Below are 72,089 nucleotides of genomic sequence, written 5' to 3' on the forward strand. Positions count from 1 at the left end.
GTTGGGCTGCACAGTTGTTATAGGCAATAGTCTTATCCCTGGTGATAATTGCCCCCAGAAATCTAGGAATACACACAGTTGTAAATGAGATTTCTAAGAAAGAGAAGTTTCGGAGGAAGAAATACATTGGTGTCTGTAGATGAGGGTCCACCAAGGTTAGGATGATGATCGTCATGTTTCCAGTGACACTTAATAAGTATGTGATAAATAAGAAGAGGAAAATCACAATCTGAAGATCGGGATCATCAGAAAGGCCTAGCAGGACAAACTTTGTGATCGCTGTGTGGTTCATTTCTCTCTCTCCTTTTCTTCTTTTAAAGGTATTTAGGTGGCAAGAGAATTAAAGGGAGGACATGAAAGGTGTAATTCATGATGATCAATATCACCATCATTGATACAATTCTAAAATATATTCTATAGTCCATGCTGATCTTATTTTCCTTTAATCCTCTTGTTTGCATTTGGTTGTAGTACATATTTGTGAGCTTTGCTTTATTTACCAGTTTTCTTATTTGAAATGTAGCAGGAAAAGTTTGTTAATCTTCATACAATAACTCACATTATTGAGACATGATAAAGTCAGTACTTCTTGCTTTGTCCAACTTACGTAAATCATTACATAATGTTTGAAAAATTTAAAAAATATGCCTTTTTCTTTCTTTTGTTAAGTATTTACTAGTTATACCACCACCTAAAAACAGAAATGAATGCTTTTGATTCCATCACAAGGTAAAAGTGAAAGACAGCTAAAGTAACAACTTTTATACATCTTATGACATAAGAAATCAATTAATGATTTTCTTAGCAAATAAATTACTATCAATTATTTATTAATTTTATTTTATACATTAATGTTTTGGGGCGTAGTTTTAAAATAGTATGAGAATGTTATATACATATTATATAGTAGTATATTATGTATATATTTACTGTATGAGAGAGTTAATAGCCTTATTATTTTTTTAATAGAGAACATATTCATTTACTCGCTTATTGTTTTTTCTTGTAATTCCATCAAAATCATTAATGTTTGATATCTTCTGTGACTTGCTAGAAATGTACATACAAAAATATTTTTATTTTTGAGCTTAAAGGGACATGCATCTTTTTTTTATTTTACACTTAAGCACAAATTGGGAAAGTAACTACTTGCCTCAGATATTAGCAGCTCTGTCACCCAGATTGTTGTCCAGTGCATTTCCCATTTGAACATTCTTCTTTCTGAGCTATTAGCTTTATGAAAAAAAAATTGATTCTCCTGTAATTCTGCCTCACACTTATCTTTTATATGAGAATAGTGATCCATAAGGACATTTCAGAAACATACAAGAAAATGTCGTCTATTTGTACTAACATATTCAGGTAATTCCCGGCTGTGCTAGATATCCTGTGCTGTAGATTTTGATTGTTAAATTTATGACAGTTACCTTGTTTATATTTTAAACAGTCAAATTTGTGCTGTGAAGAATAAAATGCAAATCATCGCTTCTCTGCCAGGCTCCAGCAAAGTTCACTCTAATCAAATTCGATTTGATGAGATTAGATTTCCTTTGATGACTCAAAGGAAAACAGTTCAGGAAATAAAAATGAAATGCCAGAAACCTTAAAAAATGTGGAAATAATATGATAGTCCTATTCAATAATGTTGATCTAAAAATTTAAGAAAGCACTATTTAAAGAGAGGACTGAGAGGGATATAACATCATTGGGGTATGAGTGCAGATTCTTAAACTAGAATGGCTTTCCTCTGCTTGGGCTTATAGCTGAAATTTTCTAAGTCTACTTGCTTTGACCTCAAAAGAAAGTTGTTCATTGATCTCCTGGGAACAAGGCCAAATCCAGGCCCGATCTGTGCTATATTATAGACCATGAGGGATTTCTGGAAGCCATCCTTGCATTTCTCAGTAGCCTTTTAACTCTTCTCTATAGTGAATCTCCCTTGAGAATGGTTGTGTTCATCTTTGTATCCCACAGAGGACCTAAAATGTTGACTTCTACAAGATGATTACTTCCATTAATCATAATTCCTTAATATTTTATGAGTAATAAAAAACTATTGTGAAACCTACTTTCTTATAAAAATAAACTCACAATCTAATTTATATTTAATCATCTGGAAATATAAATTTTTCTAAATATATCCTTTTTGTTATTTACCCTTAAGCTTTGTTGGTGTTGAAGCATTGAGAAGCAAGGTTATTTCATAATTCTAAGTTAAATAATAACTATTACAAAGCACATATTGTCACATTTAAAAAAAATACCAATACACACGTTAATTTAACCCTCATTACAATAGCAATATTTAATTGCATTGTCAATTTGCCCATCTTATTTTTCAACTTGGCCTTTATATTTATTTGTCATATCTTTAATGTTCTAATGAGAAATATCACCAAATACTAATATTTTGTTTATTTGAAATTCTGGATAGTGAATTATTATTATTATTTTTTAAAGATTTTATTTATTTATTTGAGAGAGAGAATGAGATAGAGAGAGAGAGCATGAGATGGGGGAGGGTCAGAGAGAGAAGCAGACTCCCTGCTGAGCAGGGAGCCCGACGTGGGACTCGATCCCTGGACTCCAGGATCATGACCTGAGCCGAAGGCAGTCGCTTAACCAACTGAGCCACCCAGGCACCCTATTATTATTTTTTAATGTAATTCTTTATGTTTCCCAAATATTTTGATAATAAAAATTATATTACATGTAATCAGTTAAAATAAGGCTTTTTGTTATGTAATTTGTTATTTGTTATATAATTTGTTATATAATTATATAAACTAATATTTGTTATATAATTACATAAACTAATAATACATATTATATCATAACTAGTTAATATTAAATAAGTGTTATATATCTAAATAAAATAACAAGATATACATTTAACATAAAAAATATAATTGTCAGTTTGTGTAATCAGATAATGACGTAGTTACCAATACAGAAGTAAATCACAATTGGAATGCAAGATTTTTTGGAAATTACTTACTGGAAGAGGGGAATTAGAATAGAGTGGGGAGAAAAATGGAAGAAACTCAAATTTATGACAGTATATACTGTGTTTATTTAACCTAGTAAAGGAACACTCAGTAGAGGAACATTTTGATTGATGTGGCTCTATATTATAGGGAGTGATACCCTTGTCCACTTCATTTATATTTTTTTCAGCTTTATTGAGATATAATTGACATATAACATTGTGTAAATTTGAAGAGATATAACATCATCGGGGTATGAGTGCAGATTGATTTTATACACTTGTGTATTGTGAAATGATTACCATGATAGGGTTAGTTAACACATCTATCACTTATATATTTACCCTTTCTTTTTTGTAGTGAGAACATTTAAGATTTACCCTCTCAGCAATTTTAAGTATATAATATGGTAGTCTTGTAGATCAGTTTCATTGCAAGAATGAAATGGTGTCATGGTTTTACCCTAAAAGCCCAATTAATAGGCAATAAGAAACTCTCTTATATTCATGGAGGGCACGTGTGCAGTAATGCTCACTTGACTGCATGCTCATTCCCATGATTTCCTGTAATTGTTGTTTAGATTCAGGGGCTTAATCCACGTTTATGTTTGGGAACTTTTTTTGCAAAAATTTAAGTTTGGGAATTTTTTTGCAACTTTCAATAGGAGATACATGTTTAGTTGTCTTCTATTTTTATTCTTCGCTACCATTGTTGATCAATGGCTGGATCCTTTAATTCATTACGTGCTGCAAAATGGTTATGTTCTTAATCTGTCGTTTACCATTTGCTTATTCATTGTTACAGTTTATACGAAAAAGCGCAGATGAACACCTACTTTATTTTTATTCAGTAGTCAGAGTTGGTTCTCTAGTATATTTTTGTTGGTATCTTTAGGAATACATAGCTCTATAAATTATATATTTGTTGTAGGTCACATTAGTGATTGACATAAATATTTCAAAAGAGATTGAAATTGGCATCACTCTCTCTTTGGAGTACTTTAGCCCTGGGGTAGACCCTTCTCTCTTGGACTGTACACTTTTCCTCTTGATTGTTTCCTTCCCATCTTGTAGGACAAGGGTTTCTAGGCTCATGCTACACTTTTCTGTATTAGAACTGGACTGAGTCATTTCTCCAAAGAAGCCTTCTTACATTGGTTAGGAAATGGTGAATCAAGGTAAGAAACTGGGTACTAGCTGTGATAAATACTATGAGTTTGATCATCCTTTCTAGGTATTTTCAGTGGACAGGACCAGCAAACACATATTTTTTTTTTTTCAAGTAAAATATCTATGAGTGCAATTTCAATGTATCATTCAAATTTGGGACTACAGTATTTTTATGAAACCCCCTTTACCTTTTATACATTTATATTTTCTTTATCTCATGATGAGAGCCCTGACTATGAATAGAATTAGATAAGATTGTAATATAACATTAATCCTCATTTGCTTCTTTTCCTCACACTGCACATACAACAGCATTAGAATAACAGTGAAAGCAATACCATCCATGATATTCCTACCTAGGAACAATTAAAAAATTTTTAAGCTATTCTTTTTGCCCTTAGGTTAAATTTCACTTGGATGTACCATTCAATTACAGCATTTAAGATCTCAGAATAATTCTGCTTCATTTGGTTATCTCACCGACTAAATATATATTTAATTATATTTATTCCAGTTCAGTGTAATGGCTTATGCTACTAAGATACACATTTCCTTCCACTCCTTTCAAACAATTAATTCTGACTTGCCTTCTAAGGATTCCTGAGACAGATTCACTGAGTCATTTAAAATTGAAATTAAAAAATAATACTGAACAGTGGCTAAATAAGAAAGCCAGAAAACATCTTCAGGGCTTTTGTTTTTAAAACATGTTGATGTCCTACCCTTCTAAAATCTTTACTATCAAGTAAATATTAACAGTGATCTTCTGATACACTAGTCATTGGAAATTTCATTGATGCTCGAGGTTAGAACAAGGACTCTATTTAAAAAAGTACATAGGCTCTGTTCCTTTGACAATCTGAGAGGGGACCTTTTGACTGTTCCACTTCATTTCAGGTGTTTTAAATTAAAAAAAATTGAAAATAATGATAGATATCATTTTGCTGGGTGGAAGTCTCCCTTAGTAATGCATTGATTTTGAAAGTCTAGTTTTTTAATCTTATTTATTTACTGATTTAGCTATTCTTTAGTTAAACCTTATTAAAAGTCATTTAAAAAATATGTTCAAAGAGTATCTCCAAAGCAATTTGCTTTTCTGATCATGTTACCCTGTTTCTTTTTCCTTTATTAAAATGTTTAGTAAAGTTACTCATGCTTAACAATATATTAGAGAAAAGGAAAATAATTTAATTAATGTTATGGGCAACATCTAGCTCAGTTTCATAATTGCATTGAAATACACTTCGGGCACTGCTTATTCATTCTTGACAAATTAACTAGAACTTGTGTGAAACTTTCCCTCTGCTTGCATGAGACAAAATCTCCAAGGTTGATCCCACTGAGTGGTTGGAAGAATTGTTTTTTTTGGAATTGTCTTTTACTCTTCTTCATAATTATTTTAGATGACTATTTACCTGAATCAATCTGAATTTTTTATATTTCTTCATTTCAATGAAGATAAGCAGATTCAGTTTTTTGAAATTCATACAATTGCATATAGAAACAAATCAAGGAAAAAAGAGATCACCAAATCACATTTAATAGTATTTTCAGAAATAGTAACACACATATATGTAGGGGTTTATGCTGAATATCAACTGTCAAAACCTCATGCTCTATAATTTATGTGGCACTTACTTGGACATACGAATAGCTGTTTTATTTATTTTACTTTTCTTTTAGTTGGAATTAATTCCTAACTTTGGGAAGGATGTTCACTGTTGTTGTGGTTTAACAAAATCATTATTTATTTCAGTGATATTTAAGGACTTTTTATTTATCTCATTTAGTTCTTATAACAGAGTTAGTAGACTTTATCTTTGTTCCCAAATGAAGAACTGAGGCTCAGAGCGGCTATGTACCTTACATAAATTCATATAGCTAGCAAGTGTCAAATATAATGTGAAATTAAAGTCTGTTTTCTTAAACAGAATACCACATAGCCTATTGGAAACACACAGATAGAGACATAGTTACTTTCTCTCTTTAACTGCAAATGACTACATTGATATAATAAAAAAAATACTATCCTATTTTTATACTTTTTGATATAAACAGTTGCAAATTATAACCCCAATACATTCCATTTAAGGTGATTAAAAGTTGAGCTAAGTAATGAACCAATGATAAGGTCTGAGAGACTTTCAATACCTTCTATATGCCTAACTTAATTCTGCTTTTCATAGAGGTTCGCAAACAGAGAATGGCTGGAATAGTAAAATATTAGCAAATTCCATCGTTGTCATCTAGAGGAGCCAGCATTTCTGATAGCCTTCCTTTGCCATTGAACAAGTATATATTCTATTATTGACATTTTGTCTTATCTTTCCCATTTTTTTCCCACGGGGAATATAGTTATTTAACTGTAGAGAGTAAGAAAGAACCAAATATATAAAAGAGAGAAAAATATCAGAAAGTGTTTTAAAATTCTTTGGCATGGTTTCTACACAGATTTAACTTGTACAAGTACTTAATACTATGTCTATACTCTCTGCCACTCACTCAAGGGGATTAATTCAGTGAATCAAAATTGTCAGAATAGGAATATACATAAACTACTAACATATAAAACATCGACATAAGGAAATCCTGGGGGCAGTGTCCAGTGTGACATGAAAAGAAAAACTCCAACAAGGAAACAACCACACTAAGTGTGAAGTTTGTTTTCCTTGACATTATTTTTCAGACAGAGATGAGCAACCAAATATCTTAATTCCTAATGTAGATCTTGACTAAATGCATCTCTACACCATGACATTTTTTAAAACTGGTAATCTACCACATTGTACTAAGTCCATTCCTTGATTCCATTATTATTAATCTGCCTCCTAGTGAGAAAATTTTGGTACCATAATACTGTTAGTACATTACACATAATACTGTTTTTCCTTTTTACTTTATTGCTTACCAGCAATGGCAGTTGAAGAGTTTCTTGTTTTGATTGATTAAAGTTCTAATTTATATGCCAAGTATTATATTAAGAGTTAGTACCCTTCTTGACTAGACTATAATAATATAACTATGTGCAGATAAGATAAGGTGAGTAAAAACACCAGTAAAATTGTTCTTATTATAGTAAAAGCTATGCAAAATTTGCAAGTCCTTACAGAGTTTCAAATATACATTTGACCTTAGCCGCAGCAACTTCTTCCTAGAAACATCGCCAAAGGCAAGGGAAGCAAGGGCAAAAATGAACTATTGGGACTTCATCAAGATAAAAAGCTTTTGCACAGCAAAGGAAACAGTCAACAAAACCAAAAGGCAACCGACAGAATGGGAGACGATATTTGCAAATGACATATCAGATAAAGGGCTAGTATCCAAAATCTATAAAGAACTAATCAAACTCAACACCCAAAAAACAAATGATCCAATCAAGAAATGGGGAGAAGACATGAACAGACATTTCTGCAAAGAAGACATCCAAATGGCCAATAGACACATGAAAAAATGCTCAACATCACTCGGCATCAGGGAAATACAAATCAAAACCACAATGAGATACCACCTCACACCAGTCAGAATGGCTAAAATTAACAAGTCAGGAAATGACAAATGGTGAGGATTCTCAGAAAGGGGAACCCTCCTACACTGTTGGTAGGAATGCAAGCTGGTGCAGCCACTCTGGAAAACAGTATGGAGGTTCCTCAAAAAGTTGAAATAGAGCTACCCTATGACCCAACAATTGCACTACTAGGTATTTACCCCAAAGATACAAAGGTAGGGATCCAAAGGGGCACCTGCACCCCAATGTTTATAGCAGCAATGTCCACAATAGCCAAACTATGGAAAGAGCCTAGATATCCATCAACAGATGAATGGATAAAGAAGATGTGGTGTATACATATATATATATATATATGCATATGCATATACATATATATATAATGGAATATTAAGCAGCCATCAAAAAATGAAATCTTGCCATTTTCAATGACGTGGATGGAACTAGAAATAAATCAATCAGAGAAAGACGAGTATCATATGATCTCACTGATATGAAGAATTTGAGAAACAAGACAGAGGATCATAAGGGAAGGGAGGGGAAAATGAAACAACATGAAACCGGAGAGGGAGACAAATCGTAAGAGACTCTCAAACTGAGGGATGCTGGAGTGGAGGGAGGTGGGAGGGATGGGGTGGCTGGGTGATGGACATTGGGAGGGCAGGTACTATGGTGAGCGCTGTGAATTGTGTAAGACTGATGAATCACAGACCTGTACCCCTGAAACAAATAATACATTATATGTTAATAAAATAAATAAAAATAAATAAATAAAAGAGAGCAAGCACAAGTTTTTCTTTGTTTTGTTTTGTTTTTCAAATTAGGCTATTATATTGGCTGTTATAGCTCAAGACCTTAGGCAAATCATTCAACATTTCTAAGCATCAATTTACACATTGGTAAAAAGGGATAATCATGTCTAATTTGTCATATAGCTTCAAGGTTAATTATGATATGGTATAGAACATACCTTGTTTTGCATATGACACAAAATATATGCTCTCTATATAAGAGTTATTATTTATGAAATTCCTATCAAACTTTTAGGTGGCATAAGAGTTAGTGGCTGCCTTGGGGTGCCTGGGTGGCTCAATCGGTTAAGTGGCCAACTCTTGATTTCGGCTTGGGTCATGATCTCAAAGTCGTGAGATCAAGCCCTGTGTCAGGCTCTGTGCCCAGAGCAGAGTCTGCTTGTCCCTCTCCCTCTGCTCCTCTCCCCACCCTCATGCGCCCTCTCTCTCTCTGTCTCTAAAATAAATAAATAAATAAATAAAATCTTTAAAATCTTTATGTTACATATTTTTATAAAAAATAATGCAGAAAATAGGAAGAGTTTATACAACAAGACATAACACACGACTTCATATCTAGAAAACATAGGATACATGACCTTCAAATAGTTTGTAAGTGGTAACATATGACCCAAGTTTATTAACTGAATGGGAAGAATTGGACCGACACTACAGAGAGTATGCAAAAACAATGGTGCTATAGATATTTATTTCATGATTCAGGTAACTATTAAAAGGAAAAATAATTTTATATCAATAAGAGAAAAGAGATATTTAAAATAAATTGAAACAGTATTGACTTTAAGTCATTACAGTATAAAACATTTTTTACTGAAGTTTAGTTGACACATAGTGTTACATTAGTTTCAGTTGTACAACGTAGCATTTCAAGATGTCCATACATTATGCTGTGCTCACTGCAAGTGCAGTTGCCATCTGTCACCATCCAGAGCTATTACAATAGCATTGACTATATTCCTTATGCTTTACCTTCTATTTATGTGACTTATTTATTCCATAATTGAAAGTCTGTACATTCCACTCCCCTTCACACATTTTGCCCATCTCCCCACCCCTTCCTTCTGGCAACCATCAGTTTGTTCTCTGTATTTATGGATCTGTTCCTGTTTTGTTTGTTTGTTTATTCATTGCTTTGTTTTGTTTTTGAGATTCCAAATATAAGTGAAATCATATGGTATCTGTCTTTCTCTGTCTGACTTATTTGATTTAGCAAAACACCCTCTAGGTCAATCCATGTTGTTGCTAATGGCAGGATTTTATCCTTTTTTATGGCTGACTAATATTCCATTATATATATGTATCTCACAACATTTTTATCCTTTCATCTATCAATGTACACTTGGATTGCTTCCATATCTTAGCTATTGTGAACAATGTGGGTTCATATATCTTTTGGAATTAGTGTTTTTGATCAAACATTTTGATTAATCAGAATAGTCAGCAAAATGATTTATCTTCCATAACTACAGGTTTTATATTCACAATCATAAATCACAGACATGGAACTTACAGATAGTTTTAAAGGAAGACACAACTCAGCCACATCCATGTTATCAAGAGTGTTTAGCAAATGAGCTCAGCATTTCTTGTAGCTGTGACATGGATATAGGAAGATAGTACAAATTAGTTTAATTTTCATTTTCTTTTATTGAATCTTCATGATAACATTCATTCATATTACCTGAAACTTTGATTTGTTTGTATGAAACAGTATTTCAAGGACCAAATCTTTGAAGGCTTGTATCCTTTCTGGTCCCTTAGGGTATACATAAAAGTGTTTAGCATGAGGGCAACAGAATTATTGAGAATAGCTACTTTTTTTGTCAATGATTTTTTTTTTTTTGCAGAAGAATTAGCATATATGAAAATAGAAATGGCAACCATGTGAGTAGAACAATAGAGAAAAAAAATTTTTTTCCCTCTGACTAGGAGATGTGATGTATATGTAGGGCAAAATCACCAATGCCAAAGTAAATAGCAAAATAACCAAAACAAAGAAAAAGCCAATTACTACTAGGAGCCATGTATCTGAATGAGACCGTTGCAAAAAGGAAAGATAGCCACATGCAAAGTGTTCAGTGACATTGGAAACACAGTAATCTAGCTGGGTGAGGAGTATAAGGGGTGGGAAAATGGTCAGAAACATGCCCAGCAATGCACATAGCATAAACAGGTTACGGAGTTTCCTGTTCATGATGGTTGGATAATGAAGGGGCTTGCAAATGGCAACATAATGATCAAAGGACATGGCAATTAGAATTTGAAATTCATACCCCCATGAAAATAAAGAAAAGTTGGGCTGCACAACTGTTATAGGAAATGATATTATCCCTGGTGATAATTAACCCCAGAAATCAAAGACTACATATAATTGTAAATGAGATTTCTAATAAAGAGAAGTTCTAACTAAGAAATATGTAGGTGTCTATAGATGAAAGCCCACCCAAGTTAGGGTGATGATAATCAGGTTTCCATTGCCACATAACATGTATGTGATAAATAGGAAGAGTAAAATCACAATCAGAAGTCAGGATCATCAGGATCAAGGCTCAGCAGGACAAACTCTGATCATTATGTGGTTGTTTATTTCTTTCTCTTCCATTTTTATTTCTTTTAAAGATATGAGACAACATTGATGAATCTGGAGGACATTACCCTAAGTGAAACAAGTGGAAAGACAAAAAAATGCATGATTCCACTTATGTGAGATGTTAAAATAAGTCTATCTCATGGAAATGGAGAGTAGAACGGTGGCTGTCTTGGGATGGAGCAAGGTGGGCAATGGGGAGTTGCTGTTAGCTGGTACAAAGTTCAGTTCTGTAAGATGAGTAAGTTCTCAAGATGTTGAAGATGAATATTATTGAAGAACATTGCTGTACTACATTTGCCTACAGTTAACAATACTGTATTGAGCCCTTAAAAATACAAGTGGGTAGATCTCGAGTTAGGTGTTCTCACCACTTTATAAATATAATTTGTACTTATTCACAATTATTGCAGTTACATATAGAGACCAATATTAATAATAATCACTACTATTTATTGATAGCTAATTATGCTATGGGCTTGATAGATTCATTTTCATCCCTATGGTATGTTATATATGCCAGAGGTACCCGACGCCTGATTTACCAGTGGGGAGGTATATGTTGAGAGGTTATAGAAACCCTAACTTTGTCACCTATTTGCCTTCTTTCACATACAGATTATACTTCAGATAGGATGAAATTGAGAAACCATTCACAAGTTTTCTCTTACATTTTGAGTCCCTTTCAATTTTCTATTACTTACTTTTTTCTCATCAATTCTTGTGCTATATTTCTCAGTTGAACATATTGCATAGAAATCATTAGGAATGTTACACCACTAATTAGGATTATAGTATATTTCTATTACTAAAAAATGGTTTGTATTATTTAGAATACTTTATCGTATCCATAATCTTCTTTCATTTTCTCTCTCTCACACACACACATACATACACATACATCTTTCCAAAATACTTTAGGCACTTAATACCTTAAGTAGAATGGGTGGAAGAGTATTTTAACCTGTGTAATTCTAATTTTATATGAAATGGAAAATTTTACTCTGTTTTGAAGCTTTTATTTTCTACAAAACTTAAATGATTTTACTGTTTAGGCATCAAATAATTTAGACACATGCCCAGTTTCAAACTACTCCAAAACTAGGAAAGGAGCTATACATAAATATTTCAGCATAGTCAGAAAGTGGAGCTTACATTCCATGGAACTAGAGAAATTGAACTTATGCTACATATCGAAGACACTATTTCATCACTACTTTCTACAGTATGTGTATACATATGTATGTACGTATGCATTTACTTGTATATCTACCTATGTCATACCTATACCTAGTGAGTCCTAGCTGGATTTGGAAAGACGGAGATGTATTTAGCACCATGCCTACAAAAGCATATATGTTAAATATCTATGCTTTTTATTTTATTATTTTTTTAATTCTGTTTTTTTTTTTTTAGATTTTTATTTATTTAACAGAGATAGAGAGAGAGCACAAGTAGGCAGAGCGGCAGACAGAGGGAGAGGGAGAAGCAGGCTCTCCACCGAGCAGGGAGCCCGATGTGGGGCTCGATCCCAGGACCCTGGGATCATGACCTGAGCTGAAGGCAGCGGCTTAACCCACTGAGCTACCCAGGCACCCCATTATATCTACGCTTTTTAAACCAATAGATAAATTATATGAACACACCTTATTTAGTGAGCAATGTTTCTTGGTTTTTAAATGAAAACATTCACATTTTTCAATAAATCATATGGCATTTGAAGAATTTTTTTTCCTAGAGAAATTGCAAGATGGTGAAGGGATTTCTGACAAAGATCAATGAAAATCACAAAATTATATTTTCTGTATAGAGTAAGGAAAATATCATATCAATATTTACAGTGTATCCTCCATTCTGGGGGATAATTGTTTTCCTAAACAAGACTCAAAGTACAACTTTCTGAATTACGGTAATTATTGTTCAAGAAGTTGCAACTAACAATGGGTTCAGAAGAACAGGAACCAGAAGGGCATATGAAGTTATTTCAATTGAATGGGAAATATATTAAATGTGCTTATAAGCTCTTAGAAAGATGTAATGAATAAGGTTGACAGGAAGGCCACCGCGATTTGAAGAAGTTGCTCAAATTTCATGTTTGTATATTTTAAATTGCCCTGCATTATGAGTGTCTAATTCGTGACACCTCAGCATTTCATTTGCTTGAGAAAAATAGAATCTTCCTTACCCTGTCCATGAAGGCTCGCTTGACTTGCTGGTTCCTTAGGCTATAAATAAAGGGGTTCAGCATGGGGGCTACTGAGGTGTTTAGCACAGCAACTCCTTTGCTCAGAGACACTCTGTCTTTTGCTGAGGGTTTAATATACATGAAAATGCAGCTGCCATAGGAGATGGAGATGACAATCATGTGGGATGAACAGGTGGAAAAGGCCTTTGTCCTCTGACTAGCAGAAGGAATCTTCAAAATTGTTCTGATGATATATATGTAGGACAGAATTATGATTACCAAAGTGAACATTAAAGTAAACAGAGACCAGGAAAACCCCATTATCTCTAGGAATTTTGTGTCTGAACAAGAAAGTTGCAGCAGGGGAAAATAATCACAGGTGAAATGGTCAATAATATTAGATCTATAGTAATTAAGGTTTAAGAGCAACATGAGTGCAGGGAGTACGATTAAGAATGAAATCAACCAAGAAGCAAAGACAAGGAGTGTGCAGACTCTGGGATTCATGATGGTCATGTAATGCAGAGGTTTGCAGATGGCAATGTAACGGTCATAGGACATGGCAGCCAGGAGGTAAAATTCAATGACTCCCAACAGAATGAAAAAAAATAACTGAGCAATGCAATTATCAAAAGAAATAGTTTATCTCCTGTAATCAGGGTGCCCAGGAACTTGGGTACGCTGACAGTCGTGAATGAAACCTCTAGCAAGGAGAAGTTTCTGGGGAAGAAAGGAGATGAGGATCCAGCAGGGTGAGGGTGATAATGGTCAGGTTCCCAGTGATGCTGAGCATGTAGGTGATGAGCAGAAAGACAAAGATCACCCCCTGAAGCTGTGGGTCATCTGACAATCCCAGGAGGATAAACTCTGTTAGTTCTGTGTGGTTTCTCATTCTTCAGTCACTTATTTGTTGTTCTACCAGACCTCTAGGAGAAAACACAAGGAACAAACTCGAAGAGTGAATTAGCAAAGGTCGAAGTGTGGAGCCAGAATTTGGCTGAAATACTATGTGTTTTCATCTATAGGTGAGATTTTATGAATCTTCAACAGATTCTTCCTGGCCCACCACACATCTGTGCTGAAATCTCCTGTGAACTACTCCACTACATTGTGCGTGTGTGAAAGTTAGGACAGAGTCTGAACTTCAAAGCCTTTGCAACACAGTCCAGTGCCTGGAAGTGTCATAGGAGGCTTAAAATAAACACTTGTCTAATTAATTAATTAAGTCATGCTGAGTTTGTTCTTGCATCACAAACACCCATCAGGTGACGTTCTCTATTGTATGCCCAATTCCTGGCTGCATATTATGTAGGTTGTGTCTTTGTTTTACAAGATGTGTTTTCCTACTTTATCTACTTTTCAATATGTATTTATTTGCTGGGCCTAAATTCTCCATATGGAGTAAATTTATAAGAAAGGACATGTAAAAGAAGCCCAAATTTTTCTGATACATAATTTTAAAAAACTTCATAAAACATTATTTCAAAATTGGTTTCATTAAATTTCTTTAGAATGCATTTAATTAACTTTACTCCTGCTCAGTAACAATACTGTGTCTTCATCAGGGTTTGCTTTTCCTAGGAAACAGTTTTTCACAACACCTGGAAGCCTCAATATGCATTCTCATCAAATAGACAATATTTGGTTTCATTTGAATTGAAATTCAATTCAATCCCCAAATTGAAATTTTTGCACTAAATTTACTGGCTTAGGAGATCCTGGTTTAAAAATGTATATTATTACTCTTCCATAGGTAATAACGTGTCAATGCACCACATTTTTAACCTTATTTCAACTTTTTTTGCATATCCCTTATTTTCTTAACTTTCCTACCAATTTTAACACTTCCTGAAAAATAATAACTTGACTGAATTACACATTTTGGCTACTGATTAAACCTTTGAGGGAATGTATGAAGAGCTATGAAGGAAGATATTAATATATATAGAAAGGTTCATGTGAGCATCACTGAAAAGGAGTACTTAAAGGCCAATTTTCAAGGATTGGTGAATACAAGCCTAAAGAAAGTCTACCAAGAGATGATCCAATATCACAGACTGGGGGAGGTATACTACACTATTTATGTAAAAATGTTAATGAAAATTCAATGGACTGTATTCATTTACCAACATCAGTTAAGCCTGATGGATGCTATTCATTCATTCATTCAGCAGCCTTTGGGGAGAAAAGACAAGACAATGTTAACAAGGTGCATATGATTCCTCAGGCCTGAAGCCATCCCAAGGATGTACTCATGCAGAGTATGAAGGATATCTCTAAGCATTTAGCTCATCTTTTTATTTCTGAATGCAGGTCCATATTTCCCCTGCAAGAACATGGTTTAGGTTTACCTTAAATTATCTTCCATTCATTTTTGTCAAAATCAAGAATCCCTTCTAAGAACCCCTGAGATATACTCTTTGAGCTATTCAAAATGAAAGTTAACAATAATACTTCATATTTGTTCAATAAGATGGCCACAAAGTACCTTCAAGGTTTCATTCTGAAAACACCACTGTTCTGTTCCTTATTCAGTCATCAATAATCAAAGAAAAAAGGAAAAGTACATAAATTCATAATAAGATCATGGTATCAAAATACTATTAATTTCTTACTTACGACACTCTCAGGTAAATTGCTACTGCAGAAAGTATATGGGCTCTGCAGTTAGAGAAACATGGGTTAAAAATACAAATGGGCAGCTTAATGGATTTGTGATTTTGAATGGTACTTAATTTCCTTAAGAGTCAGTTTTCTCTGTTTACCATGGACATGAAATTTCAAGGGCGTTTTGGGAATTAATTGAAATAATATAAGTGAAAGTGCTGTATAAACCATGTGGCACTAAATATGCTTTAAGAAGAGCTGGTTTATTTATGTTCTTTTAGTTGGAATTGTTTTTCAACTTTGGGCAGATTATTCATAGTAACTGTGATTAAGGAAAGGCATTATTTATTCCAAGGACATACTAAGGATTTATATATTCTATCTCATTTAGCTTTTATGACACACTGATGGAACTTTATCTTTATTCCCAAATGAAGCACAAGGGTAGTGTAGTTTTGTACCTTAGATATATTTGTATATCTAACAAGTGTTCAATATAATCAGAGACTACCTAAAATTAAAGTCTGTTCTCTTAAAGAAAGTACTACATAACCAATATTCAATTAGAAACACGGCATAGAGATGGTAATTTCTTGCTTTTCATTTAATGGAGAATGAATAAATTGATATAATAAAACAAAACATACTAACATCCCTTTACATTTTTAAAAATAAATCCAGTTGGAAAATGAAATTCTAATATATCCTGTTTAATCTGATTAAAAGTTGAGCTGATAAGTAATGAAGCAATGATACAGTTTGGGAGACTCCATTGCCTTCCATATGTCTGACTTACCTCTGATTTTCATGCAGGCTGACTAACATGTAGAATGGCCATAACATAAAATGTATCAGCAGTTGCCATTGTTGTAATGCAGGGAAAGCAGCATTCCTGAACACATTTCCTCTTAATGAACCCCTTCGCTTTCTACTGTTAATGTTTTTGTCCTAAATTTCCCATTATTTCTTGAGTACAGAGAGTGAGACAGGAGCAAATATATGAAAGAGAGAAAATATCAGAAGGTGTTTTAAAACTGTCTGATATGGTTTCTACACAGATTTTATGTAACATGAGCTTTGTAATGTTTTATCTGTTCTCTCTGCCGATGGCTCACGGGGAATAGTTCAGTGAATCAAAATTGCCAGAACCGGACTGCACACAAAACACTAAGGAATATAAAACATAATACACACTAGAACTGAAATTTGACAAGGAAGCTTAGGGGACAGTGTCCAATGAGACAGAAAAAATAACAACGAGCAAACAACCATTCTAAGTGTGATTTGTTTCTCTTGAGAAACAAACAGACCAACAGAGATTATTTTTCAGACAGAGTTACCAACTAAATATCTCAATTCATACTTCAAAACTCTACCAAAGTTGTCTTTACGCCATGTCATTTTTAAAAACTGGTAATCTACCACATTGTACTAAGTCATTCATTGTCTCCATTAACTTTAATCTGCCTTCCAAGAAGAATGTTTGGTACTATAATACTGCTAGTACTTTATGCTTCTTTTCCTTCTCACTCTGTTGCTCACCAGCAATGGCATTTGAAGAGGTTCTTGTTTTGATTGATTAACGTCCCAGTGTATATTCCAAGTATAATATTAGGAATTGGCACCTTCCCTGACTAGACTATAATAATGCAGTCATGCCCAAATGATATAATGTGAGTGTAAAATACCAATAAAATTGTGCAAATCCTTAGTAAAAGCTAAGCAAAATATGCTGGTCCTTAAGAGTTCGGAAAATGTATAAAATAAAGCAAACACAAGTTTTTAGTCATTTTTTTGTTTCATTTTTCAAATCAGTTTATCATATTAGCTGTTATAGCTCAAGACCTCAGGCAAATTACTCAACCTTTCAATTTACACATTTATAAAAGAGAGATAATCACTCTAATTTGCCATATAGCTGTGAAAACTAAATATGATATGATTTAGGACATACCTAGTTGAGTATATGGCATAGAATAAATGCTTTATACAGAAGAGATATTATTATTTGTGAAATTCCTATTAGACTTCCAGTTGGCATGAGTGTAATGGTGACTGCCTAAATATTCGTCTATATCATATTTTTAAATATAATACAGATAAACAAGGAGAGTATATAAAATAAGACATAACATATACCTTAAGCCTAACTATAAAACAGAAGACATATGACCTTCAAATAATTTACAAGCAGTAAAATAAACAAACCTATAGCTGAGAGGGAGGACTTGGACAAATACTGCAGATAGTATGCAAAAAATATGGCTGTTACAGATAATATATTTCATTTCTTATAACTTTAAGAAAGAAACTGTGATATCAGTGACAAAATAAAATTTAAGAGTAAGTTGATTAAAACTGTTTACTCCTTTTGCTACTACCATTTACAATATCTTTATTATTCAGAACAATCAGTAAAATGATGTATGCTTTATAGCCACTGGCTTTCTATTTAGAATTGTAAGCCAATGAGGAAATGGAATCTATAGATGGTTTGAAAGAAAGACACAACAGAGTTACTTTCAGTTTAAAAGAAAAATTAAAGTGCTCAGCCTTGCAAGTATCTGTGAGATGGATATTGGAAGAAACTCTAGAAGTTGAAATTTTATTTGTCCTTTATTGGATCTTCACAATGACATCCATTCATGTTAATACATCCTTTCATTTGTTTCTAGAAAACAGTACTTTCTGAAGCAAGTTTTTGAAAGCTTGTTTTACTTGCTGGTTCCTCAGGGTATAAATAAAAGGGTTCAACATGGGCGCAATCGAGGTGTTGAGAATAGCTACTCCTTTGGTCAGTGATGCTCTTTCTTTTGCTGAAGGCTTGACATACATGAATATACAGCTCCCATAAGAGATGGAAATGACAATCAAGTGAGAGGAACACGTGGAGAAAGCCTTTTTCCTCTGACTAGCGGATGGGATTCTCAGGATGGTGCTAAGGATGCACAGGTAGGAAAGCATCACTAATGCCAAAGTGAAGAGCAGAGTAACAAAAGCAAAGTAAAAGCCAATCATCTCTAAAAGCCCTGTATCTGAGCATGAGAGTTGTAAAATGGGGAAATAGTCACAAGAGAAATGATCAATTACATTGGAAGCACAGAAATCTAGCTGGAGGATGAGCATGAGTGGTGGGAAAATGGTAAGAAATCCTCCTAGCCAGGACCCAAAGACAAGCAGGGTGCAGATTTTTTTGTTCATGATGGTGGTGTAATGAAGAGGCTTGCAGATGGCAACATAACGATCAAAAGACATGGCAGTGAGAAGAAAAAATTCAGAAACTCCCATGAAGATGAAGAAAAATAGTTGAGCTAAGCAATTGTTATAGGAAATGGTCTTGACATTCGTAATGATTGCCCCCAAAAATCTGGGAATAGAGACACTGGTGAATGTAATTTCTAAGAAGGAGAAATTCTGTAGGAAGTAATACATAGGAGTCTTGAGATGACAGTCTATCCAGGTGAGGATGATGATGGTTAGGTTTCCAGTGACACTTAACACATAAGCCATAAATAAAAAGATAAAGATTACAACCTGGAGCTGTGGGTTGTCTGAGATGCCCAAGAGAACAAACTCTGTAATCATTGTATGGTTTCTCATACTGCTTTTTATTTTCTTTAAGCAAAATCTGTTGAGAAACAAAACAGAAAGAAAGAGTATGTGAATAGTAAAGGAATTGAAGATTTAAAGATTTAAATGTTCATATTATTATCTCCATTGAAATGAAGCATGGAACTTTTTTCCTGTGTACAATTTTGGCACAAATATTTCACACATTCTCTCTTAAAAAGGAAAACCCATATTCACAGGTCTATGTTAAAAGTCCCCTCATGAGTGACTTTATATAACTCCTGTAGGAATTATATAAATTGTCTATATATGAAATATATTTCTTAATTTTTACTTATTTATTTTTATTTTATTTTAATTCCAGTATTGGTAACACACATTGTTATATTCATTTCAGTTGTACAATATACTGATTCAACAATTGCATACATCACCCAGTGCTCATCAGGACATGTGCACTCCTTAATCCCCATCCCCTATCTCCCCCATTCTCCCACCCACCTCCCCTCTGGTAATCATCAGTTTGTTCTCTATAGCTAAGAGTTTGTTTCTTGGTTCCATAAAGGAGGAAAGAATATCCAATGGGAAAAAGACAGTCTCTTCAACAAATGGTGTTGGGTAAACTGGTCAGCTATATGCAGAAGAATGAAACTACACTACTCTCTTACACCATACACAAAACTAAACTCAAAATGGATTAAAGACCTACCTGTGAAACCTGAATGCATAAAAATCCTAGAAGAGAGCACAGGCAGTAATTTCTCTGAAATTGGACATAGCAAAATTTTTCTAGATATGTCTCTAGAGGCAAGGGAAATTCATTTCTGCTATAATAGTTATCACATCTGTAATTTAGATATTGAGACATTGTTTTCCAGTTTCCAAGATTGTGTGCCCTTAGGACTGAAATGCCTAATTCTGAGTTTTAACTTTGATGCCATTTGCAAACTTCATTGTCTTCTTTTTTTTTTTTTCAAACTTCATTGTCTTCTAAGATTTTGGTGGAAGCTGATGACCCAGTCACAATTCCTGAACTTATTAAGAGCTACGATTATTGTTATTCTTAATATATATTCTTTTAAATGTGACCAGAAGAAATAAATGTGTTTCCTATCTTAGAAATATAAACCTAGAATTGCCTTGGTTGTAAATGAGAGTAAAGTTCTTTATTTGTGGGAAATAAAACAGAAGCCAGAGATATAATTTAACACATAGATGAAGCCATATAAATAACATACTTTTTACAACATACTGATCCATTTATATCATCTTCATGTTCCTTATTTAAATTAACAATTGACTTAGTTTTCTGGTTCTTTTTTCTTTTCAAACTATGTTCACTCTGTCTTTTTACTCTCAAATTTGTCTGAGGGCAAGAGGATTGCATAAGGGAATTTTTTGATCACAAAATATCTCATTGTCTTCTTTCCAGAAGACTAAATAAGTAGAATCAATAAAATTTTCTGTAAAATTTACTTTATAGAAACCACAAATTATTAAAATGTAATCTTTGTGGCTAACTGAACGTAATAATAAAAAAATTAAAAATTGTAAAAAAAAATGAAGCTCATTCTGTTTCAATTTAAAAAAAGCAGTTAACTAAAATAAATAGGTTTCTTTTTTAGTAAATTCAGTGAATTTGGTTTTGGAGAAATTTTCAATGCCGAAAGATATAAGATATTTTTGTGATTAAAAAAATGTAATCTATATGACTTTTATCCATCATGTTCTGTCTTTATTCTTAGCAACCAGATTTTATCTCTGCTATAAGTTCTCAATAATATTTGCTGTATTATTTTCTTCCTGTGGGGATAAGTGTCAAGCTTACATTGTGCCTTTTCTTCTTTTATTTTTTCCTGACAATCAATATTCTCTTCTTTTAGGAATAGACACATATTTATTATAACATACCATCAAAATTGGCAGATCAAAATTCAGAGATTGTTACTGTATTTTGAACAATGACTGAAATATTAAATTACAAAATTAGTAATTGTAAATATACTAATGTGATAACTGGGGGATCCCTGCAATTTATTTCAACAAAATAACCTCTGGAATGAGAGAGAAACACATTCATTGACAAGTTTGGAACATACTTACTTTTTGATATGTCTAATGATTCAAGTCATAAACATAACCCCAGATTTTCTTAATTTACTTAAAATGTGAGAGGCAGTGCATTCATAATCTACTTCAGGAGGCTTTTGTCATGAGTTTACCCTTGTTTTTGTAATGTAAAAGCCTCTCACACTGAGAAAATGCAGGATTGCATGCAAGCTTTCTATAGCCTCTGCTCTAAGTAAAGGAATTTCTTTTTATCACTTTTATCTTTCTGTATAACCATAAACATTGTTTTGACCTGAACTTCAAGAAGTACTCTTGTAACCCTGTGAGTTCTTTAAGAGATTTCCAGGGAATAACGAAGGTAAAATATTTCACAGCTCCCTGGATAAGATGAAGATTAAATGAATACTATCCAAAACCAAAACAATTTTACCTTGTCTGGTCATTGTATAAATCCCTGAGAGACCAGAGTGAAGAAAGGAAAAGGTGCAAAGAGGTAAACTCAAGAAGTACAGTGATGCCATGACATGCATCTTCCCAGAAAGCTAGCAAAATAGTGACATAAAAGCAAAAGTGTACTTACCAGCAACCCAATCAGCCTGGTTTCCCTTTGTCTGTACTTAGTTTTCCTGATATGCCCATGGAATTCAATCTACACTCAGGAGATAATTTATTCCCAGTTCCTTTAGGACTGGTTAAATACAGGACTGAGCTGCACAGTAGTGGACCTTTCAGTGAAGGTAGCACCAGGCTTTTTAAATTTATACATCTCCACCTTTATAAAATAGAATGAATAAACAATTTATTTTTGTTGTGTATTTTTATTATTAACTTTAAAGTGAAAATAGAGCTTTGAAATGAAAATGTCCCAGTTACCAAATTTGTTGTAAAAAAAAAAAAAAAAAGAACAAAAAACTAAAAAAACATTTTCCGACTTCAGTGTTAAGCTATTGTCCACCTTCTTCCAAAAACCATTCAGGATTAAATCCTCTGCCAGATCTAAAAGCCTCTCTAGAAATCCTTTATCTTGTCAGCCCTCAGCCCCAACCTGCTTACTTACTCCATGGGACCAATTCTGGATCTCATTATTCCCTTGAAAATGCCTGCTCTGTGCTCAACAAACTTACCTATGTTTTCTTTTTAAAGTTATTAATTTTTTAAAAAAATGTGAGTATAGTTGACACACAATGTCATGTTAGTTTCAGGTGTACAACTTAGTGATTTGACAAGTTTATACATTATGCTCTGTTCACCACAAGTGTAGCTGCCATCTGTCCCATTACACTGGTATTACAATATCGACTGGATATCTTCTTTTGTGTGTTTTACTCCCATGACTTACTCATTCCATAACTGAAAGCCTGTTTCCCGCTCCCCTTCACCCATTTTACCCAACTCCCCACCCACCTCTCCTCTGGCAACTATCAGTTTGTTCTCCATATTTACAGGTTTGATTCTGCTTTTTGTTTGTTTGTTTGTTTGTTTATCGGAACATTTTATTTATTTATTTGAGAGAGAGAGAAAGATAGCAAGAGAGAGCATGAGCAGGGACAGGGGAGAGGGAGAAGCAGGCTCCCCGCTGAGCAGGGAGCCCCATGCAAGGCTTGATCCCAGGACCCCAAGATCATGACCTGAGCCAAAGGCAGACACCTAACTGACCGAGCCACTCAGGCACCCTGTTTATTCATTTTTTTAAAAAAGTCTTTATGAGGAGAATCATATGGTATTTGTCTTTCTCAGTCTGAGCTATTTCACTTATGATAATACCCTCTATGTTCGTCCATGTTGTCTCAAATGCAGGATCTCACCCTTTTATATGGCTGCATATTATTCCATTATATACATTATATATATACACATATGTATATACATATGTACATACACACAGACACACAATATACACACACTATATATATCACCTCATTTTATATACACACACACACACTGATAATATATATCACTTCTTCCATATCCATTTATCTATTGACAGACACTTAGGTTGTCCCATATCTTGGCTATTATAAATAATGTTGCAATAAACATAGGGGTGTGTATATTATTGAAATTGGTGGTTTTTTGTGGGGTGATAAATACCCAATAATAAAATCATTGGGTCATAAGGTATTTCTATTCTTAATTTTCCGAGGAACCTCCATAATGTTTCCCACAGTGGGTATAACAATTTACATTCTCACCAACAGTGCAAGTGGGGTCCTTTTTCTCCACATCTTCTCAATGTGTTACTTTTTGTCATTTTGATTTTAGCCATTCTAACTGGTGTAAGGTAACATCTCAGTGTGGTTTTGATTTGCATTTCCCTGTTGATTCATGATTCATGATGTTGAGCTTCTTTCCATGTGACTGTTGGCTATCTATATGTCTTTGGGGAAATGTCTATTCAGGTCCTCTGACCATTTTTTAAAACAGATTATTTGCTTTTGGTGTACAGTTGCATAAGTTCTTTAAGTATTTTGGAATTAACCCCTTATCAGATATATCGTTTGCAAGTATTTTTTCCCATTCAGTAGGTAGACTTATTGTTTTGTTGATAGTTTCATTTGTTGTGCAACAACTTTTTATTTTGCTGCAGTCCCAATAGTTTATTTTTGCTTTTGTTTCCCTTGTCCGAGGGGACAGATCTAGAAAAGTGTTGCTACAGTTGATGTCCGAGAAATTACTGCCTGTGATTTCTTCTAGGATTATTTATGGTTCCAGGTCTCACATTTAGGTTTTTTATCCATTTTGAGTTTATTTTTTTGAGATTTTTTTTTTTCAATTTGAGTACATGGTGTTGGAAAGTGGCCAGTTTCATTCTTTTACATGTAACTTCCAGCACTGTTTATTGAAAATACTGTTCTTTCCCCATTGTATATTCTTATCTCCATTGTCATAGATTAATTGACAATAAGATCATAGGTTTATTTCTTGGGTCTGTAGTCTGTTGTATTGACCTATTGATCTATGTCTCTACTTTTGTACCACACTGTTTTGATTACTATACCTTTGTAGTATATATGGAAATCTGGGATAGGGATACCTCCAGCTTTGTTCTTTCTCAGGATTGCTTTGGCTATTGGGGTATTCTGTGAGTCCCTACACATTTTAGGATTATCTGTTCTTGTGAAAAATGCTATTGGTATTTTGATAGGGATTGCTCACTGAGGTCTCAGGCCACTGGACACGGATCCTAGTCCAGTATGGGCTTTTAGGGTAGATGGGATGGGAGACATTGTCCCTGTAGCTCTTTGGTTTTTTTTAAGCTACAGCTATTTTTTTTTTTCCTGCCCAAGGACAGAGGAATCTATTTCTAGTCCCTCAGTACCATCCCTCCCACTTATGTTCCCAGTAGGGGGTGGCGGCTCCCTTTGTTACTGTGTCTCCCTGTTTATTTTGTGCTCTTGCCTTTGTCCTTGTCTTTGGGCATTCAGAAGCTGTTCAGTCAGCCCTCAGTTCTTCTTGAGGAGGAATTGTACTACTATTAGGCATAATTTGGTGTGTTCTGTGGAGGAGGTGTGTCCAGGGTCTTCCACCACGCCACGCCATCTTCTCCCTTCAAAGAAGCATTTTAATATCTTGAAAACTCAGAAGAGTGTTTGGAACTTTAACTTTTCATTTTTAAATATAAGAGTAAATTGCATAGAATACCAGAGAAGACTTGCATATAATTTAGCAGGTTCGTTGTTGGTTAAGTTTTAGGAAATCAAGTTGCTACCAGTATCACTTCATTAGCTACAATGTTAAGTCTATTTGTGTGCTTTCTTTTTCATATATACAAGTACTGGTAGAACATACATTTGAGTACTAAATTTTGATAGATATTTCAAAATTTCCCTCCCACAGACTAGAATAAACACCATTGCAAGCTAAGCATCACAGATATTAGAAATCATTTACACATTGTACAAATGGAAAGACGAAATGAAGCCACAATACACTAAATAATGACAGTCATGTAAAGAGCAGATCGCAGTGCCCAGATGTTGAGGTTAAAGAGACCCAATATCTTTGCAAACTTGCAAAACTTATTTAACCTTTCTGAGCATCAATTATTCTACTCATAAAATGAGAAGACTAATAGTCTTAACTACTAGGATAACCTAAAGATTAAAGGAGATAATTAGTGAAAGTGCTACAGACTAGTTAGGATACAGGAAGTACTCAGTAGATAAATGTTTACTCTTTTAATTTTATATTCCCCAATTATTAGAGAGGTTGAACTTTTTTTTTTTTTTAAGATTTTATGAGACAGAGATAGTGAGAGAGAGCACCAGGGGGGAAGAGAGGGAGAAGCAGACTCCCACTGAGCAGGGAGCTGAACATGGAGATCTATCCCAGGACCCTGGGATCATGACCTGAGCTGAAAGCAGACACTTAACTGACTGAGCCACCCAAGCACCCACGAGGTTGAACATTTTTTTGTACCTAATAGTTTTAGTGAGTTAAGCATGGGGCTATTCCATATGCTCCTACATATATGTTTACAAACACATACATTTTAATGAAAGAAGATTTTTCTTGAAAGATGGATCAAACATAGTGTCATTTCAATGAATTAAGCATAAGGCAATCTCCATATGCTTCTACACTTAAGTCTACAGACACTTATATCTTAATGAAAGACATATTACTTGAAAGAATGATTATATACAGTGTAGTTTCAATGACTCAAGCACAGGGCTATTCCCATATGTGTCTACACTTAAGTTTATAGACACTTAGAGCATAATAAAAAGAAAATGTTGCTTGAAAGAAAGATTATAAACAGTGGAGTTTCAATGACTAAAGTACAGCAAAATTTCCATATATTTCTATACTTACTTTTATAATCACATCTTTTTTTTAACTTTCTATTTAAATTCCAGTTAGTTAACATACAGTGTAGTGTTAGTTTCAGGTGTACACTATAGTGACTCAAAACTTCCCTACAACACCTGGTGCTCATTCCAAGGACTATTCTCCTTCATTTGCATTACCTATTTCACCCATTCTCTGACACACTTCTCCTTTAGTAACTATCAGTTTGTTCTCTATAGTTTAAGAGTCTCTTTCTTGGTTTGTCTCTCTCTCTTCTGTTTCCTTTTGCACATTTGTTTTGTTTCTTAAATTTCACTTATGATTTGAAATCATATGGTATTTTTCTTTCTCTGACACCCTTATTTCAGTTAGCATAATACTTTAGAGAGATTGAACATTTTAAAAGATTTTATTTTCCAACCATGAATTGTCTGTTCCTAACTCATGTTCACTTTTTGGGGGTTATGTCTTATTTACTAGTAGGAGATACTTATTTCTTGAATATAAACATGGTGAATTTCTTTTGTTGCACCAAGTTTTCAGAACCTCTCTGCCGGAGTCCAGCTCCAGCCGGGGTGGGTCTCTCGTAGGAAAGGACGGCGTCGGCGAATGAGGAGACACAGACACAGGATCAGGTTACAAGCATCTCCTCCTGACAGCCTTGGAGGAACTTTATTTATATGTTACGATATTTTTGTTTTTCCATACTTTCGTAACATGTGATTATGTTTTTTTACAATTTATCGAGATAATCTTAGATCATTTTCTGGATTACAGCCATAGCCTTCTTTTATTTTTCCTTTGTAATGATTAACATGACCTTTATCGATTTCCGCTTATTGACTTTCGCTAAAACTAAAAAACAGTATGCAAAGAGAAAGGTGCTAGACAGAGCGTGACCATCTTGTTATTTTGTTCTATAGAAACTAATTCTTCGTGGAATTAGTTTCATTATGATTGCTTAGATAGGCGTAACTAAGATGAGTAGTCCCTTTATCATGAAACCCCAGAAATATTCCCACAATTATAAAGATTGCCATAAACAAAATGAAAGAGAATAGCAGGAGCCAGCTGTGGAGTCTCCTGTTTTCAGGATCGTCCCCCATACTTGGACCTTGTCAAACAGCATGAGTATCTTGGCTCGCGCCATCTCCCCCTTTTTTATTTTTGGCCTTCAGTTGCAGAGTCTCCAATTCCAAATGAATTTGTTTTATTTCTCTACTTAGTAATTTGATGAAGACTGGAAAGAGAAACAAAAGGGAGATAATAATTAGTGCTGATATACCTAGATTGATGAGGGATGGAAACCAGGCAGTAGTGGAGGTGTATTTCTGCACCTCTCCTTAACTTATTTATGAGGTGCTTCTACTAAAAAATATTGTATCCAGAATTCTTGGTGACCTAGTCTTCTTAGAGCACCTTTCCACACATACTTCAAAATCATGTAAATATTCATTTATGCTCACTATTTCTATGGTTTCGCTCTTCCCATTTGCTTCCTAATCCAACCAGAATTTATTCTTATGTAAGATATAAATCTGTTTTTGTTGTTTATTAAATAAATGATCAACTGCTCTAATATCATTAGGCTGGAGACAACATGAGAATTTGGACAGTGAGTCACTTAGTGCACCAATGCCATGTTATCCCCAGCAAGTAATGTTTCTAGCTCAGAGAACATGGGTCTGAGAAATTCATACTTCTCATTTTTCAGGAAAAATTAAAAAAGTTTCTTAGTACCCTCAATGTGTCTAATTTTATCAGGGCCAAGACACAGTAATATTTGACCCATTTTTGCAATTTCAGATTCATTTTACCCCATCCACCCTCACTTTTTCCACTCCAGGATACCTGTGGTTTTATTTCCTTGTTTTAATAATCTTACTTTTTCTTCTCCTTTAGTGCATGCAGAGTCACATATGGTCTTTTCCCTTTGACACCTCAATTCACTTCTACTCATTCATCGATGATACTTTGTTTGTTTGTTTGTTTTTACTGTGTATTGCTGACACACAATGTTACATTAGTTTCAGCTGTAGGACATTGCTATTCAATAAGTCTATACATCGTGCTATGCTCACCATAAGAGTAGCTACCATCTGTCACCATACAACAGGATTACAATAGCATTGACTACATTCCCTCTGCTGTACCTTTTATTCCTGTGATTTATTCATTCCATAAGTAGAAGCCTGTACCTCCCACTCCTCTTCACCCATTGTGCCCATTGCCCCAACACCTCCCTTCTGGCATTTGTGATTTTGTCCAAATGTACGTTCTCTGTTTTATTCTCTGTATTGATGGGTCTGTTTCTGCTTTGTTTGCTGGTTTACTTGTTCATTTTGCTTTTTAGATTCTACATATTAGTGAAAGCATATGGTATTTGTCTTTCTCTATATGGCATATTTCACTTGGCATAGTACCCTCTGTGCCCATTGATGCTGTAAATGACAAGATCTTATCCTTTCTTTATAGCTGAGTAATATTCCATTGTGTGTGTGTGTGTGTGTGTGTGTGTGTGTGTGTATTCATCTGTTAACATACACTTAGGCTGCTTCCATATTTTGAATAATGCTGTAAAAAATGTGGGGGGTATATATCTTTTGGAATTAGTGTTTTTGATAAAATATTTTTATTATTTATACTACTAAGGAAAATGATTTATGTTCCATGACCACTGGTTTTGTATTCACAATTATAAATCACTTACATGGAACCTACAGATACTTTAAATGAGGATACAACTCAGCCACTTTCATGATATAATAATGTTTAGCAAATGAGCTCAGCATTTCCTGTAGCTGTGACATGGATGTAGGAAGACAGCAGATTAGAAGTTTAAAATTTCATTTTTCTCTTGTTAAATCTTCATGATAATGTTAGTTCATACTAATCAGAACTTTGATTTCTTTGTATGAGACAATACTTTAAGGAGCAAACCTTTGAAGGTTTGTGTCTTTCTGATTCCTTAGGGGGTAAATGAAGGAGTTCAACATGGGGGCAACAGAGTTATTGAGAATAGCTACTTTAGTCAATGAAGTCTTTTTCCCCCCTGCTGAGTAATTAGCATATATGGAAATGGAAATGGCAATCATGTGAGAAATATAAGTGGAGTCAAACTTTTTTCTCTCACTGGCAGATGTGATGTATGTTAGGACAAAATCACAAATGCCAAAGTACAAAGTAACCCAAACAAAGTAAAAACCAATTACTTCTAGGAACCATATATCTGAGAGGATAGCTGTACAGGCAAAAGATAGGCACAGGCAAAGTTATCCATGACATTATCCAGCTGGAGCAGAAGCATAAGGCATGGGGAAGTGGTCAGGAACCTGCCCACCCATGCATAGAGCACAAACAAGATGCATAGTTTCCTGTTTATGATGGTGGTGTAATGAAGGGGTCATTAAGAGTGGCAAAAGAGTGGTCAAGGGACCTGGCAATTAGAATGGGAAATTCATTGACCTCCATGAAAATATGGAAAAATTGTTGGACTATACAATTGTTATGAGAAACGATTTTATCCTTGGTGATGATTGTCCCCAGAAATCTATGAATATATACATTTGTAAATGAGATTTCTAAGATAAAGAAGTTTTAGCTAAGAAACACATAGGCATCTGTAGATGGAAGTCTACCAAGGCTAGAGCAATGATAACCAGGTTGCCAGTGACACATAACATGTATGTGATAAATAAAAAAGGTAAAATCAAAACCAGAAGATCAGGATCATCAGAAAGGCTCAGCAGGACAAACTCTGATCATTATGTGGTTGTTCATTTCCCTCTCTCTCCTTTTTCTTTTTTTGAAGATATGTGACAGCATTGATGAGTCTGGGGGACTTTAGGTTAAGTGAAATAAGTCAGTCACAGAAGACCAAAAATTGAATAATTCCACTTATATGAGGTGTTAAAATTAGTCTAACTCATAGAAATGGAGAGTAGAAAAGTGGCTGCCTTAGGATGGAGCAGGGTGGGCAATGGGGAATTGCTGTTAGCTGGTAGGAGTTCAGTTCTGTATGATAAATAAGTTAAATAAGTTCTGAAGTTCTGAAGTTGTTGAAGATGAACATTGTTTTCTGCACTACATTTTGCCTACTGTTAACAGTACTGTATTGTAGATAGCCCAAGATGGTGGAGGAGTAGGTGACCTTAGTTGTGTCTGGTCCCAGGAATTGAGCTAGATAGCTATTAAATCATTCTGAACACCTGTGAATTCAATTGGAGATCTAAGAAAAGAATAGCTGCAACTCTGCAAATAGAAAAGTGGCTGATTTCTGCAAGGTAGGAGGTGCAGAGAAGTGAATCTGAAGCGATCTATAGGAAGATAAACCACAGGGGGAAGGAGCCTTTGTCAGCTGGCTATTGGAAAGTGATATAGAAGCAGAGCACAAGTTCAGAACTTGTAGAAGTTTGCCCCATTGAGGGACATCCCTGCCTGAAAGGTGCTCGGGTGGTGATATGGGGAGAAATCCTAGGTGGGACAGTGTGGTCTCAGTGTCCCTGGTGTCACAGGAAGACCTGGGGTGCTTGATTGAGGCAGAGTTCCCAGGCATTGGAGCAGGGAAGCTGGTTGCAATCAGTGAGTGCAGGAGTGGGCTGTCAGCTTGGGGTTGTTTTTATACCATGAACTGCAGCATAGTCACCAACTGCTCTCCAAGCAGGGGCCCAGGAAGTGGCAGAACTGAGGTGAGATCTGCCTTCCTCCCCCAGAAGGACTGTGTGTGTGTGAGCTGCAGGAGTCTGTGGGGTTTGGAGACTCAAAACAGGGTTGTGTGTCAGAGATAGAAATGCTCAGTCAAGGGCTGGGTGAGCACGGATGGATACCAGGGAGACAGGAGTGATTGACTGCTTTTCCTTTAGGACACACTGAGGAGTGGGGCCCTATGCTTTCGGCTCTGGGGCTGGAGACAGAGAGGCTGCCATTTTCATTCTCATCCTCTAGAGCAGCAGGGAAAGTGTTCAGAAAACAAAAGCCACATAGAGGAATCCAGAGCAGATTACTTAGCCTGGCCCCCTGGCAAGCGCCCTGCAGTTGAGACTGGGGCAAAGACACCAGAGAATCAGTGCAACAGGTCCCTCCTCCCTGGAAGATCAGCAAGAACATCCAGCTAAGACCAAGTTTACAGATCATAGAGAACTGCAAAACTCCAGTGCTAGGGGAAAACAGTATATAGAATTTATGGTTTTTTTTTCCCCCCATAGTTCTTTAGTCTTTCAATTTTAATTTTTTTCCTCTCCTTCCCTTTTCAACCAATTTCTTATTTTATCAAGTTTTTTAAAAAATCTTTTTAAATTTTCAATTTTACACATAGATTCTATCCTTTTATTGTATTTAATTTTATTTTTGTATATATAGTTTTTCTTTCCTTACAATTTTAAAATGTAGTTTATTCTAACAGACCAAAATACACTCAGGATATAGTGTATAGCTCTGTTCTGTTCACCTGTTTGTTTATATTGCTTCTTTTTTTTGTCTTTAAATTTTCATTTTTATAATTACAATCTATCCTTTCAATGTATTTAATTTTATTTTTCTACATATATGTTTTTCTTTCTTTACAATTTTAGAATCTAGTTTTCTAATAAACAAGACTAAAATATACACAAGACCCAGTGTATTGCTCTGTTCTGTTCACCTGTCTGATTAAATTCTCTTTTTTTGTTGTTGTTGTTTGTTTGTTTGTTTTTTAATTTTTTATTTAAAATTTTTTTTATTATTTCATTTTTTTCAGTTTTGGGTCTCTTCTGATTTGTTTAGTGTATATTTCTCTGGGGTTGTTGTCATTTTTGTATTTTGTTGTCTCATTCATCTATTTTTCTCTGCATAGAATGACAGGACAGAAAAACTCACCTCAAAAAAGAGAACAAGAGGCAGGGACAAAATTAGTATGGATATAAGTAAGATGTCAGAACTAGAGTTCACAATAATGACTATATAGATACTAACTGAGCTTGAAAAATGCATAAAAGACACTAGAGAATCCCATTCTGGAGAAATAAAAGAACTAAAATATGATCAAGTTGAAATAAAGAAAGCTATTAGTGAGATGGAATAAAATGGAGACTCTAACTGCTAGGATAAATGAACAGAAGAAATAGTGATGTAGAAGACAAAAATATGGAGAATAAAGAAGCTGAAAAAGAGAGATAAACAACTACTGAATCATGAGGGGAGAATTTGAGAGCTAAGTGGTCCCATAAGTGAAACAATAATAGAATAACTGGGATCCCAGAAGAAACGAAGAGAGAGGGGCAGAATGTATATGGAGCAAATTATAGCAGAGAACTTCCTTATTCTGGAGAAGGAAACAGACATTCAAGTCCAGGAGGCACAGAGAACCCCTCTCAAAATCAATAAAAATAGGTCAACACCTCAACATATAATAGTGAAATCTGCAAATCTCAGAGACAAAGAGAAAATCCTGAAAGCAGCTTGGGACAAGAGGTCCATAACCTACAAAGGTAGAAACATTAGACTGGCAGAAGACCTATCCACAGAGACCTGGCAGGCCAGAAAGACTGGCATGATGTATTTAGGGTGCTAAATGAGAAAAATATGCAGCCAAGAATACTTTATCTAACAAGGATGTCATTCAAAATAGGAGAGAAAATCTTCAAGGACAAACAGAAACTAAAAGAATTTGTGCTCACTAAACAGCCCTGTAAGAAATATTAAAGGGGATCCTATAAGCGAAGAGAGAGCCCAAAAGTAACATAGACCAGGAAGGAACAGAGACAATATTCAGAAACAGTGACTTTATTACAATGGCACTAATTTCATATCTTTCAATAGTTACTCAAAATGTAAATGGGCTAAATGCCCCAATCAAAAGACACAGGCTATCAGATTGGATAAAAAACCAAGACCCATCGATATGCTGTCTGCAAGAGATTCATTTTAGACTCAAAGACACCTCCAGATTGAAAGTGAGGGGGTGGAAAACCATTTGTCATGCTAATGGACATCAAGAGAAAGCTGGGATAGCACTCCTTATATCTGATAAATTAGATTTTAATCCAAAGACTGTAATAAGAGATGAGGAAGGACATCATATCATACGTAAAGGGTCTATCCAACAAGAAGATCTAACAGTTGTAAATATTTTGCCCTGAACATGAGATCAGCCAAGTATATAAACTAATTAATAACCAAAGTAAAGAAACATATTGATAATAATACAATAATATTAGGGGATTTTAACACCCCACTCACTACAATGGACAGATCATCTAGCAGAAGATCAACAAGGAAACAAGGGCTTTGAATGACACACTGGACCAGATGGACTTCACAGATATATTTAGAGCATTCCATCCTAAAGCAACAGAATACACATTCTTCTCAAGTGCACATGGAACATTCTCCAGAATAGACCACATACTGGGTCACAAATCAGGTCTCAACCGCTACCAAAAAATTGGGATCACTCCCTGTGTATTTTCAGACAACAATGCTTTGAAACTTTAACTCAATCACAAGGGGAAATTTGGAAAGAACTCAAATACATGGAGGCCAAAGAGCAGCCTAATAAAGAATGAATGGGTCAATGAAGAAATTAAAGAATTCAAAAATTTATGGAAACTATGAAAATGAAAACACAACTGTTCAAAACCTTTGGGATGCAGCAAAGGAGGTCCTAAGAAGAAAGTATATAGCAATACAAGCTTTTTCAAAAAACAAGAAAGGTCTCAAATATACAACCGAACCTTACACCTAAAGGAGCTGGGGAAGAACAACAAATAAAGCCTAAACCCAGGAGGAGCAGAGAATTAATAAGGATTACAACAGAAATCAATGAAATAGAAACCAAAAGAACAGTAGAACAGATCAACGAAACTAGGAGCTGGTTCTTTGAAAGAAATTAATAAGATTGATAAACCCCTGTTGAGCCTTACCAAAAGAAAAGAGAAAGGACCCAAAGAAATAAAATCATGAATGGAAGAGGAGAGATCACAACCAACACCGAAGAAATACAAACAATTATAAGAACATATTATGAACAACTCTATTCCAACACATTAGGCAACCTGGAAGAAATGGATGCATTCCTAGAAATGTATAAACTACCAAAACTGAAACAGGTAGAAACAGAAAACATGAACAGACCCATAACCAGCAAGGAAATTGAAGCAATAATAAAAAATCTCCCAAAAAACAAGAGTTTAGGGCCAGATGGCTTCCCAGGGGAATTCTACCAAACATTTAGGAAGAATTAATACCTATTCTACTGAAGCTGTTTCAGAAAATCAAAATGGAAGGGAAACTTCCAAACTCTTTCTATGAGGCCAGCATTACCTCAATCCCAAAAGTAAAGACCAAAAAGAGAATTACAGACAAATATCCCTGATGAATATGGATTCAATAATTCTCGCCAAGATCCAACAGTACATTAGGATCCAACCAATAGGATCTGCCAGAATAATCCAACAGTACATTAAAAGGATAAATCACTATGACTAAGTGAGATTTATTCCTGGGCTGCAAGGTGGTTCAACATCCACAAATCAATCAACATGATACACTATATTAATAAAAGAAAGGACAAGAACTATATGATCCTTTCAATAGATGCAGAAAAAGCATTTGACAAAGTTCAGCATCCTTTCTTGATTAAAACTCTTCACAGTGTAGCAATAGAGGGAACATATCTCAATATCATAAAAGCCATATATGAAAAACCCAGACAAATATCATTCTCAATGGGGAAAAACTGAGAGCTATTCTCCTAGGGTCAGGAACATGGCAGGAATATCCACTCTCACCACTGTTGTTCAACATAGTACTAGAAGTAGTGGCCTCAGCAATCAGACAACAAAAAGAAATAAAGGGCATCTGAATCAGCAAAGAAGAAATCAAACTCTCACTCTTCGAAGATGACATGATATTCTATGTGGAAAACCCAAAAGACTCCACACCCAAATTACTAGAACTCAAACAGGAATTGAGCAAAGTGGCAGGATATAAAATCAATACACAGAAGTCAGTTACATTTCTGTACACCAACAATGAGACAGAAGAAAGAGAAATTAAGGAAACAATCCCATTTACAATTGCACCAAGAACCATAAGATACAGAGGAATAAACCTAACCAAACAGTCAAAGGATCTGTACTCAGAGAACTATAGAACACTCATGAAAGAAATTGAGGAGGACACAAGGATATGGAAAAATGCTCTGTGCTCATGGAATGGAAGAACAAACATTGTTAAAATGTCTATGCTACCTAGAGCAATCTATACATTCAATGTAATCCTTATCAAAATACCATCAACTTTTTTCACAGAGCTGGAACAAATAATCCTAAAACTTGTATGGAACAAGAAAAGTCCCCGAATAGCCAAAGGAATGTTGAAAAAGAATAGCAAAGCTGGTGGCATCACAATCCCGGACTTCAAGCTCTATTACAAAGCTGTAATCATCAAGACAGTATGGTACTGGCATAAAAACAGACACATAGATCAATGGAACAGAATAGAGAACCCAGCAATGGACCCTCAACTCTATGGTCAACTAATCTTCGACAAAGTAGGAAAGAATATCCGTGGCAAAAAGACAGTCTCTTTAACAAATAGTGTTGGGAAAATTGGGCAGCCACATGCAGAAGAATGAAACTGGACCATTTCCTTATACCATACACAAACATAGACTTAAAATGGATGAAAGATCTAAATGTGAGACAGGAATCCATCAAAATCCTAGAGGAGAACACAGGCAGCTACCTCTGTGACCTTGGCCACAACAACTTCTTGCTAGACATATCTTCAAAGGCAAGGAAAACAAAGGCAAAAATGAACTATTGGGACTTCATCAAGATAAAAAGCTTTTGCACAGCAAAGGAAACAGTCAACAAAACCAAAAGACAACCGACCAAATGGGAGAAGATATTTGCAAATGACATATCAGATAAAGGGCTAGTATCCAAAATCTATAAAGAACTTATCAAACTCAACACCCAAAGAACAAATAATCCAATTAAGAAATGGGAAGAAGACATGAACAGATTACTTCTCCAAAGAAGACATCCAAATGGCCACAGACACGAAAAATGCTCAACATCACTTGGCATCAGGAAAATACAAATGAAAACCACAATACGATACCACTTACACTGGTCAGAATGGCTAAATTAACCACTTGGAAAGGACAGTTGTTGGTGAGGTTGTGGAGAAAGGGGAACCCTCTTACACTGTTGGTGGGAATGCAAGCTGGTGTAGCCACTCTGGAAAACAGTATGGAGGTTCCTCAAAAAGTGAAAAATAGATCTACCCTACCACCTAGCAACTGCACTGCTATGCATTTACCCCAAAGATACAAATGTAGTGATCTGAAGGGGCTCCTCATTCCAATGTTTATAGCAGCAATGTCCACAATAGCCAAACTATGTTAAGAGCTCAGATGTCCATCGACAGATCATTGGGTAAAGAAGATGTGGTACATACATACCATGGAATAATACTCAGCGATCAAAAAATTGCAATCTTGTCATTTGCAATGACATGGATGGAACTAGAGAGTACTATGCTAAGCAAAACAGGTCAATCAGAGAAAGACAATTATCATAAGATTTCACTCATATATGGAATTTAAGAAACAAAACAGAGGAGCATAAAGGAAGGGAAGGAAAAATATAATTTGTATTTATTCACAACCATGGCAGTTGGCTATAGAGACCAATATTAATAAAAATCACTACTATTTATTGATAACTAATTACAGTATGTGCTTGACAGATTCATTTCCATCCCTATAGTACATTACATATGTAGATTTTCTGACACCTGATTTGCCAATGGGGAAGTATATGTTGAGAGGTTATAAAAACCCTGTTTGTCAACTATTTGCCTTCTTTAACATACCAATTATACCTCAGATAGGGTGAAATTGAGAAACCATTCATAAGTTTTCTCTTACATTTCGAGTCCCCTTCAATTTTCTATCACTTACTTTATTTTTTTTCTCAATAACTCCTGTGCTGTATATCTCAGTTGAATATACTGCATAAAGATCATTAGGAATGGTGCAACACTAATTAGGATTATAGTATATTTTCTGTTACTAAAAAAATGGTACATATTATTTAGAATACTTTATTATGTAATCTTGTACTTTCTCACACACACACACGTACATACACATGCACACACACACACATCATCCAAAATACTTTAGGGACTTAATATCTTAAGTTGAATGGGTGGAAGAGTATTTTAACAAGTGAAATTGTAATTTTATATGAAATGGAAAATTTTGCTCTATTATGAAGTTTTTATTTTCTACCAAACTTAAATGATTTTGCTGTTTAGGCATTAAATAATTTAGATACATGCCCAGTTTCAAACTAGTCCAAAACTAGAGAAGGAACTATACATATATATTCCATTGTAGTCAGAAAGCAGAGCTTACATTCCATGGAATTAGAGAAAGTGAACTTATCCTACACATTTAAAACAGCTATTTCTTCACTATTTTCTACAGTATGTGTGTATGTATGTATGTATGTATGTATGCAGGTGTCTACCCTGTATGTCTATCTGTGAGTCACTATGGGATTTGAAAATATGGAGGTCTATTTATGTTCTTAAAGATCTATGCTTTTTTTTTTTGCAATAGGAAAATTATATGGACATATTCTATTAAGTGAGCAATGTTTCTTGGTTTTTAAATGAAAGCATTCACATCTTTCAAAAAATCATATGGCATTTGAAGAATTTTTTTTCTTAGAGGAACTACAAGATGGTGAAGGGATTTCTGACAAAGATCAATGAAAATCACAAAATTATATTGTCTGTGTAGAATAAGAAAAATATCACATCAATATTTATACAATGTCCCCTCCATTCTGGGTGATAACTGTTTTCCTAAACAAAACTCAAAGTACAACTTCCTGTATTACGATAATTATTGTTCAAGAAGTTGCAACTAACAATGGGTTCAGAAGAACAGGAACCAGAAGGGCATATGAAGTTATTTCAATTGAATGGGAAATATATTAAATGTGCTTATAAGCTGTTAGAAAGATGTAATGAATAAGGTTGACAGGAAGCCCACTGTGATTTGAAGAAGTTGCTCAAATTTCATGTTTGTATATTTCAAATTGCCCTGCACTGTATCTAATTCGTGCACCTCAGCATTTCATTTGCTTGAGAAAAATACAATCTTCCTTGCCCTGTCCATGAAGGCTCGTTTGACTTGCTGGTTCCTTAGACTGTAAATAAAGGGGTTCAGCATGGGGGCTACTGAGGTGTTTAGCACAGCAACTCCCTTGCTCAGAGACACTCTGTCTTTTGCTGAGGGTTTAATGTACATGAAAATGCAGCTGCCATAGGAGATGGAGATGACAATCATGTGGGATGAACAGGTGGAAAAGGCCTTTGTCCTCTGACTAGTAGAAGGAATTCTCAAAATTGTTCTGATGATATATATGTAGGACAGAATTATTAATGCCAAGGTGAACATTAAAGTAAACACAGCACAGGAAAAACCCATTATCTCTAGGAATTTTGTGTCTGAGCAAGAAAGTTGCAGCAGGGGAAAATAATCACAGGTGAAATGGTCAATAATATTAGACCTACAGTAATTAAGGTTTAAGAGGAACATGAGTGCGGGGAATATGATTAAGAATGAAATCAACCATGAAGAGAAGACAAGGAGTGTGCAGACTCTGGGATTCATGATGGTCATGTAATGCAGAGGTTTGCAGATGGCAATGTAACGGTCATAGGACATGGCAGCCAGGAGGTAAAATTCAGTGACCCCCAACAGAATGAAAAAAAATAACTGAGCAATGCAATCATCAAAAGAAATAGTTTTATCTCCTGTAATCAGGGTGCCCAGGAACTTGGGTATGCTGACAGTCGTGAATGAAACCTCTAGCAAGGAGAAATTTCTGAGGAAGAAATACATGGGGGTCTGGAGGTGGGAATCCAGCAGGGTAAGGATGATAATGGTCAGGTTCCCAGTGATGCTGAGCATGTAGGTGATGAGCAGAAAGACAAAGATCACCCCCTGAAGCTGTGGATCATCTGACAATCCCAGGAGGATAAACTCTGTTAGTTCTGTATGGTTTCTCATTCTTCAGTCACTTATTTGTTGTTCTCCTGCCAGACCTCTAGGAGAAAACACAAGGAACAAACTTGAAGAGAGGATTAGCAAAGGTCGAAGTGTGGAGCCAGAATCTGGCTGAAATACCATGTGTTTTCATCCATAGGCGAGAATTTACGTTAACTGATAAGAACAATAATCCCTTAATTTCCTCTCTTCTACAGGTGAAATCTCCAGTTATGGCAAGTTTGAAAACATTCAATATCACAGAGCTTGCAGGGCTAGAGCAGGGATCTTTCCCAGGCTTTTCTGACACCAAATAACGTGTTAACTTTCAAAGATGTGCGCATGAGGTTTCTTCCCAGTGAAGACCACCTTTGTGCTCTTGCTCCAATTGTTTACTAGTTTCCCATTCTCTGTAAGTTAAAGCTTAATTACATTGAGAATCCTCAGAAATGGGAAAGATCCTGAATTTTTTAATGACGTGTGAGTGTTCTGTCCTTAGCCATTGATCAACTTTTGCTAACACTCAGCTTTTTCAACTCCTCCTATTACCTCATGGGTCAGATATACTAGAGTCATTGCCACCAGCAACCTTTGATGTTAGAGATAGAGGGGAGAAAGAGGCAAGAAATAATTTAAGCTGGAGAGCTTAGAACTGAGTTTGATCCTATCTGAATCCCTGGCCATAATTTATGATGTTTCAGCCTATATGTAATTATTATGACTTGTATTCCTGTACAAATGACTTCTCTTTCTATTTAAAATAACAATTATTACTATTATTATTGAAGAATTTCCCTCAGTTAAAGAGTTAGGTAAATATTCCCCAAGAAAACTCAGGTAAATAGTTTAATTTCTTTACTTGTTTTTAAAGTAGTTTTAATTTCTCTTTTTTAAAAAAAAATATTAAATGATATTACCATAGTTATTTCTATAAGGAAGAGTGAGGATGTCTAGGCTTGAATCCAAGCCACTTACTAGGTCTGAAACTATGTAGTCTGTCTGTGTTTCTTCTATAAACACAGTTTATTCCTCTGTATACAGTCCTTTCTTATAAAGTTATTGTGAGTATTAAATGAGTTAATATGTGAAGCATTTAGAAAAATGCTTAGCATTTTAAAAAAGCTATATAAGGATTGCTCAATGGTGAAATCCCTTGGTGAAAACCTTCGGGATTAAGATGGTGTCCTGTATTAAAAGCTTCGTCTAAAAGTAATAGTAATGAATAAAGTAACAGCAAGAAAATCACCTAGGAACAATAATAACAACAAAAAAGTGAGGTGGAATCATCTGGTTGTACAGTATCTGGGAGTCTCTAGGCAAGTGAATCTTAGCTTTGTTTTTCCACTTTGTGAACGTGGTGACCTCTCCCCACCATGGTGTATCTGCTTCCTGCACTCCCGCACACCCTCTGTCCCTCAACAGTTCACTGCTCTCATTCAGCTAGGATGGTCACCACATTTGAGGCACGTTAGATATTTGTAGCACCTCAACATTGCTACCAAAGGCTACCAATATCCATTGTTTCTCTGTTCCTCCTTAGTAAGAGTAACCTTGCTACAATGATTGTGAAACTTGCCTTAAATAGAAAAATGTGTATGTAAGTAGCCTCGTGGGTAGCAGATTTCAATGACACCCCGAATCACCTTCTTACGTATTCCCACAACACTAGGTTTAATACCCTTTTTTGAGTCCCATAAAAATCTTCGACTGATTCTTCCCAGCCCACCACACATCTGTGCTGTAATCCCCTGTGAATTCCTCCACTACTCTGTGCAAGTCTGAAAGTTAGGACAGAGTCTGACCTTCAAAGCCTTTGCAACACAGTCCAGTGCCTGGAAGAATCATAGGAGGCTTAAAATAAACACTTGTTTAATTAATTAATTCAGGAGGCTTAAAATAAACACTTGTTTAATTAATTAATTCATTCATTTTGAGTTTGTTCTTGCATCACAAATACCCATCAGGTGAAGTTCTCTATTATATGCCCAATTCTTGGCTGCATAGTATGTAGGTTGTATCTTTTGTTTTGCAAGATGTGTTTGCTCAGTTTACCTACTTTTCAAGATGTATATATTCACTGGGCCTAAATTCCCCATATTGAGTAAATTATGACAAAGGACATATAAAAGAAGCCAAAGTTTTTTGATATACAATTAAAAAAAAATCTTCATAAAACATTATTTTAAAATTAATTTCATTAAGTTTCTTTAGCATTCATTCTTTTAATTAACTTTATTCTGCTCAGCTTCTTCTCAAAATACATGCTCAATAAATAGACAATATTTGGTTTAAATCTCAAGATTGAAATTTCTGCACTATTTTATTGGCATAGGAGATCCAGGTTAAAAAAATATAGTATTACTCTTCCATAGGTAATAATGTGCCAATGCACTGTATTTTTACCCTTATTTCAATTTTTTTGCATATTCTCTTTTCCTCTTAGATTTCCTATCAATTTTAAGACTGTTCTATAAAATCAAACCATGACTGACTTACATATTTTGGTTACTGATTAAACCTTTGAGGGAATGTATGAAGAGCAATGAAAGAAGGTATTAATAGATAGAGAAGGGTTCATGTGAACATCACTGAAAATGAGTACTGATAGGTCAATTTTGTAGGACCAGAGAACATACTTAAGGAAATTGTCAGAAAAGATGATCCAGTATCAAAGACTTGAGGGAGGTATACTGTACTATTTATGTAAAAATGTTAATGAAAATTCAATGGACTGTATTCATTTACCAACATCAGTTAAGCCTGATGGATGTTATTCATTCATTCATTCAGCAGCCTTTGGGGAGAAAAGACAAGACAATGTTAACAAGGTGCGTATGATTCCTCAAGCCTGAAGCCATCCCAAGGATGTACTCATGCAGAGTATGAAGGATGTCTCTAAGCATTTAGCTCATCTTTTTATTTCTGAATGCAGGTCCATATTTCCCCTGCAAGAACATAGTTTAGGTTTACCTTAAATTATCTTCCATTCATTTTTGTCAAAATCAAGAATCCCTTCTAAGAACCCCTGAGATATACTCTTTGAGCTATTCAAAATGAAAGTTAACAATAATACTTCATATTTGTTCAATAAGATGGCCACAAAGTACCTTCAAGGTTTCATTCTGAAAACACCACTGTTCTGTTCCTTATTCAGTCATCAATAATCAAAGAAAAAAGGAAAAGTACATAAATTCATAATAAGATCATGGTATCAAAATACTATTAATTTCTTACTTACGACACTCTCAGGTAAATTGCTACTGCAGAAAGTATATGGGCTCTGCAGTTAGAGAAACATGGGTTAAAAATACAAATGGGCAGCTTAATGGATTTGTGATTTTGAATGGTACTTAATTTCCTTAAGAGTCAGTTTTCTGTTTACCATGGACATGAAATTTCAAGGACGTTTTGGGAATTAATTGAAATAATATAAGTGAAAGTGCTGTATAAACCATGTGGCACTAAATATGCTTTAAGAAGAGCTGGTTTATTTATGTTCTTTTAGTTGGAATTGTTTTTCAACTTTGGGCAGATTATTCATAGTAACTGTGATTAAGGAAAGGCATTATTTATTCCAAGGACATACTAAGGATTTATATATTCTATCTCATTTAGCCTTCATGACTCACCTATGGAACTTTATCTTTATTCCCAAATGAAAAGCTAAGGTCAGTTTGGTTTTATACCTTAGATATATTCATATAGCTAACAAGTGTTTAATGTAACCAGGGACTACCTAAGATTAACGTCTATTCTCTTAAAGAAAGTACTACCTAGCCTATATTCAATTAGAAACACAGGCACAGAGATGGTAATTTCCTGCTTTTCATTTAATAGAGAATAAATAAATTGAGATAATGAAACAAAACATACTGACATCTATATCCAGTTGCAAAATAAAACTCCAATAACCCTATTTAATCTGATTAAAATTTGAGCTGATAAGTAATGAAGCAATGATACAGTTTGGGAGACTCCATTGTCTTCTATATGTCTGACTTACCTCTGATTTTCATATACGTTCACTAACGCAGAATGGCTGGAATATAAAAAAATATTAGCAGTTGTCATTGTTGTAATCCAGAGAAACCCAGCATTCCTGACACATTTCCTCTCAGTGAACCATTTTGCTTTCTACTGCTAATGTCTTTGTCTTAAATTTTCCATTTTATCTAGAGGGAGTATATTTCTTTGAGTACAGAAAGTGAGAAAGGAGCAAATATATGAAGAAGAAAAAAATATCCGAAGGTATTTAAAACTGTCTGGTATGGTTTCTACATAGATTTTATGTAGCATAAGCTACTTATTGTTTTATCTGTTCTCTGCTGCTGGCTCACTGGGAATAATTCAGTGAATCGAAATTACCAGAATAGGACTATGCAGAAAACACTAAGGAATATAAAACATCATACACATTAATATTGAATTTGAAAAGGAAGCTTGGGGGACAGTGTCCAATGAGACAGAAAAAAAAAAAAAAACAAGCAAACAACCACACTAGGTAAAGTTTATTTCCCTTGATATTATTTTTCAGAGATTAACAGCCAAAATCTAGTTCCTAATGCATATCTCTACTGAATGCATATCTAACCCATGCCATTTTTAAAAAACTGATAATCTACTGCATAGTACTAAATTCATTCTTTACTACATATTTTTCATCTGCCTTCCAATAAGAATGTTTGGTATTACTACTAATACTTTATACATTTTCTCCTCACTCCGTTGCTCACCAGCAATGGATGTTGAAGAGTTTCTTGTTTTGGTTGATTAAAATTCTAATTTAGGGGTACCTGGGTGGATTAGTTGGTTAAGCGTCTGCTTTCAGCTCAGGTTATGATCCCTGAGTCCTGGGATCAAGCCCGGCATCTGGCTCTCTTGCTCCATCGACAGGAGAGCCTGGTTCTCCCTCTGCCCCTCACCCACTCATTGCTCTCTCTCTGTCATTCTTTCTCTCAAATAAATAAATAAAATCTTAAAATAAAATAAAATTCTAATTTATATGTAAGGTATAATATTAGGAATTAGTATAATCATGCCCAAATGATATAATGTGAGTGTAAAATGCCAATAAAATTGTGCAGGTCCTAAGTAAAAGTTATAGGTATTTTCAGGTTCACACAGTTTTGAATATGCATGAAATAAACACAAATTTTTGTCTCTGATTTGTTTTTCAAACTAAGTTATCACATTGGCTGTTATGCCTCAAGACCTCAGGCAAATTATTCAACCTTTCCAAGCATCACTTTGCACACCTGTAACACAGATAATTAGTCTATGTTGCCATATAGCTGTGAAGATTAAACACTATATTATTTAGGACGTACATGGTTGAGCATATGGCACCGAATAGTTGTTTTTTATAGAAGAGATATTATTATTTATGAAATTCCTATCAAACACTCATATAGCATAGGTGTAATGGTGACTGCCTATATCTTCATCTGTTACATATTTAAACAAATAATACAGATATCAGGTGCCTGGTGGCTCAGTTGGTTAAGCATCTGACTTCAGTTCAGGTCATGATCTCAGGGTCCTGGAATTGAGCCCCTCATCAGGCTCCCCACTCAGCAGGGGGTCTGCTTGTCCTTCCCCCTACGACCCTCCCCTTCTCCCTGCTCATGCTCTCTCTCTCTCTCTCTCTCTCAAATAAGTAAATAAAATCTTTAAAAATAATAATTATACAGTTACACAAGGGTAGTACATAAAAAAGACAAATACATGCCCTAAGCATAACTAGAAAGCAAAAGATGTATGACTTTAAAGTCATTTATAAGCAGTAAAATAAACACTCAACTGAGTGGGAAGAACTGGACAGATATGCAGCTAGTGTGCACAAAATATGGTTGTTAGATAATTCATTTCCTACTTTTTATAGCTTTAAGAAAGAAAATGTAAGAAAAAGAAGGAAAATGTGATATTAGTAACAGAACATAAGAGTTCAGAATAAATCCATGAAAAGAGTGTTTACTCAAGTCTTTACAGTAAAAATAAGTATTTTTATTATTTGGAACAATCAGGAAAATGATTTTTGTTTTATAGCCACTAATGTTCTATTTGGTATTGTAAATGAACGAGGAAATGGAATCTATAGATGGTTTGAAAGAAAGACACAACAGAGTTACTTTCAGTTTAAAAGAAAGCTTAAAGAAATGAACACAGCATTGCAAGTATCTGTGAGATGGATATTGGAGGATACTGTAGAAGTTGAAATTTTATTTGTCCTTTATTGGATCTTCACAATGACATCCATTCATGTTAATACATCCTTTCATTTGTTTCTAGAAAACAGTACTTTCTGAAGCAAGTTTTTGAAAGCTTGTTTTACTTGCTGGTTCCTCAGGGTATAAATAAAAGGGTTCAACATGGGTGCAATCGAGGTGTTGAGAATAGCTACTCCTTTGGTCAGTGATGCTCTTTCTTTTGCTGAAGGCTTGACATACATGAATATACAGCTCCCATAAGAGATGGAAATGACAATCAAGTGAGAGGAACACGTGGAGAAAGCCTTTTTCCTCTGACTAGCGGATGGGATTTTCAGGATGGTGCTAAGGATGCACAGGTAGGAAAGCATCACTAATGCCCAAGTGAAGAGCAGAGTAACAAAAGCAAAGTAAAAGCCAGTCATCTCTAAAAGCCCTGTATCTGAGCATGAGAGTTGTAAAATGGGGAAATAGTCACAAGAGAAATGATCAATTACATTGGAAGCACAGAAATCTAGCTGGAGGATGAGCATGAGTGGTGGGAAAATGGTAAGAAATCCTCCTAGCCAAGACCCAAAGACAAGCAGGGTACAGATTTTTTTGTTCATGATGGTGGTGTAATGAAGAGGCTTGCAGATGGCAACATAACGATCAAAAGACATGGCAGTGAGAAGAAAAAATTCAGAAACACCCGTGAGGATGAAGAAAAATAGTTGAGCTAAGCAATTGTTATAGGAAATGGTCTTGACATTCGTAATGATTGCCCCCAAAAATCTGGGGATAGTAACACTGGTGAATGTAATTTCTAAGAAGGAGAAATTCTGTAGGAAGTAATACATAGGAGTCTTGAGATGACAGTCTATCCAGGTGAGGATGATGATGGTTAGGTTTCCAGTGACACTTAATACATAAGCCATAAATGAAAAGATAAAGGTTACAACCTGGAGCTGTGGGTCGTCTGAGATGCCCAAGAGAACAAACTCTGTAATCATTGTATGGTTTCTCATACTGCTTTTTATTTTATTTAAGAAAAATCTACTGTTGAGGGGCACCTGGGTGGCTCAGTTGGTTGTGTCTGCCTTTGGCTCAGGTCCTGATCCCAGGACTGGATGGAGTCCCGCATCAGGCTCCCTGCTCAGCGAGGAATCTGCTTCTCCCTCTGACCTTCCTCCCCATTTGTGCTCTCTCTCTCTGTCTCAAATAAATAAATAAAATCTTAAAAAAATTTAAAAAAAAAGAAAAGAAAAATCTACTGTTGAGAAACAAAACAGAAAGAAGGAGTATGTGAATAGGAATTGAAGATTTAAAGATCTAAAGGTTGATTTTTAGTTCCAATGAAATGAAGCAATGGAAATTTACCTGTATGCATCTTTGCAATATCCACTCAATTCCATTAAAGCAGAAATATTTTATACATTCTCTCTTGATAAGGAAAACTGTATTCACATGTCTATGTTAAAAGTTCTCTCATGAGTGCCTTTACATAACACCTGTACCTGTAACCAAATTGTCTATATATGCAATATATATCTTAATTGTGTTTCTACAACATTTAGTAATTATATTTAGATTTACATATTGAGACGCCGTGTTCCAGTTTCCAAGATTGTGTGCTTTTAGGAGTGAAATATCTAATTTTGAGTTTTAATTGTGAAGCCATTAAAAAACTTTGTTGTTTTGCAAGGTTTTGATGGAAACTGAAGACCCAATCACAAATCCAGAGCTTAATAATAGCTATAATTATTTTATTCTTAAGATGCATCTTTCAAATGTGCTCCATAGAAATAAATGTGTTTTGTTTCTTTTTTTTATACCTTTTTTATGTGTTTCTAATCACAGAAATATAGAAGTAGAATTATCTTGGTTGTAAATAAAAGTAAAGGTCTTAACTTATGGGAAAAAAAGTGAAGCCAGAGATATTAATTAATACTCACATGGATAGACCTATGTCAAGAATATAGTTCCTACTACGTATTGATCCATTTGTATCATTTTTATGTTCTTTTTGTGAATTAACAATCAACTGTTTTTTAACTATATTCACTTGGTCTTTTCACTCTTAAACTTGTTTGAGAACAAGAAGGAATTCATAAAGGAGTTTTTTAATGCCAATATATCTCATTAGCTTCTTTCTAGAAGCCAAAGTAAGTAGAATAAAGAAAATTCTAAGATTTACTTTAGAGAAACTACAAATTGCTAAACTGTGGTCTATATGGCTTTTACCTGCGTTGTTCTCTCTTTATCTTGGCAACCAGCGTTTTATTTGTGCTGTAAGTTCTCAATAATATTTGTTGTTCTTCTTTTTATAGCATGAACTGGACAAGTGGTAGGTGACAAGTGTCAAAGTTGTATTGTACCTTACTTTCCTTTTTTATTTTTTTTTCTGATGATCAGCATTGTCTTCCTTTAGAAATAGACACATTTTTGTGACACATTTCAGCAACATTGGCATATCAAAAGGCAGAGACTGTTACTATATTTTGAACAAACTAAAATATTAAAATATAAAATTAAAAATAGTAAATATGTTAAAGTGATAATTTGGGGATCATTGCAATGTATTCCAAAAATAACCTTTTGAATGGGAGAAAGATAAAAGTATATTTATTGACAAATACAGAACATACTTACTCTCTGATATGTCTAATGATTCCAGACAGATATATAATCCCAGATTTTTAAAATTTGCTTAAAATATGAGAGGCAATGCCTTCATAAGCTACTTCTGGGGACTTTTTGTCAGGAGTTCACCCTTCCTCTATTATGTAAAAGCCTCTCACACAGGGAAAATGCAACCTTGATTGCATACAAGTTTTCTACATCCTTTCCTATAAGTAAAAGAATTTCTCTTTATCTCTTTTATCTTTCCATATAAACATAAACATTGTTCTAACCTAAATTTTAAAAAGCTACTAATTGTAACCCTGAGAGTTTTTTAAGTAAATTTCTAGGGAATACTGCTTCATGACTGAAAGGTAAACCATTTCAAAGCTCTCTGGGTAAGATGAGGATTGAATACTATCCAAAGATAAAACACATTTACCTTCTCTAGTCACTCTATAAATGAATGAGAGGCCAGAATAAAGAAAGTCCTGATGCAAGAGAGATGCGCCTAAGAGGTATACTGCTGTCATGATGTACTTCTTCCAGGAGCAAAACAATATAGTGAGATAAAAGCAGAAGTGTACCTACCAGTGTAAAACCAATCAACCTAGTTTCCCCTTGGCTGTATTTAATTTTTCTAGTATGCCCATGGCACTCGGTCTTCACTCAGGAGATAATTTATTCTCAATTCCTTTAGGGTTCATTAAATACAGAGCTGAGCTCCAACCCTTCATTGAGGGTAGCACTCAGGTTTTATTCATTTATACATCCTTACCAGCACAAAGAAGAATGAATGAATCAAGAAAGAACTGCAATATTTTTAAAATTCAGAAGGGTATTTGAAACTTAGTTTTTAATTTTTTAATGTTAAGGGTTATACAGACTTAATGCCAGGAGAAGTAAGTGTCAGAGAATCAATTATCAAATCAATGGTATATAATGACAAATAGATTGGCCCTTATGTTTCTAACTGATCCTCCATTTGCCCTCACATCTTCAAATTAACCAGTATTAAATATTTATTAGTATATTCTTTTTTTTTTTTTAAAGATTTTATTTATTTATTTGAGACAGAGAGAATGAGAGAGAGAGAGAGAGCACATGAGAGGGGGGAGGGTCAGAGGGAGAAGCAGGCTCCCTGCCGAGCAGGGAGCCCGATGCGGGACTCGATCCAGGGACTCCAGGATCATGACCTGAGCCGAAGGCAGTCGCTTAACCAACTGAGCCACCCAGGCGCCCTTTATAGTATATTCTATCAGAAATTTCATTCACAAACACAGTCATGTTCACACACTCAGAGAGCAAATTTTTTAATACAGTAATGCAATTTTACTATAGAAAATATTTGGCAATTTTTCTTTTTTTTTCAGTTAACAATATGTAATGGGTATCATTCCTTGTCAACTTATAAAGCTGGGACTCATCCTTAAAACAAATACATAGAATACCAGAGGAAACTTCTAATAATTTAATAATTTCATTATTTTTTAAGATTCAGGGAATTAGCTTGCTACCAATTTCACATCATTAGCTAAAATGCTAAGTCCATTTTTATGCATTCATTTGCATATATGCAACTACTGGAATAAAATATATATGAGTATCAGATTTTGATAGATACTTCAAGATTTCCTTCCTACAGACAAGAATGAGCCCTTTTCATTGCATCCTAGCCATCACAGATGTTAGAAATCATTTCCACATTTTATAAACAGAGAGACAAAAATGAAGCCACAATTCACATAATGAATTGTCATAAAGGCCAGATAAAAATTCCCAGATTTTGAGGCTACAGAGACTCAACAACTTTGCAAACTTTCAAAATCTACTCAACCTTTTTATCAGTTTCTTTACTCATAAAATGAGAGGGCTAGTACTCTTAACTCATAGGATATTGTAAAGATTAAGTGAAATCATGAATGAAAGTCATTCACTCTCACATATGTTCTTTTCCTTGCCGGAAGTGGTTTCTTTGGCATCTCAATTCACTTCTAATCATTCATCAATGCTAATTTATTTGTTTGTTTGTTTATATTGAGTATAACTGACACACAACTATTAGTTACATTAGTACATTAGTTACATCAGGTGGAAAACATAATGAATTTACAAGTTTATATATTATGCTATGTTCTCCACAAGTGTAGGTATGATCTGTTACCATAGAATGCTATTGCAATAGTATTGACTATATTCCTAATGCTGTCTGTTTTATTCCTCTGACTCATACATTCCATAACTGGAATGTGATCTTGAAATAGTGTACTAAATAGTGGGGGTAAATTGAACAATAAATAAAAATAAATCTCATGTCTATTTTTTTAAAAAAGATTATTTATTTTTAGAGAGTGAGAAGGAGCATGAGTCAGGTGAGGGGCAGAGGGGGAGAATCTTCAAGCAGTCTTCTCACTGAAGGCAGATCCCATGGGGATCAATCCCAGGACCCACTGGAACATGACCTGAGCTAAAACCGAGTTGGATGCTTAACAGACTGAGCCACCCTGGGGCCTGGCATCTCATCTCTTCTAAGTTGCCCCCAACACTGATATCACACTTTGGGCAGAGCCAGTGAAAAGAGCGCTAATTTGCAATTTCTGAGACTCATCTTGGTTATTTTCAAAGTATCTGCATTGAACTGTTGCCAACTCAACATCACATAATACTTTCTCAGTTGTTCTCAGTGCTGTGGAGAAACTGGGATGTTATTTCTGAGAGTTCTCCTCCCTGCATTTTTCTAGTTTATGATTTGTCAGTGAGAGGACTTGGTGCCAAATTTGGAAGTTGGAAGGGAAGCAGAGGATCCTGTTCTCCAGTTTGTAGCCAGGCTGGTGCATGCAAGCTAGATTCATAGTGGATTTTCAAAAGTATTTGAAAACTACCAACTTTACTGCTAAGACTATTGGTAGATGCTTTCTCAGAAATAACTGAGAGTCACTATGATTTCCCATTAAGCTTTCTGGAAGCATTCTCACAGGGCTTCAACGTGAGATCTTTGGTGTTAGTTTCCTCAACATTCTCTCTGGCATTCAAACTTTTCCTTCCATAGCTATCTCTTTCATTATTTTTAAAAGCTATAATTCCTCCATTATCTCCTTTCTTTCCAGAGTGCTTACAGAAATCCTACCTTCACCAGAACCCTGAACGATATAGGATCCATGCTGTAAGAATTTGCAAATTTATGATTTCTTATAATTACGTTTTGTGATTCCATATATAACTGGCAGAATAGCCTTAAACCACACATGCTGTTGCATGAGACGTTAGCAAAGACAGGAGGTAAGACAGTGTACTACTCCACAGCAACTCTTTGTGGGTATAAACGCCAAAAGTTCAAGTGAGCTACTAACACAAAGGAGAAAATAGGTTGAGTCTTGCAACATGCTGCATCAAAAAGGAGAGCAGAAGATGTTAGTTAGCAGTTGGGATGAGATGCCAAAAAGAGCAACAAAAGGGTGAATGGTGTTCCTCTTCATGTATCCTTCTTACTTTCCTCTAAAGACAATTTCTGTAATTCCATAATTCCAACTGCCATGGAGAATGGGAATCGAAGAGTCGAGTCACCAAGGCATAGGGGAATAACCCCCCTGCCCCCAATTAATTTTCCTTTGGCAGACACTTACTTCAGAAGGACATTATGGGAGGCTACAGGCTTTTAGGGACTGGCATTTCAGAATATGGTGTGTACTTGATTATTACACTGATCAAAGTAAATGATTCAGTCTTGTGGAGAGATTCTTCAGAGAAAAAGAATACCAAATTGTGGGAAGTGGGGAGGGAAAGCTGACTAAGACAAAAGGATGCCAGAGATTCTAAATTTGCTAAATCAAATATGCTAAATTTAGATTTGGCCAAATTGCATTAGCAAAAAGGAAAGACCTTAAGGATGCACAAAATATGGCTGAACAAGAGAAACCAGACTTCAACATTCACAATTTGTGATTTCTTTTATAGGAAATTCCAGAAAAAGCAAAAGTAATTTATGTGGCCAAAAGACATCTGTGAATATCTGAATCCAATAGCAGACATGGAGACTAGAGGGAATGGCTCTGAAGAGGCCAAGGAAATTGTTAAGTATGATGAAGATATTCTACATATGCTTTGTCAATTGTTGTCCAAATTTGTTGGATGAAAATGATTGCATTTGCTTTTGTGTAAGGTATACTTAATATACTTGTTTACATTGACACAACTAGAATGTATCAGGAAGTTTTAATTTATAAGTGGTTTAAAATATGGAAAGATCCCCAAACACAGAAATAAATAAATTATACCTTGAATTTCTTCCAAGGGTCACTGTCATTGGTATAAGTGATTTTGACCAAAGTCTGGTCAAATTATTTCTACACAGAACAATAATTGATAATATTTATAAATACTGTATGTTGCAATCAACTTCTTCCAAACTCCTGTCCAAGTTGATACTTTTCGACCCCTTCCTATGCATCACAAATGTTCTTAATGGCATCTAGACTTTCCAGAAAATTTTCTATTTTCTTTACCCAGATCCATTAGAGAAATCAGTATCCATGGCATCTCTAGCCTTATGAAATGCATTTCTTAAATTATAAGTCTTGAAAGTCAGAATTACCCCTTAATCCATGGGCTATAGAATGGTGGTATTAGCAATCATGAAAACAACATTAATCATGTTGTACATCTCCATCAGAGCTCTTGATCGGTCAGGTGCATTGTCAATGAGCAGCAATATTTTGAAAGGCATCTTTTACTGAGCAGTAGGTCTCAACAGTGAGCTTAAAATATTTAGTAAACCATGTTGTAAACAGAGGTGCTGTCATCCAAGCTTTGTTACTCCATTTAGAGAGCACAGGCAGAGTAGTGTTAGCATAATTCTTAGGCCTAGGACTTTCAGAATGGTCAATGAGCATTGGCTTCAATTTAGAGTCACTAGCTGCCTTAGCCTTAACAAGAGAGTCAGCCTAGCCTTTGAAGCTTTGAAGCCAGGTATTGGCTACTCTTCTCTAGCTGTAGAAGTCCAGGATGGCATCTTTATCCTCTATAAGTCTTTTTCATCTATATTGAAAATATGTTGTTTAGTGTAGCCACCTTTGTTAATTACCTTAGCTAGATCTTCTGGATAATTCACTTCAGCTACAACATCAGTCCTTGCTGCTTCACCTTGTACTTTTGTGTTATGGAGTTGGCTTCTTTCCTTAAACCTCATGAACCAGTCTCTGCTTGCTTCAGACATTTTTTCTGTAGCTTCCTCACCTCTCTTAGGCTTCATAGAATTGAAGAGAATTAGGGCCCTGCTCTGAGTTAGGCTTTGGCTTAAGGGAATATTGTGGTTGGTTTGATCTTCTATCCAGACACTAAAACATGCTCTCCATCAGCAATAAGGCTGCTTCATTTTCTTATCACTCATGTGTTCACTGGAATAGCACATTTAATTTCCTTCAAGAGCTTTTACTTTGTTTTTGTTTTTGTTTTTCTGTTTCTAAAGATAATTTATTTATATGTTAGAGAGACAGAGAGTGTGAGAGAGCAGGAGGGAGAGGGAGAGAGAATCTGAAGCAGGCCCCACACTGAGCTGAGAGCAGTTCACAGGGCTGGATCCCACGACCACAAGATCAAGACCTGAGCTGAAACCAAGAGTTGGACGCTTGAGCAACTGAACATTCAGGCACACCCAAGAACTTTTTCTTTGTATTCACAACTTGGCTAACTGGTGCAAGAGAGCCAGATTTTGGCCTATCCTTTTGACATGACTTCCTCATTAAGCTTAATGATTTCTAGCATTTGATTTAAAGTGAGAAATATGATTCTTTCTTTCACTTGAACACTTACAGGCCACTTTAGGGTCATTATTTAGCCCAATTTCAATATTGGTGTGTGTGTCAGGGAATAGAGCGGCCAGAAGAGAGGGAGAGGGGAGGGGGAACAGCTGGTCAGTGGAGCAGTCAGAACACACTCACCTTTTACTGATTAGAGTTGCCGTCTTATATGGGCAGTGTTTATGGTGTTCTAAAAGGATTACAATAGTAACATCAAAGATCACGAACACACATCACCATAAAAAATATAGTAATGATGAAAAAGCTTGAAATATTGTGAGAATTACCACAATGTGATAGAGATGAGCAAATGCCGTTGGAAAAATGGCACCAATAAGCTTGCCTGCTGCAGGATTGTCATAAACCTTCAACCTGTACATAATGCAGTACATGAAAAGTGCAACAAAGCAAACACAACAAAATGAAAATAAACAAAATATACCTGTGCCACATTTTGTTTATCCATTCATCACGTGAAGGTTACTTGGGTTCGATCTACTTTTGGGCTCTTATGCATGATGCATCTATGAAAATGTGTGTTGAAGTTTTTGTGTGAACATATGTTTTCAATTCCTAGAAGTAGAATTTCTGGGTGATATGGTAACTCTATATTTACATTCTTGCTAAGCTGCTAAATTTTTCCAAGTGGCTGCACATTTTAAATACCCAACAGCAGTGTATGAAGGTTTCACATTCTGTACATCATCACCTGTTTTTTTGTATAATAGCACTTGTTATTTTTTGTGATATATATAACCAACATATATGTACACACACACACACACACACAGAGGCAGACACACATACACATACATATTATAACTGCCTTTCTGGCTGTAAAGTGGTACGTCATTGTGGTTTTTACTTACATTTTCCTAAATACTACTGTTCTTGAGTTCTTTTCATGTGCTTTTTGCCTGTTTGTATATCATCTTTAAGTCCCTTTGCATATATTTTCTTGAGTCTTTGTTTTTTTATTGTTCAGTTGTGGGAGTCATTTTATGTAAATTTAACCAAGGAAGTGCAACATTGTACCAAGAAAATAATAAAATTAAAAAACGATTAAAGAAGTCCTAAATAAATAAAGACAACCTATGTATTGGAGAATAGACCTGATATTGAATTAAGATGGTAATAGTTCCCAAACTAATCCACAGATTCAAAGTAATCCTTATTAAATTTTCAGCTGTTCTTTTTGCATAAATGAGCAATTTGATCCTAAAATTTATATGAACTTGCAAGACCCCGTAATAGCCAAAACAATATTGAAAAAGAGAAAGAAAGTTGGAAGAGTCATGCTTTCCAATTTCAAAACTTAATATATAGATACAGTGATAAAGACAGTGTGATATTGGCATAGCAATTGAACAGTAGCTCAAAGGAATAGAACTGAGAGTCCTATAATAACCCATACATTTATTGTCAATTGATTTTTGACAAGTGTGCCAAGATTATTCAATGGGGAAATAATAACCTTTACAGCAAATCATGTTGTGATAACTATTTTCATGCAAATATGACTTTAATCTCTACCTGAAACTACACAAACATTAACTCAATAGAAACCAAAGACCTAAATGTCAGAGATAAAACTAAAATTTCCTAGAATAAATGGTAGGTATACATCCTTGCAACTTTGGATTAAGCAATGGTGTTCTAAATATGACACCAAAAGCACACACAACAAAATAAAAAATAGAAAAATTTGACTTTGTCAAAATTAACAATTCTCTGACCGAAGGACACTATTAGGAAAGTGAAAAGACAACCCAAAGAATGAGGAAAATACTCTCAAACCAAATCTAATAAGGGTCTAATAGTTTTTAAAGAGCTTATTGGAAAGCTTTGAGGGCCTTGAATATAATAAAATGAACTTATTCCCTTGTAATTACCTTAGAAAAGAAGATGATTAACAGTGTTGGCTTAAAATAGTAAAATAAGTCAGAACACAAACCTGAACTTAAATTGTTTTCTTCTCAGAGCCACATGGATAGGAGTTACAGCATTAAATACCTTAATGATTTTTTCACTCATATTTCTCCCCAGATGGCATATTATACCCAATATGGAACTCTATATATTTCAGGGATTTCTTTGTAGGTCCTTCTTTTTTTTTTTTTTTTTAAAATCTGACAGGATACCAGTAATACTGCCTTCTTTAAAAGCATTGAATATATAAGGGAGAGTGTGCACAAGTGGGCACAATGAAGGTCTAAGGAAGATGAAACTCATTTAAAAAAATTTTTTTTCATTTATCCCATATATCTAAATGTTCAACCATTCCTCTCAGTTTGTTTTCCTAATATCTGTGGAACCATTTCCTGGAGCTTCAGATTCATTGACACTATTGCATTTCAATTCTCAAATAACTCTTTTAGTTTAAAACATTAGCCATTTAACTTGTCTTCCTGACTCCAACATCCAAAAACCCATCCTCAATAAATTTAACATAGCAATCTTAATAAAATAAAAATTGGCTCACATAGGTTTTTATATTAAAAAAGAAAACTCTAATAGGAACCACCTATGTGTTTCTATACTGTACTCCAGGTAAGTTAAAAAGACATTTTAGGGGGGCACCTGGGTGGCTCACATGGTCAAGCATCTGCCTTCAGCTCAGGTCATGATCTCCAGGTCCTGGGATCCAGCCCTATGTCCTGTTCCCAGCTCAGCAGTGAGTCTGCTTCTCCCTCTGCCTCTTCCCCTGCTTGTGTTCATTCTGTGTGTTTCTCTCTCTCTCAAATGAATAAATAAAATCTTAAAAAAAAAAAGACATTTTAGGGATGAGAATATTGTCTTTGCTATTATATAAGCCAAGCAGGTGTGTGATTCTTATTCACTCCAAATTTTCAGGTCTCTTGACGTACTAGATAAAGTTCTGCTACATTTTAGAACATACGAGCTTTTTATGACTTGAAGCCTGCCTTTTTTCCTTGCTGTGTTGAAAACACTTGAGTGACATTTGAAGAAATTTCTAGAGTCCCAGTGGTAGTGCATGTTGTTATATTGATGTCTATATAATTCCATAAAAGTTTTATGGTGAATATTGATTTAAAATCATTTTTTTGAGGAGGTCAGTACCATGTTTTGTAGAGTAAAAGATATTTCACATTTGTGTTGATAACTCAAGAGAATACTCATACTGTAGCCTGAAAGGAATGCTAATCACAAAGAGAAGTAGGAGGGAAAAGATGCATTGTGCTGAAAGGTGTGGTTAAAATATTATGAGGTAAAAATATTATTAGATGGATTATTTGAAGAACAGATTAAGTAAACTTATAAAATGAGTCAAATTTTTATTTACCTTTTTATCTAAGATTTTAAAATTAAATTTCCTCTTCATTTTTTGAAAAAAGAGAAAATATTTTGGAGTGTGTCCTTGAAAGCTTGTTTCACTTGCTGGTTTCTGAGAGTGTAAATGAAAGGATTTAATAAAGGGGCAACCGAGGTATAAATAACAGTTACACCTTTGGATAAAGTCACCCTTTCCTTTGCTGTTGGCTTTATGTAATTGAAGATACAGCTACCATAAGTAAGGGAGACTACGATCATATGAGAAGAACAAGTAGAAAAAGCCTTTGTTCTTTTCTGAGCAGAGGGGAGTTTTAGAATGGTCTTGATAATACATGTGTAAGAAAGAATCAGTAACAGCAACGTGACCATGAGATTTACAAGAGATAAGACAAACGAAAGCAATTCCAGTAAATGAGCGTCAGTGCAGGAAAGCTGCAGCACAGGGGAAGTGTCACACATGAAATGATCAATTTCTCTGGAAGCACAGAAATCCAGTGTCAGTCCCGAGGCCAATGGTGGAAACGAAAGCAGAAAGCCAACTGTCCATGAACTGAATAGAAGTTGGTAACACACTTTGTTGTTCATAATGATGGGATAATGTAGGGGTTTGCAGATTGCTACGTAACGGTCAAAAGACATGGCGGCCAGTAGGTAAAATTCTGTAATTTCTAATAAGAGGAAAAAGAATAACTGGGATGCACAACCATTGTAGGAAATTATTTTGTTTTTGGTCACGATGCTTATCAGATATCTGGGAATACAGACTGTTGTCAGTGAAGCTTCCAAGAAGGAGAAATTTCGGAGGAAAAAATACATGGGAGTCTTGAGGCTGGTATCTAGCAATGTAAGAAGGATGATGGTTAAGTTCCCCATCACACTCAACACATAGTTTAGAAAGAGAAATATAAAAATCACAATTTGCAATTGTGGGTCATCAGTAAATCCTAGGAGAATGAATTTGATCTCTCTTGACTGATTCCTCATTTCAGACTTGAGTGCTATTAAATAAACATAGGAAAACAACTTCAGAATTGGAAGTAAGAGGATTTTTACAAAAGCTACAGACAGAAAAAAAAAGTAGTCAGAAATGTAAAGAAGTTTAAAAAATTGATCCAATTTAACAGGATAGATGATACTTAAAACTATATCAACCTAGGTCGCTCTGTATTCCATTTAGTGCAACAGCAACACTACTAAAATTTTTCTTTTTCCCTATTTGAACTTGAAAGATCATTTAAATTTTAGCTGGTCATTTCCAAATGAGGTGAATTCTCTTTCAATGTCTAAATAGAACATAAGCTTGACCTTAAATGTATTTTCTATGTATAGCTTAAAAATTATTGAAAAATTTTTTGTAACATTCAGATGATTAATAACAATGTCTATATGTAATGTTCTTCAAAAATTCTTAGCTCATTAAAACACTTAAAAAATTTTGAAATATGGAAATAATGACAGTTACATACTATCTCTATGATTGAAATATTCTGATATATACCATTATTTTGTCCTGATGCAGTACTTCCCCATTGTTCCTTTATCTCATTTCACTTAATTATTATTTTTGTTCATTTCAAACGTTAGTCGTCTCACATCAGTTGCATTTAATCATGAAGTTTTGACTACTACTACTACTACATCTACATAAAAATAGAAAAGTAAATGACAGTTCAAAAGTCAGTGGATATTACCTGACTTTTACATGTGGGAATGCTTTCATTTGTGATCTAGATATTTAGTGCAAATTATAAGTGACTTACCATATCTAGAATACATTGATAAAATTTTCCCCTTATAGGAATATGGTAGAAACAGGGGTCAAAAATAAATGGTGAATATTCTCCCTCTGATAAAATTATTAAAAAAATCAATATTTTAAGAGGAAAGTTAATTGCAAAGCTTTTCTGTAGAAGGATTCTAAAAACAGATATGCATTCTGAAAATTATATTCATCTGTTAATAACTTTCACTTCCACTGATACTCATTAAAATGACAGGACCCAGATGTTACAAATAATTAGAATCCTCTTTCAGGCCAGGTAAGATTCATTTTCTGTCTTCTTTTCTTGTATATTAAGATGAAGGTAAATGTCTCCCAAAAATTCTAAATGAAAATGTAATACTTTAAATGAAAAGACATTTTGGGAAAGCCCTCATATGAAAGGAACCCAAATTTTGTAACAAAGAATTCTTGCTTCAAATTGTGCACTAACAAAAGGCACAGTTTTATCACTTTGCTCATAAGAGACACAGGGGATTAAATTAAAAAAAAAAAAGAAGAAGAAGAAGAAAAGAAAAATAAACGACCCCTGGAGACTCATATCAGGAATATCAGTTATGTGAAAAATAAAACAACAACCTAAACAAACAAAAAAGGAAGGACATAAAAACTACTGTGAATTGCTTTAAGCACAAAACTGAATTTCTTTAACTACAAAACAAAACAGATATTCTCCCAAAAGAGAACTAGAAATAATTTAAACTCTATACTGAATGCCAACAAGAATTTCAGATATTCCACTGCCCTGGGACAGTCTGACCATTTCTACACATTAAGAGGGTTTACTCAAAAAGGAAACCTCTTTCTTGCTTCCTTAGTCAATGTTAGGAGGATTTCATTAACTTGTGACCTATGTCCCAAATTGGAGTCGTAGGGCAGTACTTAAATGTTTCACTATTTTTTAAATTTTGAAACAATGTAAAATATAAAGAAGAAAACCAACAAATAACCATGAAGATGATTATTTATAAGAAAAAAGAATATTCTACTAGATAAGCATGATATAACCATTAGTGTCAGGGCATTAACATTGGTACATTATTAACATGTACTTCCCCAATGTTATTTAAGTTTCACCAGTGACTGAAAGTTTTCTGTATAGAAAATAATCCAATTTAGAATTATATGTTAATTTAATTACCATAATGTTTTAGTCTCCTTTAATTTGAAAAATTCTGTAGTCTTTCCTTAACTTCAAGAATATTGATTGAAAATTCTTTTTTTCTTTTTTCTTTTTCTTTTTCTTCTTCTTTAAATTAACTCTAGGTACATTTTTAAAAATTTTAAATCCAGTATAGTCTAAATACAGGGTTATATTAGTTTCAGGTGTACCATATAGTGATTCATCAATTCTATACATTACACAGTGCTCTTCAAGATAAGTGTGGTCTTAATCCCCTTCTATACATGCGCATTTGAGCTGCTTCTACATTTTGGCCATTGTACATAGTGCTTCAAAAGCATAGGGGTGCACATATCTTTTTAAATTACTGTTGTCATATTCTTTGGGTAAATGCCCAGTCATGAAATTAATGGATAATATGGTAGCCCTATTTTTAAGTCTTTAGGAAACCTCCATACTGTCTTCAACAGTGGCTACACCAGTTTGCATTTCCACCATTAATGCACAAAAGTTCCTTTTGAATTTATTTTTGTGTTTGGTATAAGAAAGTGGTCCAGTTTCATTCTTTTGCATGTAGCTTTCCAGTTTTCCTAACTCCGCTGGTGAAAAACACTGTCTTCCCACTGAATATTTTTGCCTCCTTTGTCAAAGAGTAATTGTATTATGGGTTTATTTCTGGGATTTTTATTCTGTTCCATTGATCTATATGTTTACTTTTCTGCCAGTACCATACTGTTTTGATTACTATAGCTTTGTAATATAACTTGAAGTCAGGAATTGTGATAACTCCAATTTTGTTCTTTTTCAACCTGCTTTGGCTATTTGGGTTTGTGATTTTGGTGGCACCCCTATCTAAAACAAATTTTAGAGTTTGTTTTAGTTTTGTGAAACATGCAGTTAATATTTTGATAGGGATTGCATTAAATGTTTAGATTGCTTTGGGTAATATAGACATTTTAACAATATTTGTTCTTCTAACCCACGAGCATGGAATAACTTGCCATTTTCATCGGTGTTTTACAGTTTTCAGAGTACAGGTCTTTGACCTCCTTGGTTAGGTTTGTTCCTACCTAGGTATTTTATTGTTTTTGGTGTAATTGTAATTGAGATTGTTTTCTAATTTCTCTTTCTGTTGTTTCAATATTGGTGTATAGAAGTACAACAGATTTCTGTGTGTTGGTTTTGTATCCTGTGACCTTAGTGAATCCATTTATTGGTTCTAGTGGTTTTTTGGTGGAGTTTATAGAGATTTCTCTATACAATATCATGTCATCCGCTAGTAGTGACTTTTACTTCTTTTCTTTTTAATCACTTAAATGAATTTTATTCCTTTTTCTTGTCTGATTGCTGTGGCTAAGACATCTAGTACTATGTTGAATGAAAATGGTGAGAGTGACAGCCTTGTCTTGGTCCTGAACTTAGGGGAAAAGCTCTCAGTTTTTCCCCATTGAGTATGATGTCAGCTGTGGGCTTTTAATATATAGCCTTAATTTTGTGGAGGTGTGTTCCTTCTACATCTATTTTGTTGAGGGTTTTATCATGAATGGATATTGTACTTTGTCAAATGCTTTTTCTGCATCTATTGAAATGATCATTTGATTTTCATCCTGTCTCTTGTTGATGTGATGTATGACGTCAATTACTTTGAAAATATTGAGTCACAGGAATCTCAGGAATAAATCCCACTTGATCGTGGTCAATGATTTTTTAAATGTATTTTTGCATTTGATTTGCTAATATGCTAATATGGTGTTGAGGATTTTGGCATCTCTGTTCATCTTAGATATTGGCCTGTAGTTTTCTCTTTTTTTTTTTTTTTAAAGATTTTATTTATTTATTTGAGAGAGAGAGAATGAGAGACAGAGAGCACAAGAGGGAAGAGGGCAGAGGGAGAAGCAGACCCCCTGCTGAGCAGGGAGCCTGATGTGGGACTCGATCCTGGGACTCCAGGATCATGACCTGAGCCGAAGGCAGTCGCTTAACCAACTGAGCCACCCAGGCGCCCTAGTTTTCTCTTTTGTAGTGTCTTTATCTGGTGTTGGTATCAGAGTAATGCTGTCCTCATAGAATTGTTTGGAAGCTTTCCTTCCTCATCTATATCTTGGAAAAGTTTGACAAGAATAGGTCTTAAGTCTTCTATAAATATTTGGTAGAATTTATCTGTGAAGCCATCTGGTCCTGGACTTGTTTGTTGGAAATTTTTTTGATTATTGATTATTGATTCAATTTCATTGCTTGTAATTGGTCTGCACAAATTTTCTATTTCTTCCTCTTTTGGGGGTTTATATGTTTCCAGGAATTTATCCATTTCTTTTAGGTTGCCCAATTTTTTGGCATATAATTTTTCATAATATTCTCTTATAATTCTTTGTATTTCTGTGGTGTCCTTATTTCTCCTCTATCATTTGTGATTTTGTTGATTTGAGTACTCATTTTTTGATGAGTCTGGCTAAAGTTTTATTGATCTTTTCAAGGAAACAGCTCCCGGTTTCTTTCTTTCTTTTTTTTTTTTTAGTTTCTATGTTGTTTATCTCTTCTCTGTCTTTATTATTTCCTTCCTTCCACTGTTTTTGTGTTTTATTTATTCTTCTTTTTCTGGTTTCTTTACATGGAATGTTAGGTAGTTTGAGATTTTTCTTGCTTCTGAAGTAGACCTATGTTGCTATGAACTTCCCTCTTAGATCCACCTTTGCTGCACCCCAAAGGTTTAAACCATTGTGTTTTCATTTTCACTGTCTCCATGTAGTTTTTGATTTCCTGTGTGCTATCTTGGTTGACCCATTTATTGTTTAGTAGCATGTTATTTAACCTCCATGTATTCATGTTCTTTCCATGTTTTTTCTTGTGGTTGATTTCTAGTTTCACAGCATTGTGGTTAGAAAAGATGCATGGTATGACTTTGATCTTTTTGAATTGGTTGAGACTTCTTTTGTGGCCTAACCTGTGATCTATAATGGAGAGTAGTCAGTGTGCACTTGAAAAGAATGTGTATTCTGCTGTTTTAGGTTGGAATATTCTGAATATACCTGCTAAATTCATCTGGTCCAATGTGTCATCAGTGCTACTGTTTTCTTGTTGATTTTCTGTCTGGATGATCTATCCATCGATGTATATAGGGTGTGAAAGTCTCCTACTATTATTGTATTACTATTGATTAGTTCCTTTATGTTTGTTATTAACTGCTTTATGTATTTGGATGCACCCATGATGGGTGCATAAATACTTAAAATTGTTATATTTTCTTGTTGGATTGTTCCCTGTATAATTAATTAGTGTCCTTTGCCTCCTTTTACAGTGTTGGTATTAAAGTCTATTTTATCTGATATAAGTATTGCTACCCCAGCTTTCTTTTCACATCCATTTGCATGATGCATATTTCTCCATCCCCTCAGTTTCAATCTGCAAGGGTCTTTAGGGCTGAAATGAGTCTGTTTTGGGCAGCATATAGATGGGACTTGCTTTTTATCCATTCTGTCACCCTATGTGTTTTGGTTAGAGAGTTAATCCATTTGCAATCAAAGTAAATATTGATAGGTGTGCATTTATTACCATTTTATTACTTGTTTTGTTTTTGCTTTTGTAGTGCTCCTCTGTTCCTTTTTTTCTTTTCCTCTCTTCACTCATGGTTTGCTGGCTTTCTTTAGTTATGCACTTGTATTAGTGCTCTTTCTCCCAGAAAAACAGTCTGATGCCTGTGAGGTGCACATATTCTATGCTGTGGCTCCTTGAAAAGCAGCAACCAGGTTATCCCCCCTCTGCCGCTCGGCAGAGGCCTTAGTCTCTTGCCAATGAAAGGCTGTTTGCTGACACTCTCAGAGTATTTTGTCCTTGGAGAGGATATATACCCTCTTCCCTATGTATTCCAATAAGAGGAACTATCTCTTCCATTGTGGCCCCTGAGATCCCTACACCCACTTTGTGCACACTTCCGGGCCAGAGCCTTCCTTCTCACCAGAAGAGGAAGCTACAGCTCTGCTCTGTGGAAAGTCTAGCACTTCCAAATGTTCAGAGTTTGTGCTATACTCACTGTTTACAAAATATCTGTGCCACTCAGTTCCCCCGGCTCCCCATTCTGTGGTTTGAGAGGTTTTCTTCCCATTCTGTGATCTGAGAGGTTTTCTTCTTGTGGGAACCCAATGCCGCACTCTTTCAACCCCTCTCCCCTCTCTGTCTTTTCTCTCCCCGTGGAAAGAGTTCCCTCCCCTCTGTAGCATGGCAGCTTTTCTCTCCCCCGATTCCCTTTCCTTCACTTGCCATCTGTCCTGCTATCTGCCTCCAACCACAGAAACCCTACTTCAAATCCTCAGATCGATTTCCTGGGTGTTCCAAGTGATCTGGCCTCAATATAGTTGTGTTCAGGGATGAGGAAAGCCCTGATCCCCCTACTTCTTCACCATCCTAACTCCCCCCCAGGCATTTTTCAAACACTTACTTCTCTGCCGGGCTGGTTGTTGTGCTGTCTTTTTTTTAAGATTTCATTTATTCATTTGACAGAGAGGGAGAGAGGGCATGTACAAGCAGGCAGAGTCGCAGGCAGAGGGAAAGGGAGAAGCTGACTCCCCACTGAGCAGAGAGCCTCACATGGGGCCAGATCCCAGAACCCTGGGATCATGACCTGAACCAAAGGCAGATGTTTAACTCACTGAACTACCCAGGCACCCCCGTTGTGCTGTCTTTTTAAGGACAGAGACTGGGCTCAATTGCCCTCCATGCCCTCCCACCACTGAGCCAATGATTTTTAAAATTTCAGGCTTTGAGTCCCCCAGGCTGTAAGAACTCATAATTCGGCCCCTCTGGTCTTCATAGCTACATGGGGTGTTTTTCATTCCCTTTAAGGCTCCCAAATGTGATAGTCTCTCTCCTTTCTCCCCACCTATGGGTCCCAGGGTCTGTTTAACTTCCCACCTGTCTTTGCCCTTCCTACTCTCTTCCATGTGGCCTTTTCTCTACCTTTAGTTGTGGAGTTTGTTCTGCCAGACTTGGGGTCATTCTGAATCACTTACATGACATCAGTGTTATCTAGTTGTATTCATGGGATGAGGTGATCTTAGAATCCTTCTATTCTGCCATTTCCAGCTCCTGAGCCCCTTCCTCTAATAAAGTTTCTTCCCTGTTCTAGGTAATTTCTCCTTCTGGATATTCAATCAAATACATGTCAGAACATCTCATATTACCCTGTAGTTGTCTATGGTGGTAGCTCCCTTTTTGGAGCAGGTCCTCTACCTCTATTCTTTTAGGCACTTGAGGAGGAGGTAAAAGGGAAAACATTATGAGTCTTTCATTTCTTTAAAATAATTAGCTTAAATTAATCATCATGCCAAAGAGACACAATTTGGGGGTGGCAGAATTTACTTCCCTACAATAATTTCTATAGTATAAGTATTCAATAGTTTTACAAAGAATATGGAGAAAGTAAAAAAAAAAAAAAAAGTAGTGACTCAAATTATGTAGACACATGTAGGAATACACCTCAAAAAGTTAATTGAAAAAATATACACTTTTTTAATTAAAATACATTAAATCCTAGTTTTGAAAATCACCCTGATACACATCAAAACACAAAACAACTTAGTGTATTTGCACAGGTAGAATAGAAATGATAGAAAAAATACATTTAAAATAATTCATGTTCTTTCAATTAAAATTTATTAATCTATTTGAGAAAGAAAAAGAGAAAGAGGGGTGATGGTCAGAGGGACAGGGAGAGAGAGAGAATCCTCAGGCAGACTCAAAGAAATGTCAAAGAAATTACTTCCTGTGTTTTCTTCTAGGATTATTTATGGTTCCAGATCCCACATTTAGTTTTTTAATTCATTGAGTTTATTTTTTTTTCTGAGTTTTGTTTTTTTTATTTGAGTACACTGTGTCAGAAAGTGGCAAGTTTCATTCTTTTACATGTAACTCTCCAGTTTTACTCGCACTGTTTATTGAAAATATTGTTCTTCCCCATTGTATTTTCTTATCTCCTTTTCATAGATTAAGTGACAAGATGATCATAGGTTTATTTCTTGGGTCTGTAGTCTGTTCTGTTGATCTATGTGTCTATTTTTGTGCCATTACCATACTGTTTTGATTACTAAACACTTGTAGCATAACTTGAAATCTGGGATGGGGATACCTTGAGCTTTATTCTTCTTTCTCAGGATTGCTTTGGCTATTTGGGGTCTTCTGTGGTTCCATACACATTTTAGGATTATTTGTTCTTGTGAAAAATGCTATTGGTATCTTGATAGGGACTGCTTAGTGAGCTCTCAAGCCACTGGACCAGGATCCTAGTCCAGTCTGGACTTTTAGGATGGGTGGGAGACAGCGTCCCTGAAGCTCTTTGGTGTTTTTGAACTACAGCTTTTTCTTCTGTGCCCAAGGACAGAGGAATCTATTCCCAGTCCCTCAATACTATCCCTCCCACTTAAGTTCCCAGTAAAGGGGTGGGGGCTCCCTTTGGTACTGTGTCTCCCTGTTTATTCTGTGCTGTTGCCTTCGTCTTTGGTTATTCAGAAGCTGTTAAGTCAGCCCTAGTTCTTCTTCAGGAGGAAGAAGAGTACTTCTAATGGGCATAATTTAGTGTGTTTTGTGGAGGAAGTGTGTTCAGGGTCTTCCTACCACATCATCTTCTCCTATCAAAGATGCATATTAATATCTTGAAAACTCAGAAGAATATTTGAAACTTTAGCTTTTCATATTCAATTTTAAGAGTAAGTTGCATAGAATAACAGAGGAGACTTGTATACAATTTAGCAGTTTCCTTGTTGGTTAAGTTTTAGGAAATGCGGTTGCTACCTGTATCACATCATTAGCTACAATGCTAAATCCATTTGTATGCATTCCTTTGCATATATACAAGTACTGGTAGAACATTTATGAGTACTAAATTTTGATAGATATTTCAAAATTTCCCTCCCACAGACAAGAATAAACACCATTGCATGCTAACAATCACAGATGTTAGAAATCACTTACATATTTTACAAACAGAAAGACAAAATGAAGCCATAATTCACTTAATAATAAAGACAGTCTCATAAAGACCAGATCGCAGTGCCTAGATGTTGAGGTCAAAGAGACCCAATATCTTTGCAAACTTGCAAAACTTATTTAACCTTTCTGAGCATCAATTACTCTACTCATAAAATGAGAAGACTAATAGGCTGAACTCTTAGGATATCCTAAAGATTAAAGGAGATAATGAATGAAAGCACTTACAGACTAGTTAGGATACAGGGGGTTCTTAGTAGATAAATGTTTACTCTTTTAAATTTTATATTCTCTAATTATTAGAGAAGTTGAACATTTTTTTGTACCTTATGTAGTTTTAGTGAGTTAAGCACAGGGCTATTCCACAGGCTTCTACACATATGTTTACAAACACATATATTTTAATGAAAGAAGATTTTACTTGAAAGATGGATCGAACATAGTGTCATTTCAATGAGTTAAGCATAAGGCAATCTCCATATGCTTCTACACTTAAGTTTACAGACACTTATATCTAATGAAACACATGTTACTTGAAAGAATGATTATACATGGTGTAGTTTCAATGACTCAAGCACAGGGCTATTCCCATATGTGTCTACACTTAAGTTTACATACACTTATAGCATAATAAAATAAGATGTTGCTTGAAAGATTAAAAACAGTGGAGTTTCAATGACTAAAGCAAAGCAAAATCCCCATATGCTTCTATACTTAAGTTTTAATTGCTTACATCTTTTTTTTTAACTTTTCATTTAAATTCCAGTCAGCTAACATACAGTGTGTATGTTAGTTTCAGGTGTACACTATAGTGATTCAAAACTTCCCTACAATACCTGGTGCTCATCCAAGGAGTGTTCTCCTTCATCTGCCTTACCTATTTCATCCATCCCCCTACCCACCTCTCCTTTAGTAACCATTGGTTTGTTCTCTATAGTTTAAGAGTCTCTTTCTTGGTTTGCCTCTCTTTTTTTTCCCTTTGCACATTGGTTTTGTTTCTTAAATTCCACTTATGGGTTGGAATTATATGGTATTTGTCTTTCTCTGACACCCTTATTTCAGTTAGCATAATACTTTAGAGAGATTGAACATTTTTAAAAATTCTATTTCTCATCCGTGAATTGTCTATTCCTAACTCATGTTCACTTTTTGGGGCTTTATGTCTTATTTACTAGTAGGAGATATTTATGTATTTGAATATAAGCCCAGGGTGAATTTCTTTTGTTGCACCAAATTTTTTCAGAACCTCTCCTTAACTTATTTATGAGTTGCTTCCACTGAAAAAAATTGTATAGTGAATTCTTGGTGGCCTATTCTTCTTAGATCACCTTTCTGCACATACTTGAAAATCATGTAAATATACATTTATGCTCACTAATTCTATGGTTTTACTCTTCCCTTTTGCCTCTTTAATCCATGCAGAATTTATTCTTATGTAAGACAAGAATCTGTTTTTGTTGTTTATTAAATAGATGATCAACTGCTTTAGTATCATTAGGCTAGAGAAAACATGAGAGTATGGATAGTCAGTCATTTAGAGCACCAATATCATGGTATCCCCCATAAATAATGTTTCTAGCTCAGAGAACATGGGTCTGAGAAATTCTTACTTCTCATTTTCAAGGGGGGAAAAGAATTCTCAGTACCCTTAATATAAGTGTCTAATTTTATCAGGACCAAGACACAGTAATATTTAACCTCTTTCTGCAATTTCAGACTCACCTCACCCCATTCACCCTCACTTTTTCCATTCCAAATTACCTGTGGTTTTATTTCCTTATTTGTTTTAATAATCTTACTTTTTCTTCTCCTTTAGGGCATGCAGAGTCACATATGGTCTTTTCCCTTTGGCCCCTCTATTCATTTCTACACATTCATTGATGATACTTTGTTTGTTTGTTTTTATTGTGTATTGCTGACACACAATGTTACATTAGTTTCAGGTGTACAACATTGCAATTCAGCAAGTCTACACATTGTGCTATGCTCACCATAAGAGTAGCTACCATCTGTCACCATACAACAAGATTACAATAGCATTGACTACATTCCCTCTGTTGTACCTTTTATTCCTGTGACTTATTTATTCCATAAGTAGAAGCCTGTACCTCCCATTCTGTTTCGCCCATTGTGCCCATCACCGCAACACCTTCTATCTGGCATTTGTGATTTCGTCCTAATATATGTTCACTGTATTGTTCTCTGTATTGATGAGTCTGTTTCTGCTGTGTTTCCTGGTTTACTTGTTCATTTTGCTTTTTAGATTCTACATAGAAGTGAAAGCGTCTGGTATTCGTCTTTCTGTATTTGGCATATTTTACTTGGCATAGTATCCTCTGTGTCTATCAATGTTGTAATGGCAAGATCTCATCCTTTCTTTATAGCTGAGTAATATTCCATTATACACAAACACACACATACACACACACACACACACACACACACACACACCCCACTTCTTTCTCTATTAATCTCTCAACATACACTTGGGCTGCTTCCATATCTTGACTATTTTGAATAATGCTGCAAAAAAGTTGGGGTTGCATGTATCTTTTGGAATTAGTGTTTTTGATAAAATATTTTTAATATTTATAATACAAAGGAAAATGATTTATGTTCCATAACCCCTGGTTTTGTATTCACAATTATAAATCACTTACATGGAACCTACAGATACTTTAAAGGAGGACAGAACTCAGCCACTTTTGTGATATAAAGAATGTTTAACAAATGAGCTCAACATTTCCTGTAGCTGTGACATGGATGTAGGAAGATAACAGAAGTTTTAAATTTCGTTTTTCTCTTGTTAAATCTTCATGATAACGTTAGCTCATACTAATCAGAACTTTGATTTCTTTGTATGAGACAGTACTGCAAGGACCAAACCTTTGAAGGTTAGTGTCTTTCTGGTTCCTTAGGGGGTAAATGAAGGAATTCAGCATGGGGGCAACAGAGTTGTTATTGAGAATAGCTACTCCTGTGGTTAATGAAGACTTTTTTTCCCCCTGCTGAGTAATTATCATATATGGAAATAGAAATGACAATCATGTGAGAAATATAAGTGGAGTAAAACTTTTTTTCTCTCACTGGCAGATGTGATGTATATTAGGACAATATCACAAATGCCAATGTAAATAGCAAAGTAACCAGAACAAAGTAAAAACCAATTACTTCTAGGAACCATGTATCTGAGAAAATAGTTGTACAGGCAAAAGATAGGCACAGGCAAAGTTATCCATGACATTATCCAGTTGGAGCAGAAGCATAAGGTGTGGGGAAATGGTCGGGAACCTGCTCAGCCATGCATAGAGCACAAATAGGATGCATAGTTACCTGTTTATGATGGTGGTGTAATGAAGGGGTTTACAAATGGCCACAGAGTGGTCAAGAGACATGGCAATTAGAATGGGAAATTCATTCACCTCCATGAAGATAAAGAAAAATTGTTGGACTATACCACTGTTAGGAGAAAGCATTTTATCCTTGGTGATGATTGTACCCAGAAATCTACCAATACATACAGTTGTAAATGAGATTTCTAAGATAGAGTAGTTTCAGCTAAGAAACACATAGGCATCTGTAGATGGAAGTCTACCAAGGTTAGAGTAATGATAGCCAGGTTGCCAGTGACACATAATATGTATGTGATAAATAAAAAGAATAAAATCACAACCAGAATATCAGGATCATCAGAAATGCTCAGCAGGACAAACTCTGATTATTGCATGGGTTTTCATTTCCCTCTCTCTCTTTTTTCTTTTTTTAAAGATATGTGACAGCATTGATGAGTCTGGGGGACTTTAGGGTAAGTGAAATAAGTCAGTCACAGAAGAACAAAAATTACATAATTCCACTTATATGAGGTGTTAAAATTAGTCTAACTCATGGAAATGGAGAGTAGAAAAGTGGCTGCTTTGGGATGGAGCAGGGTGGGCAATGGGGAATTGCTGTTAGCTGGTAGGAGTTCAGTTCCGTATGATAAATAAATAGTGAAGATGGAAGATGAATATTGTTGAAGAACATTGTTTTCTGTACCACATTTTGCCTAAAGTTAACAGTACTGTATTGTAGATAGTCCAAGATGGTGGATGAGTAAGAGACTTTAGTTTTGTGTGGTCCCAGGAATTCAGCTAGATAGCTTTCAAATCATTCTGAACACTTGTGAACTCAACCAGAGATCTAAGAAAAGAAGAGCTGCAACTCTACAAATAGAAAAGTGACCAATTTCTGTAAGGTAGGAGGTGCGCAGAGGTGAATCTGAGGCAATCTATGGGAAGCTAAACCACGGGGGGAGGGAGTCTTTGTCAGCTGGCTACGGGAAAATGATATAGCAGAGAGCATAAAATCAGAACTTTTAGAAGTCTGCTCCATTGAGGGCCATCCGTGTCTGAAAGGTGCTCAGGTGGCGAAACGGGGTGGAATCCTAGGTGGCACGGTGTGGTCTCAGGATCCCCAGGGTCACAAGAAGACCAGGGGTGCCTGAGTGTGGCAGGGTTCCCAGGCATTGGAGCAGGGAAGCTGGCCGCAATCAGCGAGCCCAGGAAGGGGCTCCCAGCTCGGGGTTGCCATATACCATGTACCGCAGCACAGTTGGGCAAGCGCTCTCTGAGCGGGGGCCCAGGATGTGGCAGAACTGTGGTGAGACCCCCCTTCTTTCCCCAGAAGGAGTGGCATGGGTGCGAACCACAGGAGTCTGCATGGATTGGAGACTCCAAATGGGGTTGTGTGCCTGAGATCCAAACGCACTCTCACAGGGTGGGTGAGCCCGGAGTGTGGATGGAGACCAGGGAGACAGGATGATCGACTGCTTTTCCCTGAAGGTGCACTGAGGAGTGAGGCCCCTTGCTTTTGGCTCTGGGGCTGGAAACTGGGAGGCTGTCATTTTCATTCTCATCTTCAAAGAGGAAGGGAAAGCCTTCAGGGAACAAAAGCCACAGGGAGCAATCAGAGCAGATTATGTATCCTGGTCCCCTGGCAACGG

General features: G+C 35.3%; 5 protein-coding genes and 4 pseudogenes across 6 annotated transcripts in view; all 9 read right to left on the reverse strand.

The window, feature by feature from the left end:
* LOC116642462 (olfactory receptor 6C3) overlaps nt 1-2,291 on the reverse strand; it is a 2,935-nt gene extending 644 nt beyond the window's left edge. The window contains exons 1-2 of one of the 2 annotated variants that reach the window (XM_032420890.1): nt 2,273-2,291; nt 1-279 (exon numbers count right to left, since the gene is read on the reverse strand). The exon at nt 1-279 is cut by the window's left edge and continues 644 nt beyond it. In XM_032420890.1, the coding sequence (XP_032276781.1) occupies nt 1-279; nt 2,273-2,291 (298 nt within the window). Of the gene's footprint in view, nt 293-2,272 lie in introns of those variants that run through there. The other variant, XM_032420891.1, reaches the window with a different exon arrangement.
* A 6,873-nt stretch (nt 2,292-9,164) lies between these two features.
* LOC116642597 lies at nt 9,165-12,400 on the reverse strand (annotated as a pseudogene).
* An 812-nt stretch (nt 12,401-13,212) lies between these two features.
* LOC116642426 lies at nt 13,213-14,137 on the reverse strand (annotated as a pseudogene).
* A 4,376-nt stretch (nt 14,138-18,513) lies between these two features.
* LOC116642431 (olfactory receptor 6C3-like) lies at nt 18,514-19,452 on the reverse strand. The gene has a single exon (XM_032420843.1). The coding sequence runs from the start codon at nt 19,450-19,452 to the stop codon at nt 18,514-18,516; it is 939 nt and encodes a 312-aa protein (XP_032276734.1).
* A 9,724-nt stretch (nt 19,453-29,176) lies between these two features.
* On the reverse strand, nt 29,177-32,272 carry LOC116642598 (annotated as a pseudogene).
* A 6,147-nt stretch (nt 32,273-38,419) lies between these two features.
* Nucleotides 38,420-39,358, reverse strand: LOC116642439 (olfactory receptor 6C1). The gene has a single exon (XM_032420853.1). It carries the CDS (start codon nt 39,356-39,358, stop codon nt 38,420-38,422), a length of 939 nt encoding a protein of 312 aa, XP_032276744.1.
* A 6,250-nt stretch (nt 39,359-45,608) lies between these two features.
* LOC116642432 (olfactory receptor 6C3-like) lies at nt 45,609-46,547 on the reverse strand. The gene has a single exon (XM_032420845.1). It carries the CDS (start codon nt 46,545-46,547, stop codon nt 45,609-45,611), a length of 939 nt encoding a protein of 312 aa, XP_032276736.1.
* Nucleotides 46,548-57,275: 10,728 nt separating this feature from the next.
* LOC116642437 (olfactory receptor 6C6-like) lies at nt 57,276-58,214 on the reverse strand. The gene has a single exon (XM_032420852.1). The coding sequence runs from the start codon at nt 58,212-58,214 to the stop codon at nt 57,276-57,278; it is 939 nt and encodes a 312-aa protein (XP_032276743.1).
* Nucleotides 58,215-69,933: 11,719 nt separating this feature from the next.
* LOC116642599 overlaps nt 69,934-72,089 on the reverse strand; it is a 2,668-nt pseudogene continuing 512 nt past the window's right edge.

This window comes from Phoca vitulina, unplaced genomic scaffold (genome assembly GCF_004348235.1).
Source record: "Phoca vitulina isolate PV1807 unplaced genomic scaffold, GSC_HSeal_1.0 scaffold23, whole genome shotgun sequence".
Classification (NCBI taxonomy): domain Eukaryota; kingdom Metazoa; phylum Chordata; class Mammalia; order Carnivora; family Phocidae; genus Phoca; species Phoca vitulina.

Excerpts from the sequence above, each read along its gene's own strand:
- LOC116642431 (XM_032420843.1), bottom strand. The coding sequence starts at position 19,452 with ATGAGAAACCATACAATGATTACAGAGTTTGTTCTCTTGGGCATCTCA.
- LOC116642439 (XM_032420853.1), bottom strand. The coding sequence starts at position 39,358 with ATGAGAAACCATACAGAACTAACAGAGTTTATCCTCCTGGGATTGTCA.
- LOC116642432 (XM_032420845.1), bottom strand. The coding sequence starts at position 46,547 with ATGAGAAACCATACAATGATTACAGAGTTTGTTCTCTTGGGCATCTCA.
- LOC116642437 (XM_032420852.1), bottom strand. The coding sequence starts at position 58,214 with ATGAGGAATCAGTCAAGAGAGATCAAATTCATTCTCCTAGGATTTACT.